Below are 72,089 nucleotides of genomic sequence, written 5' to 3'. Positions count from 1 at the left end.
GATTCCAAATAGCTCTGATATAGCAGGAACCACTAAATTATGAAATTGCTAAATTGGGAATTGTACTTCAACCCAGAACAAAAAATGTGCTTTGACGGACACTAAATATCTTGCCCAGCAACAACAGTACAGCGGTAACGAGAGATTTAGAGGGATTTAAATTTGAGGCCTAGTATTTAGGCGCTGGGTGACAGGTATGGGTTTAGTGACAGAATTAGACTTGGAAATACACAGTAGCGGGTGTGTGTGAAGTTATTCTGAATGACCCAATGTGCACCTTCAATATTATATACCCTTTTAGGGATAGATTCCAAATAGCTCTGATATAGCAGGAACCACTAAATTATTAAATTGCTAAATTGGGAATTGTACTTCAACCCAGAACAAAAAATGTGCTTTGACGGACACTAAATATCTTGCCCAGCAACAACAGTACAGCGGTAACGAGAGATTTAGAGGGATTTAAATTTGAGGCCTAGTATTTAGGCGCTGGGTGACAGGTATGGGTTTAGTGACAGAATTAGACTTGGAAATACACAGTAGCGGGTGTGTGTGAAGTTATTCTGAATGACCCAATGTGCACCTTCAATATTATATACCCTTTTTGGGATAGATTTCAAATAGCTCTGATATAGCAGGAACCACTAAATTATGAAATTGCTAAATTGGGAATTGTATTTCAACCCAGAACAAGAAATGTGCTTGAACGGACACTAAATAACTCGCCCAGCTACAGCACTAGGGACAGATTTAGCTGGATATAAATTTGAGGCCTAGTATTTAGGCGCTGGGTGACCGGTATGGATTTAGTGACAGAATTAGACTGGGATATGGCCAAAAAATAAACAGACTATTGCTGGTTAAATGCACTTGGTGTGACAGCTTCACCCTGATGTAGGCTTTAGCCAAAAAACAACCACACCATTGAGGGTTAAATGCACTTGGTGACAGGCGCAGCTTGCCCCTGATTTTGTATATGGCCAAAAAATGAACAGACTATTGCTGGTTAAATGCACTTGGTGTGACAGCTTCACCCTGATGTAGGCTTTAGCCAAAAAACAACCACACCATTGAGGGTTAAATGCACTTGGTGACAGGCGCAGCTTGCCCCTGATTTTGTATATGGCCAAAAAATGAACAGACTATTGCTGGTTAAATGCACTTGGTGTCACAGCTTCACCCTGATGTAGGCTTTAGCCAAAAAACAACCACACCATTGAGGGTTAAATGCACTTGGTGACAGGCGCAGCTTGCCCCTGATTTTGTATATGGCCAAAAAATGAACAGACTATTGCTGGTTAAATGCACTTGGTGTGACAGCTTCACCCTGATGTAGGCTTTAGCCAAAAAACAACCACACCATTGAGGGTTAAATGCACTTGGTCGCAGCTTGTGCTGGCGCACCACAAGACACAAAATGGCCGCCGATCACCCCAGAAAAATGAGACTGACAAACGGTCTGTGCAGCCTAAAAACAGTGAGCAATTGAGGATCAGCAGCTCAATGATCCACAGCTGCAGATCGATCAGTTAATCAAGTCCTTTGGAGGAGTTAATCTGCCTAATCTCGCCCTACTGTCGCAGCCGCAACCTCTCCCTACGCTAATCAGAGCAGAGTGACGGGCGGCGCTATGTGACTCCAGCTTAAATAGAGGCTGGGTCACATGGTGCTCTGGCCAATCACAGCCATGCCAATAGTAGGCATGGCTGTGATGGCCTCTTGGGGCAAGTAGTATGACGCTTGTTGATTGGCTGCTTTGCAGCCTTTCAAAAAGCGCCAAGAAAGCGTCACAAAAGCGCCAAGAAAGCGACGAACACCGAACCCGAACCCGGACTTTTACGAAAATGTCCGGGTTCGGGTCCGTGTCACGGACACCCCAAAATTCGGTACGAACCCGAACTATACAGTTCGAGTTCGCTCATCCCTAATCTTTTGTATATGGGTTGTATTTTAAATTACAACTGAGCCCCATTCACTTCAGTGGATACCAGACACAGCTCTTGTATAGGAGTGGTGATATTTTTTTCACGAAAACGTCCCATTTCTGATATCAGACAAGCCCTTTCGATAGTGTTGAGGGAATCGGAGCCAAAGGAACTCACTTTGATCCAAATTTCTGGAAAAATGTAAATTCTTACTGAAATGGTGGTAAAGAAAAAATACATATTCACCGAATCCATCTGCTCGTGGAGAGGCCGTCATGACTATCTTGATTGAAGATACTGCATAAAATCTTGCTTGTGGCACCATGCGCAGACCAGGATCAGTGACGTCATCAGAGATTTTGCGCAGTTTCTTCTCCGTGAGCAAATGGATAAGGTGAGTACATGTTTTTAAAAAAAACTTGATTAACCCCTGAAAGGCCTCAATTGTAGCATCAGATGCCACAATCAGCGATAAATGGGGAATGTGTTATTCCGCCCGCTACATACAAAGGAATGCTCTTCGTGATGAAGTAATTTGTCACATATATAATTTCTTTGTGAAAATTGGCGAAGCAGCCAAATCAGATCTTTCGTAACTCATCTCTACCTTTCAATAATGGAGTTGTTTAATGATGAGTACATTACACACAACATGATTTCTAGTAAAAATAGACTATAGATAGGTAGGAATAAAATTACAATTTTACACTTTATTAAAGGGGTTGTCAAAGATAATCTAACGCTGAGGACAGTGTCAGATTACTGTATTGGTCTTCCTTTTAATTCTGAGACAGAAACAGAATAAGGCATCTGCTTCAAAGTACTAACTAGATAACTATGGCATCCATTTATCAGCAGAAGGGAAGAATCAACTCTGTGCCGCAGTTTGTATGGTGAAAATCAGAATTTTATTTACGTCTGTCTTGCTAAAATAAATGATCATTTCACTTCTTATCATCGTAACAAATCCATAGCTAGCACTCTATTCCGCCCAGTTCACACTTCAGTTTTTTGGTCAGTTATTTCCATCAGTTATTCAGAGTCAAAACCAGTAGTGAACCCTACACAAAGACGGTATAATGGAAAAATGCCCTCCTGTTCTGTGTTTTTGACGCACACCTGGTTTTGGCTCACAATAACTGATAGAAATAACTGACCAAATAAGGCTTTCACATCTGCGTCATGGATCAGCAAAGACGCTTCCGTCATGATAATACAACTGTCTGCATCCGTTCTGAATGGATCCGGTTGTATTATTTTTCTTTTGTATCAGAGAATACGAATCCGTCCCCTATAACTTACATTGTAAGTCATGACAGATCCGTCTTGATCAGTTTCCCAGGACGCACTCAGAAACGCTGTTTGTAGCGCTTTTGTGTGCGTCATGGGAACGCAATGAAATGGAACGGAATGCATTCTGGTGCAGTCTGTTCCCTTCAGTTCAGTTTTGTCCCCATTGTCAATGAATGGGGACAAAACTTTCCCCCCGCTATTGAGATCCTATGACGGATATCAACTGAAGTGTGAACTTAGCCTTAGTTCAACATGCACTTGAAATTCTTTTTTCTTTTTGTTTTGTTTTAACTAGCTTGAAAAATTGAAGGAACAGCTTTCGGAAGAGAAGTCTGACGACATGTCATATGTCATGGACAGGCTCCAACCTTCACATCCAAACAAACGAGGTATACATGATGTAAAATGATGGGCTTCCATCATTTATCTAGAGTTATAATGCTTACTTGAGGATAGCTCCCCAGCAAAAGTACCCTAACTGCTCATTTGCATATGAATGTTTACACACTGCTATTCAGTTTTATATAGCATATTGTACAATTATAGAACTAATAGTGGTAAAGTAGAACTTCCCTTCAATTATTGGAGGAGATGACAAACATAATGATGACTACCCACATGAGAGTCATTGCTGTAGGAGCTCATCTGACTGTTCCCTGTAAACTGATACCTGGCAGCGACGCAGCGTATGGTAGTTCCAAAAATCTTCTGACCGTAAACCCTAAGTAGCTAATCGACACTGTTAATGTGTTTGGGTCACTGTGTTCTGTGTGGTTTAAGCTTTTTATGTGTCTCTTCTTGTGTTTTTACAGCCTGTTTCTGGAAATATTGTGTGTGAAGATTACCCTGCAGGAAAGAGCATATTCATTACAATTCGTACCAGAGCTTTAGCATATAAACCAAAAATTTGCAACAATGAAAAACTGTGAAGTTATTTTTTTATGCAACGTTTGTAATTTCTTTGTGTAGTTTCGAGTTAACCTCCAGGGAACTCTATATGTGAGACACTACTGAGCCTTTTATCCTCCCCCCCGAGCTTTACAAGCCCACAATACATTAAGAATATTGCATCACTTGACTCATTAGAGGTTATGAGCTGAATTTACTATTGTGTTTTCAAATGTCATCTGCAATCCATTTCCTACTTTCATCTTAGTAGTCTATGTATTTCATTCCTTACATTATTACTCATTAAAAGGAAACACATTTTTTTTGCATTGATTGAATAAAGATGTATAAATTAGATTTACACCGTATACTATTCTTGCTGATGAGGTACAATATTAAGGTTTACACCTGATGTGTTATTAAAACTAAATTTGTCCACTTCGAAGGAAACAAAAGGGGCTAAAGGCTCAGTACAGCACCACAGCCCCTTTACTGGGTCATGGTAAAGGTCCCAGCTTAAAGACCCATTCATTATTCAAAAGCACCTTTTATGAGCCAGAGCATGGACCGGAGGACTAGAGATATCCATGTATTACTTAGATGCCTATTCACCAACACAAGAAATGTCTGTCTTGTAGAGGCTCGCTCTGGCCAGGTCTTTACTGGGGGTGCTGGTAGCCAGATGGGAGGAGTTCTGGGGAAATATAGGCCACAAATAAGGCTCAGTAAACATGCCTTATATGTTTCTGTGTATGTGTGAATGTCCAACCTCATCTCAGCTCTGGCTAAACATTATGTGTGGCTTTCTTCGGTCAACACCTATAACGCAGCATTTAGTCCATTAATAGTTTAGAAGATACTGCTCTGGCCTCAGGAGGAGCCATCCAGCTTTGTTTTTCTGTGTAATAGATGATGATATTCATATATTTATATTCCCCAGTACTGTGATTTCCGTTGTACATGTACATTGGCACACAAGACAATATATACACCAAATGAATGTTTTACTTGTGCAATATTTAACAAATAGAGGAGTAATAGAAAGAATAAAATAATTGTGCAATGCTGTAATTACACTATAATGTATGCAGAGATGCCCTTATTCAAACTAATACTACAGTACATCATCATATCTAGGGGTGTAAAGATGGATGGTAGAGCCCAGGTATAATCCAAAATCAGAATAATGCTGGCAACAACATACTCCCAATCTGAGACATGTAGTTCTACAAATGTATCTTCTGCGTTTCTAAGTGGAATAGTAAGACGTACTGTAGCCCAGAGGCAGAAACAGTCACATGGGTAGGAAAAAGACATATGCGGATCCAGCGACCGTTTACCGTACCAAGACACTTCTTCAAGGCCTGCTCTGCTCTGGGGGCCAAACCACATGGGTCTTAGAAACATAGAAACATAGAATGTGTCGGCAGATAAGAACCATTTGGCCCATCTAGTCTGCCCAATATACTGAATACTATGAATAGCCCCTGGCCCTATCTTATATGAAGGATGGCCTTATGCCTATCCCATGAAAAGTATTTTCCTACCCATGTAAAACCTGCTCTGAATCTGAATAAAGACCACACTTTGAAGTATCTGTGGGTGCCATTTTTGTTTTTGCTTGTTAAGAGCCCAGGTATAGCTTTAAAAGTTAAATCTCCTTATATTATTATGCAATTGCTGCCACTTAATGGCCCCCAAAAGTTGCAGCTGGAGGACAGAAGGTGTGTGCTGTACCCCTAGACCACTAGGAAATGGATAAACATCTGCTGTTAAAGAAATACTAAACAAAGAAAAATACAACAAAATAAAAAAAAGTACGACCTTGCCTTTCCTTTCTTCATCGCTCCCTTTCTTTTATCCTGTTTGTCTCATGTTACAATGAAACCCGAGAAATATATAAAGAAATCTTATCTCTGTGTCCCAAAAGATCAGCAATGTTCCCACTTTTCCTCTTCACTTTCCTAGGCCTCTCTGTAAAGGAGCTAATTAGCACACTTCTCCCCACATTGCTGGAAAATGAGCGCCTCTGTTAGAAGCAGTCCTCCACTGTGGCTAATAGGTCCTAAATGGGAGGCTGTCCCCATGACATCCATATGCTCTAATAGCAGATTTGGGGGTGTTCCGATGAACCCTTTTAAGTTTATAGTTTTGAAGGCATTTATTGAGCAAATACTTTATATGAAAAACAGCAAACAACATACAAAATTATTTTCAGGATTAGATTTTATTGCAAACCAAGAAACATTTTGTGAAGTCTAACAGTAGTAAAAAAAGGTCTAGAGGGTGTGCCAGAATATGTGCAAAAAGAAACAACATATATTGAAACTGAACAGAACTGTGTTCTCATATTGTCTACATGTGACAATAGTAGATGATATTGGGACTGTGGTTTTTATTGCAGTGGTATTAGAAAGTGAGTTAATATTCCAATGTAGATTAAAAAAAACAGAAGAGGTCAAACTGAAAATCTATCTATAATGAATGCGCTGTATCTGTTTTGTTATCCATTTTCAGATTACAATACTGGTTTATAGTATACATATCCTTAAAGGCCTTATCCAACCCCTATAATGTCCCCCTAATGCTCAGTCCCCTCGTATAGGTTATACTTGCCCCGCTGCCCGCCACCTGCGTCGCTCCTGATGCCCACACGGCCGCCGCTACATCTCCCCGTTGCACAGATCAATGCTAGGGAGGCTCGTTACCCGCAATGCTAGGGAGGCTTGTCCCTGTCACGGCCTGCTATTGGCTGCCTCCCCACTGTCGCTGGATGTTTTGATCCATGCGTCGTGGAGATGCAGTGGCGGCTGTGCGGGCATCAGGAGCGACGCAGGAGCTGAGGTGTGAAGTAAGTATAACCTATATGAGGCGCCCGGCATTAGGGGGGACATTATAGGGGTTGGATAACCTCTTTAAAATCCCTGACAGCCCGATATTGCTGTGCTTGTAACTTAAGAATGCACAATTTTCACTTACATAGTGTAGTTTATTACTCTGTTTCACCTACAGAAATAATATTTCTAGGAGAAGCTGTGGATATACATAAACCAAGAAATTGAATACATCTGATGATGCACAGCCCCTTAAACACAAATATCCCCGGTAAAGGACTGTATATTCAATTTTGTCACCTATTACTGTAGCGTGCGCTACAGTCATATACACAGTTAGAATGACATTGCCCTGCAATGTGTCCATTGTTACCACCCTCCTACTAATGCTGTTTTAATATAAAAAAGAAAATAGGAATACAGCATTCTATCTGCATAAATACTAATCTACAAATGTTACATACACCAAAGTATAGTGGTAAAACAATATTAATATAGCTTTCAACTAGCATTCAGCAAGAATGAGTGTCAAAAATATTAGTAACTACTACATCTATGATTCATTCCTGATGGGGAATAAGTAGTTAAATATGTCGTAAGATGCTACATGAAAGCACAGATACATCTATGATCATTCTAAACACAGAAATAAGCTGCCTTAGAAACCAATGGTAACGTCTGGCCACGCTTCTTGTACTGAACTGTTTTCCAAGTGGACATAAATACAGCTCAGTACAAGATACTTTCAACATTTTGAATCCACTTTATGTTGCTATTCATTTCTGAGGTCTGATCCAGGCAGCATAGGTGGGTTTCCATGTAACACATCTCCTCCATGTTGATTAAATAATTGTGTGTATGGCCTTAAAGGGGTTTTCCAGTTTCCATCAGCATTCTTTTAAATAATCAAGGTAGCTGTAATTTCCTAATGTATCTCTTTATTGCTTATATCTTCTGAGCTGGGCTGTAGTCACATGACCATGTCCATGTAGCTCTTTATTTCCTGTTATGTCCATGGGCGTGTCAAAGCAGCAGCGGCAGTGATAGGGGAGTGTGTGTGATACTAGCTGGGTGGGATGAGCTATAAAATAGTTGGGTGTTAGGGGCGGTGCTGGAGCTGTGGCAGAGAAAGGAGAAATGCATCATGGGCTTGGTTGGATTCAGCAACAGGAAGTGCTACATAGGGGATGGAAACAACCAGAATGATTTGTTTACATGGTGAAAACAGGTCAGGAGGGTCCAAAGTGGAAAAAAAATGCATAAGGAAGTGTACATGAGGTAAGCAACTACATGAGAAAAAAACTATAGAAAACCCCTTTAAAACTGAATTACAACAAGATGTTCAGAAATCAGAGAATGTCTGATCTAGGTTGTGGTCATGTACTGCTGCATAGTCTCTCACTTCTGATAGACTGCACTGATTATGTAACAGTGAAAAGTTACTATGGACCAGCGCCGGTTGAAAACACCGACAAAAGTCCAGTGAATGACATAGCTGAGGACCAGCTATTTTAGTAACCAGTGGACACCTGAATTTATAGACCTTGTCATCCATATTTATGTCTATTCTGACTAGAATCAATTCCGAGCAGGTCATTAAGGTTGATACAGTTTCTCGAAATATCTGTATAGTTATATATATCACATATTGACCTCTGATCTTGTTTTCCTGCCCAGAGCATGCACATGCTATAGTTTTAGTCCTTAAAAACCCATTTTAAATAGGTATGTAATGTAAAATATAGCAGGAAGAGGGTATACAAATGAGCTCTTAATAAACTCTGCCTCTGATGTCACCAGATGTGAGTTAGCAATCCCATAAATCAAAGCTCAACTATTTAGACATTCCTCAAGACATGACTTGGCAATCATTCCTGAATCGCTGTCTACAGATGAGATGCTGGGTAATTATTATCCAAGTCATGTCTCAAGGTCTGTTTAAAAGGTTGAACATTGACTTATAGGCTAGTTACCTTACATCTGGTGGCATCAGAGGCAGAACTAATAGCTCATTTGGATACCCTCTTCCCAGAATTCCAGAGGAACGTTGCCTGACCGATAAAACTCTTTGTGGCGCTTAACTGCTTTCCATAAGGAGATCTAGTATTCTCCCAAAAAATTTAAATATATTTAACAATGATATAAATGAAGGAATTTCTAATTCAGTAGAGTCTATTGTGATTACCCAAGAAATGACAGACTTAGATATTTACAGTATACTATTTAGTTTGGGCTTTCTGTATATGTGCAAATGGCAAACAAGAAGGATTTCATGGATTTATTAAAAAAGATACCAGAAGAACATGTCTTAAAGGGGTATTCTGGTTGTTAGAAGTTATCCCATGTCCACAGGATAGGGGATAACTATTAGATCAGTGGGGGTATTACCTCTGGGACCCCCACTGATCACAAGAAAGGGGGCCCTATACTCCTGCAGCCTCCATTCATTTCTATGGGAGTTTTGAAGATAGCCAAGTATAGCGACCGCCGCATGTAAAGTGCTGACAGCGGGCACGGCCCCCCGCTTTCTCAAATTGGCACGCCGCAAATGCGATCATTGGGTGCCGATGTGTGTGAAGGCAGGCTGGGGTCTCATGTAGGCCCCAGACCAGCCTTGAGTAATTTCCAGCAGGCTGCACCTCTGTTATTTATACCCAAAAACTAACGCTGTAAAATTTATAGTGGCAGAATTGCTGTTTTTCCCATCTCCCTCCCAGAAAGAGTTGATAAAAGTTAATCAGAAAGTTATGTGTATCCCAAAATGGTGCCATTAAAAAAATACAACTTTTCCTGCAAAAAACAAGCCCTCATACAGCTATATAGACAGAAAAATAAAAAGGTTATAGCTCTTGGAACGTGACGATGAAAAAAGGAAGAAAAACGCTTGGTCAGTAAGGCCAAAAACAGTCTGGTCACTAAGGGGTTAATTATAGTAAAAAAAAAACGATAAAATGTAACTAAAAACAAAGGCAGTCCACATTCATACTGTGGAAAGTGGTAGACTGGAAAATAACCAGTTCCATCAGTTTGTTCTATTTCTAGTTCTCATTATACAGTTCCCCAGATATTGCTCACGGTGACTAAAGCCAATAAGTTGTAACATACAGTAGGCCAAATAAACTAAAATCAAAGCATCAGAAAATGTATACTCTATGAGCGTGGTCCAGCCACTTCATGTGCACAGTTCAGCCATGCTGGGTTTTACCTGCTTTCATCACAATTATTTATAAAAGAATGTCATCAGAACTAGAAGTTGAAGGGGCATTGGAAGACTTGAAGATTACCTAGGATGTAAGGACTGTTAGGCAAAGAAGGCATTTTGAACTTTGCAGACTTTATTTTTGTACAACTGTCTCCAATAAAGTGGAATTTATCTTATTATGTATATGATGTGAGGATGTAATGTATAGTCTCTTAAAGGGAATCTGTCACCAGCGACCCCCCTATCAAAATATTTGCATAGTTCACCTTATTAAACCATTATTTATCTATTGTTGATCCGAGGGTCTGTTCCCAAATGAAGGTACTGTACAATGAGGGCATCACTGTTACTGTTGTTGCACACAAGCTCCACTCCTTTTTGAAGTCATCCCCTCCTTGGCTACTTTGATTGACAGAGCCAGGCCAGAATGGTGACGCCTTCATTGCGCCAAAGGCCTAATTTGAATATTAGGAAAAAAGTATCAAAACTCAGGAACAGAGCCTCGGATCAACGAAAGGAAAACACTTTTTAACTAGGTGAACCACAATTATGTATCTATACAAACAACTGGATGGGGAGATCGCTGGTGACAAATTCCCTCTAACGTTTCCTGATGTACCTCCAGCTGTACATTTATAATGTATGACCCTAGGTGATGTGACATAACCTTGTCCTCTTTCTCAGTATATTGAAAAATCTAATAAAAATGTCTGGAGTAATAATGCTGCAACACAGTGGCATCATTTGTAACAATTAGATTTGTACATGCAATCCTCTATGTGCTTTGGTCACATCTTCTGTTGCACAATGAATGAATTATGTGAGTTATACGAATCCTGCAGACACATCATGTTTTGGGGGGGGGGGGGGGGGGGACATTTTGACTAGAGTGCAGTCCTGTTACTGTCACTAAAATCCAATATGATCAGTTTTTATTATGTCTGGCAGCGTTATTATCAGTTTTTACATAGTGATGCAGCAACTGCAAAATATTGGCTGTGGTCTATATTTAGATATTTCATATATAAAATGCAGTTCTTTTGATTTATCTTACAAACCAGCAATGCAGTTTTTTTTAACCTTACTGTGTAGTTGAAATGTTAAAAAATCTTATTTGCAACAATGTAACATCTGGATGCTGAGTTAGGACACAGAAACAGCAGTGGTAACACGTTAACTACATGTGATAACTCACAAAGTGTGTTAATTCTACTCCATCTGTACAGTATGTTCACATGCTACAGGTTTGTTACAGAAATGTCTGGCTCTGTCCTATTGAAGAAGCCCATGTGCTTGCCACTGAAACCACCCCACCATGCAAGAAATCTGCGGCATGTGAATATTCTGTACACCCTAAAGAAACACGCCAGGTTCGGGGTGGTGTATGAGCTCTCTTTGGTGTGCTCTGGTGTTCTCTTTGCGTCATGTACCACTCCCCCATAACATGCATAAGATGTATATAAATGTACAGTGAATACTTTTTGTCTTGAATGGCTACATGAATAGTTACCTAGCATAATTAGAGTGTAATACAGTACAAAAAGAGCATGAGTGGTGCTTTTTATAAAAGGGTCAGGAAATGCATTAGCTTGGTAAATTTCAGGCTGCTAAAAGTGCAGTAAATGTATATGTAAGATACATTTCTTCAGTACAAAATGCTATTTCATGATAAAACACAAACCTAGGATCACAAGCCAGTGTTGGATTAAACATACACCCTGCAACCTGAGCAGACACACCCTGGCTATGGAAGTCCTCATCTGATGGATTGAATCTATTATTGTTTTGACAGTGGACATGAAATAGATTTATAGATGGTCAATTCATTAATCAACGTAACATAAATCAGGATCTTGAGCTGTGTAAGGTATAAGAGTGTTTTGGTGACTTCTGAGATGTATTATATATCATCCAGGGTGTAAATACCTGCAAAGATAGAAACAGAATGTTCTGTAATCCAAGGCATCTTCAATTCTACAAAATGACTTAGCCAAATCTAATGATGCTAAAATGCTGACCATCTACAATACTTTCACAGCTTTATAACTTATTGAACATTCTATTAACTGTCAATGTGCCTAAAAAGGAATATACAGTTGAAACCAAAGACACATATGCATGTTTTCTCAATATCTGACATGAAATCAGAATGAACCTTTCCTGTTTTTGGTCAATTAGGATTGCCATAATTATTATTATTTGCCAAATGCCAGAATAATGAGAGAGATAATGTTTTAATGCATTTTTATGACTTTCTGCAATGTCAAATGTTTACATACATTAAGATTACTATGCCTTTAAATAATTCTGGACTGCCCATATGATGATGTCATGTGTTTGGAAGCTACTGTTAGGTTTGTTGGCAACATCTGAGTTAGTTAGATACACACCTGTGGATGTATTTAAATGCACACCTGAAACACGCTGCTTCTTTGGGTAGCATCATGGGAAAGTCTAAAGAAATCAGCCAAGATATCAGGAAGAGAATTGAGGACTTGCACAAGTCTGGATCAACCTTGGGCGCAATTTCAAGTTACCTGAAGGTGCCTCGTTTATCTGTACAAACAATTATACGCAAGTACAAACAAGATTGGAATGTCCAGCCATCATACGGCTCAGGAAGGTGACGGGTTCTGTGTCCCAGAGATGAACAAGCTTTAGTCTGAAATGTGTATATCAACCCAAGAGCAAAAGCAAAAGACCTTGTGAAGATTATCGCGGAATCTAGTAAGATTGTGTCAATATCCACAGTGAAACGAGTACTGTATAAACATGGACTGAAAGGCCACTCTGCCAGGAAGAAGCCATTACTCCAAAAGAAACATAAAAAACCCAGATTAATGTTTGAAAATGCACACAGGAACAAAGACCTACATTTTTGGAGACATGTCCTGTGGTCTGACAAAACTAAAATTGAACTTTTTGGACATAATGACCATTGTTATGGAGGAAAAAGGGAGAAGCTTGGAAGCCTAAGAACACCATCCCAACTGTGAAACACGGGGTGGCAGCATCATGTTGTGGGGTTGTTTTGCTGCAGGAGGGACTGGTGCACTTCACAAAATAGATGGCATCATGAGGAAAGAAGATTACGGTATGTGGAAATAATAAAGCAACATCTCAAGACATCAGCCAGGAAGTTAAAGCTTGGGTGGAAATGGGTCTTCCAAATGGACAATGACCCGAAGCATACTGCCAAACTGGTTACAAAGTGGCTTAAGGATAACAAAGTCAATGTTTTTAAGTGGCCATCACAAAGCCCTGATCTCAATCCTATTGAAAATTTATGGGCAAAGCTGAAAAGGCAGGTGCGAGCAAGGCGACCAACAAACATGGCTCAGTTTTGTCAGGAGGAATGGGCCCAAATTCCGACTAACTATTGTGAGAAGCTTGTGGAAGGATATCCAAAACATTTGACCCAAGTCATACAGTTTAAGGGCAATGGTACTAAATATTAATGAAATGTATGTAAACTTTTGACTTTGCAGAAAGTAATAAAAATGCCTTAAAATATTCTCTTCCTCAATATTCTGGCATTTGGCAAATAATAATAATTATGGTAATCCTAATTGACCAAAAACAGGAAAGGTTTATTCTGATTTCATGTCAGGACTGACTTTTTTATTGTTGATTTAATTGAGAAAAACATGCATATGTGTCTTTTTATATAGTGCATGTAAACTTCTGGTTTCAACTGTATGTATCCTGCTTGAAAGCAGCTTATGCAGGGTGCTGAATCTCTTTAAAGAGACCAGTCCTGTATGGAAACTTATTTTAAGTGCTCCATGGTATTGAGACTTATTGGCAACGCTCCATATGAAACGATTATGCAAAGAGGTATCTCCCAAGAAAGAGAACCCTTTCACCAGTGCCACCTATTGGAAGTGGCTTCCTATAAGTCACAATCTGACTTTACAAGAAACCTTGGAATGTAGTAAGACAATATAGCCAGATATCCATCCGTAGACAGCTGTTTCAGAGTACTTGCTTCTTAGTAGGATTCTGGCTGGCTCAGTGTAATACCTAGATGTTTGTCTTTCTTGGGAGATACCTCTTTGCATATTCATTTTCAACGTATCATTGCCAATAAGACTCAATACCATGGAGTACTTAAAATAAGTCTCCTTATAGGGCTGGTCTCTTTATGGAGATTCAGCACTCTGCCTAAGCTGCTTACAAGGAGTGGTACTTAGCCAACCAGAATCCTACTCTGTACTGATGGGGGTCAAGCTCTCCAAAACAGCTTTCTACGGATGGATATCTGACTTTGCTATATTCCCTTGTCAAATCCCAAGACTGGTTGGAAAGTTGAATCTTGACTCATAGAGAGCCACTTGCAATAGGTGTCACTGGCGAGATGGTTCTCTTTCTTGGGAGATACTGTACCTCTTTGTATATCCTGCTTGGACAAAAGCATGTGAATTGCAGGTCATTGCGCAACAGTTTCTTTCAAAACCATAATTATTACTTATCTAGAATATGCTCCTCTTTTGCTGCTACAGCCTGAACTCTTCTTTGAACATTTTACGCTAAAGTAGTTGTCCAGCAGGATAATATTTTTTATAGAATGCAGAATACCTTTTTTGTATAAGGTACAGATTGATTTAAACAAAATGATGGTTAGTCACCAATCCATCAAACGGCAGGAGATGCCTGTTTAGCCAATCACTGGTGACCCTCCTCGGCCAGCAATTGGCAGGCATCTCCTGGCATGTTGAGCAAGTGGACCAGGAAACATAAGAATGACAGTGGTGGGGAATCGTTGAAGTGACATGCTTAGTTTTTTTCAAACCCATTCTCTTCCTTATATATATATATATATATTATCTTGCTAGAGGACTCTTAGTTGCAACTTTAATGATGTATCTATCTGGTGGAGATGTCATAAGGCACTACGAGACCATTATAGGATTTTGTAGATAATAAATTACTCACTAGATGTGCTTTAACCTCTAGTATTCGCAAGTCGATTCATGCCAATCCTGTCAATTGGAATCCCAAATCTCCTTTTTGTAAGATCAACTACTTTCCTGCAAAGACAAAATCAAATGTATCAGTTTAAAGGTGAGTCCATTTTTAAAAGTCGGTATTTGGTCCACTGTCTCTATTACCTCAAATGAAACTAGATATAATACAAAAACCTATATTGTGAATATGTTGTTATTATTATTCTGTACTTCTTTGTAAAATTTGAAAAAATTCACAGGAAACTATGATGCTACCCATAAACTGATGAAAATCTGGTTCCTTTGGGTAACATTAATGTTTGCTGCATAAGGCTTTGTTTTCATTATAATTTACTATTTTACACTATGGCAAAAAAATAATGCATCTGTATAGAAATGTCAGATTGCTGCAAAACTTATCGGGCAGGAAGATAAGTAAATGATTACAGGTAGATATGTAAATTATTACAGGTGTGGTTTGATTGGACTCAGGGTCTTGCCACAAAAGGGCATAAAAGTGCTTCCCCTTCTGCCATATACAAAAGGCTCTCATAGGCTACTTTTGGATAGTGTACTTCTATGTAAAAGATCACTGATTGCTAGACATGCCTCTACAATGCACTTGAATACATTTTGTCCAGTTAACAGTCTTGAGGTTCTTTTTGGGATCCAACAACATTCAGGTTTAAGTATGGAGGCCTGGCGGTGATCACTTGAATCCTACTTTTGCTGTAGAGCGAAACACTGTCCCAACTGCTGATGTGATGATCTTCAGCACCTTTGAATGCGACAGTCAGTCTCCCTACTAGAGATCTGAGGGACACTCACATCTCAGCAATATGTGCAGGACATCCTGCGGCCACATGTGTTACCGCTCATGGCATTGCTTCCAACTGGCTTTTTCAGCATTATAATGCTTGCCCACATACAAGTGTTCCCCAGGAATGTCTCCGTCAGATTACAATACTTCCTGGGCCTGCCCAGTCAGCAGATTTATCTCAGCTAAACATTTATGTTTGCTTCCTTACCCAACCATATTTCATCTTGTATTCAGGCTAGAGGTGACCCAACAGGGTACTAGGGTCTCCTTGTATAGTTTTATCCAATAACTGTATCCTTTAGATCTAACATTTTAATCATTTACATATGTATTGAATATAAAAATTCTTTGTCTTTGTCATATAACAAATTATTTCAAAACAAATTATTTCAGATTTATTTCCACAGATCCATAATCTGTACAATTCAATTAAAATATAAACTTAATTTAAAGGGGGAATATAAAAATAACAAAACTAAAATAATGTAGTTGCATAGGTGTGAACATAATTGGGAATATGGTTGTGTTCAGAATAAGATAGTCACATTTAAACTCATGTTAAATAGTAGTCAGTACACAGCTGCCATCATTTAAAGGGAACCTGTCATTAATTTAATGCTGCCCTCACTCAGAGAAGCATAAAGTAATGATAGATGAACTTATTTCAGGAGTGTGTCACTCATGAGTCAAAAGTAAGAGGTTGCAGAGAACCAGCATCATAATCATGGAAAGACAAGAAGAAAATTGTTCCAGGAGGATGCCAAGAGGCCTACAGCAACATTGAAGGAGCTTCTGGCAAGTACTGGTTGCGTATTGCATGTGCAGGAATTTCTGGCAAGTACTGGTTGCGTATTGCATGTGACAGCAATCTCCCTTATTCTTCTTTTGTCTGCACTGTGGGGTAGGACAGCAAGACAGAAGCCTTTTCTTGCAAAGAAAAACATCCAAGCTCAACTATGTTTTACCAAAACCTACATTGCCTGCCAAAAGCACGTGGGAAAACGTGTTATAGTCTGATGAGACCAAGGTTAAACTTTTTGGTCATAATTTCAAAAGGTATGTTTGACGCAAAGCCAACACTGACCATCACCAAAAGAACACCATGCCCCCAGTGAAGCATGGTGGAGGCTTCATAATGTTTTGGGGTTGTTTTTCTACATTTATAACGGGGGCTTTAGTCAAGGATTCCAAATATCTGTTAATTGTGGAACAAAATCTTCAGGCCTTTGCTAAAAAAAGGCCTCATGCACATGGCCTTTTGCCTGGCTGTTTCATGCAGTGGGGGCTGCAATTTGCGGTCCCCAATGCACAGGCATCATCCGTGAAGCTGCCGAAGACGGATCCAGACACATTCAACATGAATAGGTCCATGATCTGTCCGCACCACAAAAAAATTGAATATGTCAAGTAAATGCCGCATTCTTGATGCGATGCACAAACGTTCGGGGCCTGTATATTGCAGACCAGCTGTTATATGGGCATGACCAAGCAACGGCGGTGTGAATGAGGCCTAAAGAATACCTCTACATCAACAAAAGAATGGCTCAGCCAGAAGAAGATCAAAGTTTTGGAATGAGTTCAATTAAAAATCTGTGTGTTGACCTGAAGAGGGCTGTACACAGTATATGCCTTCACAATCTGAGAGATTTTGATTGTTTTCACGAGAAAGAGTGGGCAAAGATTTCCAACTCTAAGGGCACTTGAACAAAACAAAGGTGTGCATATTTGTGCAACTGCATTAAGTTCTTTATTTTAATTTTCCACCCTAAAAGATCTCAGTTTGTTTTTTAATTAAATTGTACAAATTATAGGTGACATTAAGGGCTCATGCATACCCATTCATCTCACCCTTATGCTGCCCACATTCGCATATATGTTCCGTGACCCGACACAAGTAAAAAAAAAAAGGGGTGGCTTGCACTTGGCCGGGATCCGTGTTTTGTGGATCTGCAATTTGTGGACCGCAAAACATTTACAGCTCTTTGCATGAACCCTAAAGGTGGAAAAAGTTCAGAAAGTACCACACCAACACATAAATATATATATAGTAGTTTTGGATGTGGGGGGCTCTCCAATATCTAGAGTTGTGTATGACGATAAAGGGGTATCTTGGTACAATATATATTTATTTATTAAGAAACTAAATGAAACTAAATAAAAAGTACTGTGTGCATATTATTAAAGTTGTAACATCAGCTGTATTACAACAGCTAAATTACGCTTTTTTTCTCCCTCCACGCTAAATTATTAAAACTTCACCTTTATTTATTCACCATTAATACCTAAATCTAACAATTAGTAAGAAACCTAAATGCTAAAACTTTCAGGGTGAGCTTGTGATTCAGCACTTAATGTGCTTATTATTCTCTGACAGAGATTCCATATAACTCAGATGGCGTCTGTGGCTGCGCGCTGCCGCAGGCGCTTGTATTCTTGTTGGCTCTATTATCTGTACTCTCACTATAATGCTCACTACCTGGGCTAAAACATAACTCAGAAGCTGCCCCCCCGACATGTTTTAGTTTCAAAAACCATTTATTTGGGTTTTTTGCATAGTAAAGAAGGAAGGCAATTACATGACAAAAGTTCACATAACAGGTGACATATTACAAGTACGTCTCTTGGGTTTACACATAAAGCATGGTACATTAAGCAATACATGTTATTGCAGATTATGCAAGAATATATCAATCTGACATACAGAAGCTCAATTTATAGGGAAATACTATATCTGACGTCTGGAGAGTGAGGAGAAGCTAGCCAGGGTTCCCACACCCTCTCAAAGGCAGCATACACATCGGTGCGAATAGCCGACAGCTTTTCGAATATCAATATTTTATTGACCCTATCCACAACAGCCGGGAAGGATAATGAGTCAGAACGCCATTTAAAGGCAATGTGAATCCTCGCCGCCAGAAGAATAAATTGGGCAAGTGTCATGGAACCATGAACCAGACGTACAACAAGAGATAAGTGGAAATAAGAAGGCTTTATTGAAAATCAAGCTGTAAGGCAAAAGTCCAAACGGATGGCTAAACCGAAGCAGGGTCTTGCGAAGCCAGAGGTCAGGAACCAGAAGGGTAGTCAGACGAAGCCTGGATCAGGAACCAGCAGGGTAGTCAGACGAAGCCTGGATCAGGAACCAGCAGGGTAGTCAGACGAAGCCAGGATCAGGAACCAGAAGCAGCAGCAGTCTTAGAAGCATGTGAACACAGGAGGACCAAGCAAGGAACTGAAGCCACAGACCTCCTATATATATGAGCTGGGCATCCAGCTCCTCCCAGTGGGAAGGAGAAGCCGCAGGGTGGGAGGCTACAAGAAACCCAGAAACCAAGATGGCCGCCAGCACATGTCAAACGAAGGAGAACAGCAAGAAGGTAAGACCATGACAGTACCTCCCCCTCAAGGGCCCCTCCTCCGCGGAGTAAAGAACGGTTTCTGAGGGAAGCGTGCGTGGAAGGCTCGGAGCAAGGCAGGAGCATGGACATCTGCGGAGGGAACCCAGGAACGCTCCTCTGGACCATAACCACGCCAATGGACCAAAAACTGCACCCGACCGCGGACCAGGCGTGAGTCCAGGATATTGCTCACCTCATACTCCTCACGATTGCCCACTTGGACCGGACGAGGCCGAGGAACCGAGGAAGTGAAACGATTACACACCAGTGGCTTCAACAGGGAGACATGAAACACGTTGGAGATCCGCATGCCAGGAGGAAGCGCAAGGGCATAGGCTACCGGGTTTACCCTGCAAAGCACTCGGAAGGGACCAACAAAGCGAGGCGCCAGCTTGGGAGTGGGCACTCGAAGGTTGAGGTTGCGGGTGGACAACCATACGCGGTCTCCGACCTGGTAGGAAGGAGCGGGCGCTCGTCTGCGATCAGCCTGGAGTCTCTGGCGCTGCGTAGAGACCTCAAGGGACCTCTGGATCTGTACCCAAGAAGCACGTAGGACGGAAAGGTGATCCTCCACAGCCGGAATATCCTGGGGAGAGAATACCTCCGGTAACACGGCAGGTTGGAACCCATAATTGGCCATGAAGGGAGACGTCCCAGAGGAAGAGTTCACCGCCGTGTTCCTGGCAAACTCAGCCCAAGGCAGGAGGTCAACCCAATTGTCTTGGTGATCGGAGACATAGCAACGAAGGAATTGCTCCAAGGCCTGATTGGATCGTTCTGCGGCCCCATTGGACTGAGGGTGGTAGGCCGAGGAGAAAGAGAGATGAATCCCCAACTGGGAGCAAAAGGCGCGCCAGAACCTGGACACAAACTGACTCCCCCGATCCGACACAATCTCCTTGGGCAAACCGTGCAACCGGAAGACCTCCCTGGCAAAAATCGAGGCCAACTCTTGTGCAGAGGGTAACTTCTTGAGAGGAACACAGTGGCACATTTTGGAAAACCGATCCACAATCATGAGAATGACCATATGGCCTCGGGATGCAGGGAGGTCCACAATGAAATCCATCCCCAGGTGTGACCATGGACGCTCCCCGGTGGCTATGGGTTGCAAAAGGCCCAACGGAAGGTGCCGAGGGGACTTACTCTGGGCACAAACGGAGCATGCCGCTACATATGCGGCAATGTCGGAACGTAGAGAAGGCCACCAGAACAGACGTGAAACAGCCCAGGACAGCTGATTCTTTCCAGGATGCCCCGCGGCCTTGGAGTTATGGTAGGTTCGCAACAACCGAGTGCGCAACTCCTCAGGCACAAAACATCTGCCGTTGGGTCTCCCAGAGGGAGCACCAGATTGAGCCGCCAAAATCTGCTCACCCAGGGGAGAGGTCAGGCTGGTGCGAATGGCGGCCAGGATCTGATTCGGAGGTATGACCGAAGTCGGAATCGACTCCTCCCCGGACAGCTCGGAGTACTGCCGTGATAAGGCATCCGCTCTGATGTTCTTGGAACCGGGTAGGTAGGAGACCACGTAATTAAAACGTGACAAGAACAGAGCCCATCTGGCCTGACGTGGTGTCAATCTCTTGGCCTCAGAGAGGTAGGTCAGATTCTTGTGGTCCGTCAGGATGAGAACCGGAACCACCGAGCCCTCAAGCAAGTGCCTCCATTCTTTAAGGGCCTGCACGATGGCCAATAACTCCCTGTCACCAATCTGATAGTTGCACTCCGCGGAAGACAGTTTCCGGGAGTAAAACCCACAAGGAAGCAGAGGACCCTCTGGTGTTCTACGCTGAGACAGAAGGGCGCCTACTCCCGTCTCAGACGCGTCCACCTCGAGGACAAAAGACAACCCAGGGTTGGGATGCGACAGAATCGGAGCCGACACAAAGGCGGACTTTAGAGCCTCAAAAGCTCGGATGGCCTCGAGCGGCCAGACCTGGGGATTACTGCCCTTCCTGGTCAGATCCGTGAGAGGCTTGGCTAGCATGGAAAAGTCCCTGATGAACTTCCGATAATAATTGGCGAAGCCCAAAAAGCGCTGCAGGGCACGAAGACCACTGGGCTGGGGCCACTGTAAGACAGCCGAAACCTTCTCAGGATCCATGGAGAACCCCTCAGCGGAAATGATGTAACCTAAGAAGGTTACCTGGGATCGGTGAAATTCGCATTTCTCAAGCTTACCGAACAGCTTGTTCTCTCGTAACCGTTGCAACACTCGTCTGACATCCAGAATGTGGGCCTCCATGGATTCAGAATATACCAAGATGTCATCCAAATAGACCACCACACACTGCTGCAACAGGTCACGGAAAACATCGTTGATGAATTCCTGGAAGACTGCGGGCGCATTGCACAACCCAAAGGGCATAACCAAGGATTCATAATGACCGGTCCTGGTGTTAAACGCGGTCTTCCACTCATCGCCCGCCTTGATCCTTACCAGGTTATATGCCGCCCTCAGGTCGAGTTTGGTAAAGACCGTGGCCCCTTTGAGGCGATCGAACAGCTCGGAAATCAAGGGTATCGAGTAAGCGTTCTTGATCGTGATGCGATTGAGACCCCTGTAATCGATGCTAGGCCTCAACTCACCGCCCTTCTTTTTCACAAAGAAAAATCCAGCCCCTGCCAGGGACGAGGATTTGCGAATGTGTCCGCGTGAAAGCGCCTCCCTCGCGTACTCCTCCATGGCCTCATTCTCCGCTACCGACAGTGGATAGACTTTGCCATGAGGAGGAACGGCACCAGATTGTAACTCTATGGCACAATCGTATGGGCGGTGCGGAGGTAGGGCAACCGCACGCACCTTATCGAATACATCCCGGTACTAGTATTCAGGAGGCAACAGAGAGTCCAAGGAAGTACACAGCAACTTGAAAGGCCCATGGATGCAACTAGCCCCACACTGCGGTGACCACGAGAGGATCTCGGCCGATCTCCAATCGAAAGTCGGATTATGCTTCTGGAGCCAGGGGTACCCCAAGACCACCGAGTAGTGTGGAGACGAAATAACCTGGAGACAGACCGACTCTCTGTGAACGGCACCAATGGCCATCCCCACTGGAAGGGTCTCATGAGTCACGTGTGGCGGCAGAAGGGGTCTGCCGTCTATCGCCTCAAGAGCCAGTGGGGAACCTCGAGGCTGCAGAGGAATGGAATTGGCGGCAGCGAACACACTATCAATGAACAAACCACCAGCACCAGAGTCCACCAACGCCTGGGTCGTCACCGAGCCCCCGACCCAGGAGAGGACAACGGTAATCAGTGGTTTGTCAACACGGGAAACCGGGGACGAGGAGACTCCACCCAAGATCTGCCCCCGACAGGATCTCAGGTGCGAGCGTTTCCCGGACGGTTCGGGCATGCCAACCGAAAATGCCCACCGAGACCACAGTACATGCATCGGCCCTCGCGTCTCCGGAGTACCCTCTCCCCCTCGGACAGGCGAGCAAACCCCAGCTGCATGGGTTCACCCCCAGACAAGTCATCCCCAGGAGGCGTGGGAGGAGAGGGAGGCACGGGTGGGACAGCAAACGTAGGCGCCAATCTGTTAGAAGACCTCTGCAGGCTCTCCTTAAAGGAAGGTCTCTCCCTGAGTCTGGTGTCAATCAAAATCAGGAAAGAAATAGGAGACTCGAGCTCCACTGGTAGGTCCTTAGCTGCAACCTCATCCTTCAAGGCATCCGAGAGACCATGAGAGAAAGCAGCGACCAGAGCCTCATTATTCCATCCCACCTCTGCTGCCAGGGTACGAAACTCAATGACGTATTCAGCTACGGATCGTGAACCCTGTCTGATGGACATAAGGAGCTTCGCAGCAGAGGCAGCACGAGCCGACACATCGAATACCTTCCGAAGAGAAGCAACAAAACCGGAAAACTCGGCAACCACCGGATTGTTGTTCTCCCATAAAGGGCTGGCCCAGACTGGCCCAGACAAGGCAGGCCTTGTCCGAGAGCAGCGAGATCAAGAAGCCCACCTTTGATCTCTCAGTAGGAAAGGCATGTGGCAGCAACTCGAAATAAATGCCCACCTGGTTAAGGAAACCTTGGCACTGAGTTGGCTCTCCCCCAAAGCGCTGTGGAAGGGGGGCAGAACCGGTCATACCCTGAAACACCGCAGGCGCAGCAACAGGTGTCGGGGTAGACTCTGGCGCAACAACCGGAGCGGCAGTGGGAGCGGGCCCAGGAGCGACAACCGACCCATCGGCAACGGAAGCTAAATGAGCCGTGCGTTCAAGCAGGGTTTGCAACGCCACAGCGAACCGACCCAACAGGTGATCCTGCTGATCAAGTCTGGCAACCAGCGTAGGTAGCGAGGATGGTCCTGTACCGTCAGAATTCATGGCTTGGTCCTAATGTCATGGAACCATGAACCAGACGTACAACAAGAGATAAGTGGAAATAAGAAGGCTTTATTGAAAATCAAGCTGTAAGGCAAAAGTCCAAACGGATGGCTAAACCGAAGCAGGGTCTTGCGAAGCCAGAGGTCAGGAACCAGAAGGGTAGTCAGACGAAGCCTGGATCAGGAACCAGCAGGGTAGTCAGACGAAGCCTGGATCAGGAACCAGCAGGGTAGTCAGACGAAGCCAGGATCAGGAACCAGAAGCAGCAGCAGTCTTAGAAGCATGTGAACACAGGAGGACCAAGCAAGGAACTGAAGCCACAGACCTCCTATATATATGAGCTGGGCATCCAGCTCCTCCCAGTGGGAAGGAGAAGCCGCAGGGTGGGAGGCTACAAGAAACCCAGAAACCAAGATGGCCGCCAGCACATGTCAAACGAAGGAGAACAGCAAGAAGGTAAGACCATGACAGCAAGCTTGAATTTGGCATAAGGAATCTTGTGCGGCTTGTCACCTAACAGACAGAAGGGCACTGTCTTGGGGCAATTACAGTCTAAGACTGAGGAAATCAGATGAATCACCCTATCCCAGAATCTCTTTACTACATGGCATGACCACCATGTGTGAATCATAGTACCCACCTCACCGCAGCCTCTAAAACAAAGTGGAGAGACTTCTGGATATATATCGTGTAGGCGTGCAGGAACCAGGTAAGTCCTATGAAGCACTTTTATAGAAGTCTCGGCTAATGTGATTTGCCATGAACCCTTCGTGAGAACCATTGAGCAATCTGACCATTTGGAGGGCGTAAGTTCCCGACTCATATCCGCCTCCCAAGCTCTCATGTAGGGTAGTTTGTGATCAGGAGGGACCGAGTTGAGCGCCCCATATATTCTGGATAATAACCCCTGTCTATATAGCGAAAAGTTTATTGTACGTTCAAATGACGTAAGCTCTACAGGCCGGTCAGGTGGAAGAACCGCCCTAAAAAAGGAAAAAATCTGGTTCATGGTGAGGTATTCTCTAATGGGAGGGGAGAACCGTTCCTTAAAATCCGCAATGGAAATCAGTTTGCCTTTAGACATGAACTTAAGCAGTAAACACAAATTATTGCTCACCCACCAATCCATATTGCAAGACTGAATGCCCGGCAGGAAAGCAGGGTTACCCACGAGGTATTCTAGTGGTGAGGGCTTACTCTGCAGAGCGGACTTAAACCTGACCGACCTCCACAGCAGTATTGAGTAATATGACAATATGGAGTCGTTGCGTAAAGTCTGAGGGATGGGAGAGGTAGACCATATCAGCGCCTTCCATGTGAAGGGTTTAAAACTGTTCAGCTCTATCCCAATCCAAAGAGGATGTGTGTTCGGGTCAAGATGTGTCAAAAACATCTGGGCCAATCTCGCTGCCCTATAGTATTTGACAAAATCAGGTACGGATAAGCCCCCCTGCGACCTGTGTCTACACATCGTTACTCCAGACATGCGGTGACGTTTGTTTGCCCAAATAAACCTCAGCACATCTCTCTGTAAGGATCTCAGATCCCCCACAGGGACCGGTATCGGCAGGTTCCTAAATAGGTATAGGAGCCAAGGGAGAACCATTTTAATAATGTTTATTCTGCCTATCCAAGACGCCTGTAAAGTCTGCCACAACGTTAAATCCTGACGGATCTTACGGTAAATAGGTAAGAAATTCAATTTGTAGACAGCGTCTAGGTTGTTCGGCATCTGGACCCCCAAATAAGAGATGTGCTGAGGTCTGTGTTGGAAGGGGAATCTGTCCAACAATGTTGATGTAGTGGAGGCAGGTGTGTTGCATAGGAGTAGCTCAGATTTGGATTGGTTGATCGCCAGGCCTGAGGCTTTGGTGAAAGCGTCCAGGAGCTTCAGAAGGGAGGGAAGAGAAACAATGGGGTTAGTGATGGTTAGTAACAGGTCGTCCGCAAATAGGCTCAACTTGCACTCCGTACCCCCAATGGTATATCCCGTGATGTCAGGGTGGGCCCTGATATGAGTAGCCAGTGGTTCCATGGCTAGGGCAAATAACGCCGGGGAAAGGGGGCAACCTTGCCTAGTACCCCTTTCAATGGCAATGGGGAGGGGTTTTGTAGTGGGGAGCTTAAGGAGGCCTCTGGTCTAGAGTAGAGGGCTTGGATAGCTGCTAGGAAAGGGCCATTAATACCCATCTTAGAGAGAACCTTATAAAGATAAGACCAGGTGACAGTATCAAAGGCCTTTTCAATGTCTAAGGCCAGAAGTGCTAATGGGGTCTTCAATTTGTTAGAGGATTGTATAATATTTAACATTTTCCTAATATTATCAGGGGCTTCCCTATTTGGTATAAACCCGACTTGATCTTTGTGGACCAGTGACAGGAGAACATTTTTGAGCCTATTCGCCAATATGGAGGTGAAAATTTTATTGTCGAGGTTTAGTAGGGAGATTGGCCGGTAATTGGACGGAAGCAATGGGTCTCTACTGGGCTTGGGAATAACCGTGATGGACGCTCTTAGGAACTCTTCTGGGGGAGCAGTCCCTTGCATTAAAAAGTTACAGTAGTTTGTTATGTGGGGAATAATGGCAGTGCTAAATTTTTTATAATACAATGCAGAGTACCCGTCTGGGCCTGGGGCCTTACCCAATTTCAGGGAGTTAATGGCAAATGTCACTTCTTCCTTGGTGATAGGATTACTAAGCTCCGATTGAGCTTCAGGAGTCAGTGTAGGGAGTCTTATGGAAGCCAGGAAACTATCGATTTTGGTGCTAGGGTCACCTACAGGGGCAGAATAAAGGGATTTATAGAATCTTTGGAAGGTCGCATATATGGTGTCCGGATTTGAGGTGGTCTGTCCCGTCCTTGTACGTATTTGGAAAACCTGATTGGTCTTTTGTTTGGCTCTGAGCTGGCTTGCCAGCAACTTGTCAGGCTTGTTTGCATACCTATAATAAAAGGAGTTAGTCCACCGAAGCGCTTTCTCCGTATTGTTTGAGAGGATTATATTCAATTGTTGTTTAACTTCCTTTATTGCTCTAAGAAGGTATAAGGAGGGGGCCCTTTGGTGTGCCCAGACCAGTCTGTTCAGTTTGGCCTCTAATCCTGTCTGGGCCTGATTCCTTTCCCTTTTCCTCTTGGAAGCAACTCCTATCAACCTACCCCTCATAAAGGCCTTGTGGGTCAGCCATAGCGTCTTAGGGTTAACCTCAGAAGTATCATTATCAGAGAAGAAGTTAGAAAGGTCTTCCTGCAACTGTGAAACGATGGTTGGGTTAGTCAGAAGAGATTCATTTAACCTCCAATGGTAGGGTGTAGCACCACGATGCGGAGCCATAAATTCTGCAATAACCAAATCATGGTCCGACCATGATGACACCACATGTCTGGAGTAGGACATATATGGCAAGAGAGAGGTGGAAGCCAAAATCATGTCAATGCGTGTGTAGATCTGGTGGGCTGGCGAGAAGTATGTATAACCCCTCTGGGGGCCATTGTGTTCCCTCCATGTGTCAGCAATCGCCAATGATTGCATAACCTGAGCGATCAGTTTTGCCTGAGTTGCCGGGCGTGATGTTGTGGGAGGGACAGAGCGATCCAGAACTGGATGGACCGTAAAATTAAAATCCCCGCACCATATCAGTTTCTGAAACGTGAGCCTCCCAATTATTTTACTGACCGCTTCAAAAAATCTGGTGGGATTCTCTGTGGGCGCATACGAGTTGACAATACAGAGAGTTTCCTCTTGGTGGGTTCCAACTAGTATCACATACCTCCCGTTAGGGTCTATACATGACTGAGTTACAGTATAAGAAAATGAATTTCTTAATAACGTCACAACCCCCCTACACTTAGATGCAAAAGTGGAGGAGTGGAAGCTGGAGTATTGTGGGTGAAAGTACTTCGGGTGCGACGACGGCGTAAAATGCGTCTCCTGAAGACAGATGACGTCAGGAGTGTGTTTAAGATAAATTGCAAAGGCGGTCTTTCTTTTTCTAGGGGAATTGAAACCCCGCACATTATGGGTCAGTAGCTTACACATCATGGTGATATATAACAAACTCCGTATAGTAGTGCCACCCGCCGTCGCCTGCACCCCAAAGCACCCCCCCGCCCCCCCCCCTCACCTCCAGACATACATTGATTATTCTAACAGCATTCCCCAAGAGCACAACATCAATACAACGGAACATAATAACAGCCTGAATAAACAGGCAACAGAAAGTGGGACTACATAGCCCCAACATATGGAAAAAGAGTGGCGGGACATAAGAAAGAGAGCTTAGCCCGGTAACGGCTAACAGCCCTCTCTCACAACATCCCATGTCTGGGACAACATGAAAGTCCGCATTTTCGAGGCCCTATATTAATAAAACTGGCCCGACACATCGGTTATGGGGATAAAACCAGAGGCCCCGAAGTAGACCCGTGCAGACAAACAGTACTGTTACCGCTCTCCAGTCGAGGAAAGATGAAAAGTCAGGTATTTCTCAGCCTGGTCGGGCCCCCGGAGGCTGACGGAACAGTTGTCCAGACCCTTGCCGGCCTCTGTGGCTTCGGTGATGCAGACGGTAAGTCCTGATGGTCAAACTGGATCCCAGCCCGCTTCAGTGCCTCCAGGCCTTCTGCCACAGACCGGATAGTGTAAGGGCGCAAATTCAGCTGGAACGATAGGTTGAAGGGAAATCTCACCTGTATCTAACGTTGGCCTTCTGCAAGGCCTGTGTGACCGGCCTCATTTCTCTGCGCCTACGGAGCGTGGAGGGCGCTAGGTCAGCATAGAGGTGGACTGATTGCGGGAGTCCAGGTAGGTCCGGATTGTCCCTTGCTGCAGCAAGCACTTTGTCCCTAGTATCGGGGTGGTGAAATTTCAGAATTACATCTCTGGGGATATCCAGGGTCCTGGGTTTCCCCAAAGACCGGTGGACACGGTCCATCTTGAGAAAATGTGGTTCTGCTTGAGGAAGCAGGGCCGTGAATAGGGCCGACAGAGTGGATGATAAATCGGTAAATGATTCTGGCAGACCTCTAACTCTCAGGTTTCCCCTCCGGGACCTGTTCTCGAGATCCTCGATTTTAAGCTCCAACTCTGCCAGTTGATTATCGTGGGAGTCAATGTCCTCTCGATTGCGGCCCAGGGTGTCAGACAGGTCGTCTGTTCTTGTCTCTAAGTCCGAGACTCTGTTACCGAGGTCCTGTATTTGGCGCGTGAAGTCCGAGACTGCTTGGGACAACTCGGTTTTAAAAAGTGCTGCAATGTTCTTGTATAAGTCGTCTGAACCCACCCGAGAATCTGTGGTTTCTTGAGGCGGATCACCGCCATCTGATGAGGCTGGGCTGGCGGGAGTCGCTGGCACGTCCGCCATGACAGTCTGCCTGGTCTGTCGGAAGATCTCCGGCAAGGTCTGCGACGGGACCGGTGTGCCCGGGATTCTTGCTTTCCCCTTTGTGCGGGTCATCTTCGGGGACCCCTGCATCAGATTTCAGGCGTGATGGAGCCTGTTAATAGGCGCTAAAAGCAGGGCGATCTCGAAGTGCGGAGCGGAGCTCACTGAAGCATGACCTCCTCGTGAGCCGCGCGCATGCGCCCCCCCCCCCCCGACATGTTTTGCCTGAGTAACCGGTATCTTCAGGGGCTGGGCAGTCTGTGACAAGCGCCTGCGGCAGCGCGCAGACGCCATCTAAGTTATATGGAATCTCTGTCAGAGAATAATAAGCACATTAAGTGCTGAATCACAAGCTCACCCTGAAAGTTTTAGCATTTAGGTTTCTCACTAATTGTTAGATTTAGGTATTAATGGTGAATAAATAAAGGTGAAGTTTTAATAATTTAGTGTGGAGGGAGAAAAAATGCGTAATTTAGCTGTTGTAATACAGCTCATGTTACAATTGTAAATTCAAACGCTGCTCCTCCACAATAGGGTTTTTGTGAATGCATATTATCAAAGAATACAATTGTAATTGTTATAAATATTGTTATAATACAATTTATTTGTATAGCGCCACCATATTCCGCATAGCTTTACAAATTCATAGGGTTCATGTACGAAACAAAACTAACTGGCTAATATGCAACTGAAACACTAGGAGTCAGGGCCCTGCTCGCAAGAGCTTACAATCTTTTAAGAATAAAACCTATTTATTTGGATGGTTAGCTTAGGATAGAAAAAACAACAGTTGCCAGATCGGATGTTGAATCCTGTAGAATTGTCAGAGTTGTTTAAATATATAAAGTGGCCTCTGAGGAAGAAGCATTGCACTTCGAAACACGTTTGGTATTCCCTGCAGCGATATACATGCTTTATATATCTACAGGATTCAACATCCAATCCGGCAACTGTACGCACCAAGGAAACAAACAGCCCGGCACTCCTGCATCCATTCGGAGGACAAGATACCGCTGAAGCTCCCGCCCATGTGGGACGCCACGTCAGGAGCTGGTAAGCACAGCGGAGAAAACCAGCACACATCGCTGCAGACAACTCCCGATCCATTCAGCATCTACGGGACAGGTAATGTAACCACATAGAGATTGGAAAATACAAGCCCATATACAAAGTATCTATTATCTTCCTTTTGGATATAAGTGCGTTTATTGGCAGCAACATATTTAACGGCAGACATAGGAATATTGGACATACCTACTAACATATTTTCTATATATCTGACCTTAATACAGTGCCTCCCTGCTGTTTAGGTGGTGATTGGCTGACAAGATAATCAACTAATTTTGCTGATATAGGAGGACCGTATTATATAATACCAAACAATCACTGATTAATATGAACTAATACCATACAACCAATGATGAATATGAACTAATACTTTGATTGGATGTCATTTCACTCCGATCGCTTTACACTCTCTAATTTGAGAGTAATAGCGCCATCTACTGAATATAAGTCAAAAGACTATGACCCCACAGACATCAGTGGACGAATATTCCTATGAAGTAGACACTTCACGAAATTACTTTTTCCACAAATTAATCACATACTTTTTTACTCTTTTAAATTTTTACAATTTTTATTCTTGTCCTTATATTTGTTTTTGTTTTTTCTATCCTAAGCTTACCATCCAAATAAATAGGTTTTATTCTTTATAACAATTACAATTGTATTCTTTGATAATATGCACACGGTACTTTTTATTTAGTTTCATTTTGTTTCTTAATAAATAAATATACAGTACATTGTACCAAGATATCCCTTCATCGTCATACACAACTCTAGATATTGGAGTGCCCCCCACATCCAAAACTACTTTAGACATTTTCGCTTTGCGACATAGGGGTGAGTCGCGGGGTGAGCACCAATCCATAGCTTTCAAGCAAGTGTAGCCATTGACCCAATATATATATATATATATATATATATATTTATATATATATATATATATATATATATATACACAGTACAGACCAAAAGTTTGGACACACCTTCTCATTCAAAGAGTTTTCTTTATTTTCATGATAATGAAAATTGTAGATTCACAATGAAGGCCTCAAAACTATAAATTAACACATGTGGAATTATATACATAACAAAAAAGTGTGAAACAACTGAAAATATGTCATATTCTAGGTTCTTCAAAGTAGCCACCTTTTGCTTTGATTACTGCTTTGCACACTCTTGGCATTCTCTTGATGAGCTTCAAGAGGTAGTCACCTGAAATGGTCTTCCAACAGTCTTGAAGGAGTTCCCAGAGATGCTTAGCACTTGTTGGCCCTTTTGCCTTCACTCTGCGGTCCAGCTCACCCCAAACCATCTCGATTGGGTTCAGGTCTGGTGACTGTGGAGGCCAGGTCATCTGGCGCAGCACCCCATCACTCTCCTTCATGGTCAAATAGCCCTTACACAGCCTGGAGGTGTGTTTGGGGTCATTGTCCTGTTGAAAAATAAATGATGGTCCAACTAAACGCAAACCGGATGAAATAGCATGCCGCTGCAAGATGCTGTGGTAGCCATGCTAGTTCAGTATGCCTTCAATTTTAAATAAATCCCCAACCGTGTCACCAGCAAAGCACCCCCACACCATCACACCTCCTTCTCCATGCTTCACGGTGGGAACCAGGCATGTAGAGTCCATTTGTTCACCTTTTCTGCGTCGCACAAAGACACGGTGGTTGGAACCAAAGATCTCAAATTTGGACTCATCAGACCAAAGCACAGATTTCCACTGGTCTAATGTCCATTCCTTGTGTTCTTTAGCCCAAACAAGTCTCTTCTGCTTGTTGCCTGTCCTTAGCAGTGGTTTCCTAGCAGATATTCTACCATGAAGGCCTGATTCACACAGTCTCCTCTTGTCTGCTGCTAGAACTCTGTGTGGCATTGACCTGGTCTCTAATCTGAGTTGCTGTTAACCTGAGATTTCTGAGGCTGGTGACTCAGATGAACTTATCCTCCGCAGCAGAGGTGACTCTTGGTCTTCCTTTCCTGGGGCGGTCCGCATGTGCGCCAGTTTCTTTGTAGCGCTTGATGGTTTTTGTGACTGCACTTGGGGACACTTTCAAAGTTTTCCCAATTTTTCGGACTGACTGACCTTTATTTCTTAAAGTAATGATGGCCACTCGTTTTTCTTTACTTAGCTACTTTTTTCTTGCCATAATACAAATTCTAACAGTCTATTCAGTAGGACTATCAGCTGTGTATCCACCTGACTTCTCCACAACACAACTGATGGTTCCAACCCCATTTATAAGGCAAGAAATCCCACTCATTAAACCTGACAGGGCACACATGTGAAGTGAAAACCATTTCAGGTGACTACCTCTTGAAGCTCATCAAGAGAATGCCAAGAGTGTGCAAAGCAGTAATCAAAGCAAAAGGTGGTTACATTGAAGAACCTAGAATATGACATATTTTCATTTGTTTCACACTTTTTTGTTATGTATATAATTCCACATGTGTTAATTCATCGTTTTGATGCCTTCAGTGTGAATCTACAATTTTTATAGTCATTAAAATAAAGAAAACTCGTTGAATGAGAAGGTGTGTCCAAACTTTTGGTCTGTACTGTATATAGTAATTTTATCATTATATCACCTGGAACAAAATTTCATGGATACTTTATCTCCTTATGGAGAGTGCCTAATCTGCATGAGGAGTCTTATAGGCTGAACAACGCTCCTCTGGAATTCCGGTAAGATCACCTGGGACAATCCATTCTTAAATATTTCACTGTAAATTCAAATTTTATTAAAGGGGATTTGTCACGCGATAAGTCACTGTTTAACCCCTTCCTGTTCTATGCTGTAAACATTTGGTATCGGGAACATTACATTAACGCACTATGCAATTGAGAGACTATTTAAATCTGGTATCACCACAATCGTTTCAACCCGCGGAATAAAGTTATGTTATCATATATACCCTATGGGGAACCCCATAAAAATAAAGAACACTAACAAAATTGCATGTATTATTGTTAACATGCAATTTTTGATTGTTAAGCTTCAGTTGTAATAAATCCTATGAAATACCTGTGTCATCAAAATGCCCACTGCACCCCTAATTCCTTAAGAGGTGTAGTTTCCAAAATGGGGCCTTTTGGGGATGTTTTAGCACCTCAAGGCCTCTGCAAACCTGAAATAGTGTCCAGATAATAACTTCCTTAAAAATGGAGACCCAAAAAGTGCTCCTTCAATTCTGAGGTCAGTATTTTGGTCAGGTAGCACTCTCTGGCCACATATTGCATATTTCTAAAGACTGCAGAATGAGAGCAATTCATTTGGTATTAGTTTCATATTGTGACCTGTTGTGTTAAAAAATGGATAAAATTTTAAAAAAAATTGAAACAAAATGAAATGTTTTATTTCACCTCCATTTTGCATTAATTCCTGTGAAACATCTGCCATTGTAGATACTTTGGGGTGCACTTTTTTAAATGGGTGATTTGTGAGGGGCTCTAATATATAGGCTTCTCAAAGCCACTTCAGAATTGAATTGGTCCCTAAAAAATAGGATTTGGATTTTTTTTTTATATTTGTAAAGTTGCTGCTAAACTAAACGGATCCGTTATGCTTGGCCATAGACTTATATTATGGTGGATCAAAACAGAATGCCTCTTAAAGGCTTCCATTTTCCATTCTGTCATAGAATTCCATTATATTCTATTATAATGGAATCCATAATGGGATTCCTTCACTGCCCGAACGTCGAACCTGAAAAGTTCAGGTTCGCTCATCCCTACTTATAAGTCCTCTAATGCTCTCTACTTTTCAACATAAAGTAGACACATAGAACATAGAAAATGTACTATTTTTGTGTGGTATGACTATCTGTCTTAAAATCATACATTTTCAAATTTTAATAATTGCAAATTTTTCCAAATTGTGATAAATTTGGAATTTTTTAGGCAAACACACATGGCAACACTATTTTGCCACTAACATAAAGTACAACATGTCACAAAAAAAAGTACCGTATGTCAGAATTGCTTGGAAATGTAGAAACATTCCAAGGTTATTAGTACATAAATTGACACATGTCAAATTTAAAGGGGGCTGTGACTTTAAAGGGAAACTGTCACCTCCAAAACACATTTTGAACCAACATCATTACCTTACAGTAGCCCCCAGTATGTTCCTAATCATGTTTTTCATTCCTCCACTGGTTGTTGTATACTTTATAAAAACGCTGTTTTAATCTGTGTTTTCGCTATCCCTCGAGTCAGCTTGAAGTCAAGGGGGAAGCGGCCTTCTAGCTTTAAGTAAAGCTAAGCCTGCCCCTTATCCGTCCTCCCTTCACTGTGATTGACATCCTGCTGTGAGGCTGGGATCATGCAAGTTGGCCGGCTGAGTACGGGAGCCGGAGGCAGGATTGCGCAGTGACAAGGAGCGCACCGCGCATGCGTGAGACTTGCATGATCCCAGCTCCTCAGCAGGATGTCAATCACAGTGAAGGGAGGATGGATAAGGGGCGGGCTTAGCTTGACTAAAACAGCGTTTTTTATAAAGTATACAACAAACAGTGGAGGAATGAAAAACATGATTAGGAACACACTGGGGGCTACTGTAAGGTAATGATGTCGGTTATAAATGTGTTTTGGAGGTAACAGGTTCCTTTTAAGTCAAAAATAGGCTTCATCTTTAAGAGGTTAACCAGGCCAAATGCCTTGTAGAGCTAGATGAACGGAATAGAATTATACCTTTCACTTAGTGATCTGTTGCTTCATTCTGGAGAAAAAGTTATTTTATTCCATATGCAAATGAACAGTTAAGGGCAGTGGACAGAGGCAAGCCATTCTATCCACCCTTGCTCCTCCTGCTTCCTCTGCCAGTCCTTCCCTGCCCTTGATCGATAGGGTCAGGTTAGATGACTAAACAGGAAGCTGGTCCTGTCAATTCCAAATGAAAAAAATAAACTATGAAATGCCTAAATAACAGCATGAAGAGGAGAACTCAAGGATTTATGCCTAATGGTAATTTTATTTTACTTTAGGTGTAACTTTCCTTATTTCCAAACGGTCATTTTAGGGTCTTGGTTTACAGGAAATGTATTCTTAGAGTTCATAAGCTGACTGGACTATGAAGCATTCTATTTAGGTAGCTATTTCACTTTATCCAGCTGCTTCCTCCTGTTTGATGATTTTTGACTCACTTAGGTGTGAATTGCAGAATACTAGCTGTGTGTAAAACCAAACAGCATGTAAGTAATTATAGTTAACCTAAACACAGGCGTCCACAGGCTGTTTATTTTTGTGTGCTAATAAAGAAGTGATTCTGGAGTATGTGCAGTTAAAATTCCTCTGCTTGTAAGAAGTGTTATTTCTGTGATAAGTTCTGTGATATCTTGTGGAGAACATAAGAGGAAATTTAGCACTCCACCTTTACTTTTAACTAAAATATTAATCATCATGTCAGTAGAAAGACAAGTTCTCCTGGTACCCAAGGCCAAGATGGCAAAATGTAGCCCTACTGTCTCCCCAGTGAGAAATCATTATTACCACCAATTTGGTTGGTTTTGCACATTCAGGCGTTTTTCAAAGAAAAAGACAGGAGTGGTTTCAAAAAGAGGACACTAAGGGGGGGGGGGGGGGGTTTATAACGATGGGCCAGTCTTCATCGCTGTAATTCATCTTGCTGCTACTGGGTATTTGATAAATTTAAAAAAGTGGGTGGGAAAGTCCGACGAGCTGATTTTCTGCCATGAGAGGTTTCTCCACTTTCTACACCACCTCTTTAATGGCGTAAGATTGATACACTTTTATGCAACTTTTTTAAAAACTGCAGTTGATAAATGTGGCTGAAATAAGCTTGTTAGTTTAACTGTACCCACTTTTCAAAGCAGGAATGAGGGGTGTAAAATACAAAATGTCAAAAATAGTTTCACTAATAAGCCTAAAAAAGATACAGAGCCCTAATGTGGGATTTTTTAAAGCCAGAACTCTGGACTGCAGGGCATAATAAATTACCCTTAATTCTTTCTTTTATAAATGTTCTCCATTTGTGATCCACTCTGGCTTCAAAATCTGCATGAAAAACCTGAATATGGAAACATTTGTTTTGCCCTGCAACTGGGCTGAGATGATGTATGTTGGCATATAATATTACCCATTGACTCATCCATCATTTACCAAAAATAGACAGCAAAAAAGCCAAAATCTAGAGTACACTGTTCATTCAGTCCATATCATGTAGTTCTATATGTTAGTCTATATCATATCATAGCTTCTACTTAAAATACCTACAGAAAATAAGATTTGCCAGTTTATAAAATGTCCTTGTAAACCAAACTATGCAAAGTAATCATTTATTGGGGATCCAATGGACATTGGGCTGTTTATCTGATGGAATAAACTGTTAAAGGGGTTGTGCTAGTTCTTGAAGTTATAACCTATCGACAGGATAAAGGGATTACTAACTAAATGGTGAAGGCCCACCCATCCTGAGAACAGACGTCGAGTTTTCCCGATATGAAAGAGTGGCTGGTCTTGCATGTGCCCTGCCACTCCATTAATTTTCAATGAGACCACCAGAGATAACTGAGTATAGTGTCCAGCTAATTACAGAAGTCCCATACAGAATGAATGAGGCGGCAGGGCGTATGCTATCTATCTATCTATCTTTGCCTGTCTATATGTGTATATCTCTCTCTCTTTCTCTACATACACAAACAATTTTACATACTATTTTTCTTCTGGAAATGTGTATTAGTCTGCAAATTTATTTGTACACAATTTGATTTAAAAATCTATCTATCTATCTATCTATCTATCTATCTATCTATCTATCTATCTATCCATCCGTGTTGTTATGTTGAATACTTTTGTGTTAATAAATACAATAGTTTTTTGCTGGCTAACATAGTATTATGCAAGTCTATCGCTCTTGCACACACACAGTATTTTATATACTAAGTTTACAATTTTCTTTTCTTGGCAATTTTTTTTAACAAGTTTATTTGTAAACAATTTTATTTTAAAAAAATCAAATTTTTTCATTAACAGTTTTCTGGCTCCCTCTTCTGGTAGAATATTGAAAGAACACCTTTAAACTTGGATTATGGAACATGAAGTGATAAAACTGATTTATGTGCGTGTTGTTTTATTTCTGAGCTGCAGAGTATAGGATCTAAACAGAGTGAAACACTTGTTCAACTTGACTTGTTCTTTCATTCTGTTTTAAAAAGTTGAAGTTCCACAAAAACACACAAGAGCGAAAAATGGATGTCATGATCAATTTTGTCACTCATTAGCTAAAGTTTATATCATGTGGAATTATCACATAACAAATATATGACAGCATATGGATAAGCATCCAAGGCTAGGTTGACACTGAGTTTTTCCCAGGAACAATAATTATTACATATTCACAGGATCTTATGGCTGGGGCCCTACTGCAGGGACAGCCCCCAATTGTGTGAATGGTGGTTGTGTTCCCCAGTTGAATGGCGTAGCTGTCAAGCATGCATCCTGACCCTCTATTCAAACTGTATGAGACAGACAGAGATAGCACTGTGTTTGACGACCCTCTTTAGTCCTATTGAGTTTGAATGGAGTTGCAGCGTGAATGCCAGACTATTGCTCCATTCCACCTCTTCATCAATATAAAAAGAACGGACAACCTCTTTTTACATTTTTTACCTATTTTCAACTTCAGGATGTAATAATTTTTTTGCTTTTCGGCTTCTAATCTCCGCATTTCAAGAGCCATAAATCGTTCAATTTCTAACTTGTTCTGCAAGTAGGTACGATTTAGAAGATACCACATTAATATAGTTTCTGTTATTTGTGTGTCTCTGAGACCCACATTTCAATTAATGGAATATATCCATTTCCATTTTGTAGTACATAAGATTTTTCGATCACTTTTTATTGCGTTCTCTTAGGAGGTGGAGTAAACAAAGGTTTTATATAGTTGTATATACAGTATATAATAATACTAACTTAGGAATTCACAATCTCTGTTATACATATATATTTACTGACCTTTGCTTTCCCTTTATTTCAGTGGCGCTTGCTGAAATTCTGTCTAGTGGAGATCCAAAACCTGGAAAACTTCTTTTCTTTTTGGTCTCAATCACATCATTTTCCAGAGAGACTAGTTCATCCAGAAGCAGGAGTTTTGCTGCCAGATCAGCTGACTTCTCTTCATTTGAAATTGATCGTTGACCAACATCCAAAACAATCGGAGAGTCGAACCTCTGATCAATAAAGTTCAAAAGTTCAATGTGAATGACAAAGAAAATCCCAAAAAGCCAAATAATGCATATAGACAGAGTATGTATATTTTATATATATATATATATATATATATATATATATATATATATACAGTACAGACCAAAAGTTTGGACACACCTTCTCATTCAAAGAGCTTTCTTTATTTTCATGACTATGAAAATTGTAGATTCACACTGAAGGCATCAAAACTATGAATTAACACATGTGGAATTATATACATAACAAAAAAGTGTGAAACAACTGAAAATATGTCATATTCTAGGTTCTTCAAAGTAGCCACCTTTTGCTTTGATTACTGCTTTTCACACTCTTGGCATTCTCTTGATGAGCTTCAAGAGGTAGTCACCTGAAATGGTCTTCCAACAGTCTTGAAGGAGTTCCGAGAGATGCTTAGAACTTGTTGGCCCTTTTGCCTTCAAAAGGGCCAACAATAATCATATCCCTAATAGTTAATTGTTGTGTGCACTGCATGTAAAAGCATAATGAGCGATAATGATGAGCGCTATTACTTACAATTAGAAGCGCTCGCCGTTCGGAGCAGAGAGGAGGGAGGAGGCAGGCCGGGAGGACGGGCACTGGCAGTGTGAGTCATCCGTCATGCGCCCACGCCGCCTGCTTCATTCATGAAGCAGGCGGCGCAGGCGCGTGACGTATGACTCACACTGCCAGCGCCCGTCCTCCCGGCCTGCCTCCTCCCTCCTCCCTCCTCTCTGCTCCGAACGGCGAGCGCTTCTAATTGTAAGTAATAGCGCTCATCATTATCGCTCATTATGCTTTTACATGCAGTGCACACAACAATTAACTATTAGGGATATGATTATACAGTAAGCGGGGCCCGTGTAGTAGAATACAGTCACTGCACGGGCCCCGCTGTCATTATAAATGCAGATGCCGCCCCCAGCCCCTCCTCCCTCACAGCTGATACACCCGCCGCACGGCATTGCGGCGGGTGTATCATTGAAAACTAAGCAAAATCGGCTACATTCGCCGTATAAGACGCACTGCTATTTCCCCCCCACTTTTGGGGGAAAAAAGTGCGTCTTATACGGCGAAAAATACGGTATATAATTCCACATATGTTAATTCATAGTTTTGATGCCTTCAGTGTGAATCTACAATTTTCATAGTCATGAAAATAAAGAAAACTCTTTGAATGAGAAGGTGTGTCCAAACTTTTGGTCTGTACTATATACATATATATATATATATATATATATATATATATATACAATGCAAAGAGAGAGCAGCAGCACTTGTGGATGTAGTCGGGTGCAGAAATCCTCTGACCTTAGGCAACTCGGTCAAATATGGCTATAAAAATTTTCAAAGAAGAGGCAGCACTCCAGAGTATCCGTAAAACTACCCGCTTTATTTTCCCCTGTGACGTTTTACGGATACTCTGGAGTGCTGCCTCTTCTATATATATATGTTCACATAGCCGTATGGGGGCTTTTTTTGTATGAAAAGTTGTACTTTATATAGGTACTAGGGCTACGTGGTGACAGAAAATATTTTAGGAAATGTCTTTTTCACAATTGCATCATGTGGCATGTCACACAGTTGACTATCATTACAAAAAATGTTGCACGATTTTTCAGTGAAAGAAGAAAAATGTCACACAACACATGTCTCCATGTCACCCTAGCCTAATATTCCATATGATGTATAAGAAAGCTGAAAATAATTCAGCTTCACACAAGCCTGCCTGGATTGTGTCAGGCAGTGTCGGACTGAGGTGGCTATGGACCACCAGTAAAATTGATTTTGGGGACCCACTGTTAACCTACATGCAAATATTACCTGCTCACACAGTGGCAGCAGTAGCAACACACTACAAGATGATGGACTATGGTGGTCCCTATAGTGCAGTTGAGAGGTCAGGTCCCTGGGGAAAGAGGATACTGGCTGGCCTGCCTCTGCACATAGAAGCCTTCTCCACCTCCCGTATAATGATAAACTGGGTGATTGTTAAATAATATGCCTAGTTTCATAGCATAGGCTGGTATCTGGTTGTATTGCAGTTGGTCTACTGTGCAATGCGCCACTTGTGCAGGGGTTGGAGGACTAAGGGCCCACCTTGATTAGGGGCCCACCGGAGGATTAACCTGTTCCCCTGTGAGCCAGTCCGAGCCTGTTTTGGTAATAAGGAATGCTAGCCTAGGCAATGCGTTTCGTGTAAGCTCCCGTATAATAATACACTGGGTGATTTGTTAAATAATATACCCAGTTTTTATATAAGCATAGGCTGGTATCTGTTTGTATTGCAGTTGGTCTACTGTGCCAAGCACCACTTGTGTAGTGGGTGGAGGACTAAGGGCCCACTTTGATCAGCTGCTTCGCCTGTTACCCTGTGAGCCAGTCCGAGCCTGCTGTCAGGATCTGTCCATGGAAAAACTGATAGTTCTACATGCAAGTTCAATCAGTGTTTTTCTACAATTACATTTAGTGTTACGGATTTGCATCCGGATTGAATGTGTTTTTTGCGCAGATGAAGAAAAATGGAAGAGTAAGGGTACAGCCACATGGTGTGGTTGTGATGAGGTCATGATGCGGTTAGGAAACACATGTGATCGGTTACTACATGCATCATGTGTTTAGAGTGCAGTTTTTTGTTTGCCACTGTTGTTGAAATGTGAATTTTCCTGGTTCTTTGGCTTTCTGATAAACTTCAAATAACACCTGTGGAAAAACTTATCTCCAAGCAGCTACTCAACTGTGTATCTGTGTATCAGGTATCGTTACAACTTTGAAAGTGCCAGGACTATCTCAGAAACCTATTTTCCATTGACTTCTATTGGAAAATGAGATGCTGTGGTTCCTAACTGCATCATGACCACATCAAGACCATGCAGTGTGGCCATACCCTGACACTCAACATCCCTAAGCAACCATCTGGATGCCTTCTGTTTTTCACGCAAGCCCTATTCATTTCTATGGGTCCAGGGCTGCGTGAAAAACACACAATATAGAACAAGCTGTAATTTTTCCTGAACACAAAGATGATGCATGAAAAACTATGCTTGTGTACACATATCCAATGAAATTAATGGATCAGGATTTAGCTAGAATGCTATGTGTTCACTGCACGCATTGCATCCGGATGGAAAACTGTGAAATTAGCCTTGAAGGATATGGACACCTTTGTAAAAAAAAAAAAATTTACACTAATTTATTTATTTTGTGGAGAAATTAATTTCTCCAATTGGTTGTGTTTATCTTTTATATTTTTTTTTGTTCCACAGCCTGCTGTGCTTCCTATGCACATCAGGCTGCTCTCCTGTAACTTCTCCTGTGTGCACGGGAGCGATCACTGCCGGACACCATTAAACCATCCGGCCTCAATGATGCGATCTCATTTGTCCCCTTTATAAAATGACGAGGCTGGTTTTTGATATATCGTGCAATGTATTGAAATAAAAGATTCATATGGGTCCCTGTGTGTATGTGAGCATATGCGGCTGCTCGTTCATATACATCTCTCTGTTGTGATCCTGTTCCACTGTATACCAATGCAAAGGTGTCTATGCTGCGGTAACTGTATTTAAAGCCGCCTTGTTAATTCCCTTACATATAAATGCGGCGCTTCTGCGCTTTCCCTGAGACCCACTGAGTTCCTCCTTCTGTCAGCCATTGGTTTACCTTGTACCGCGCCTCCTGGCTGGATTGGCTGTGTGACGGAGGCGTATCTAGCAGGGCGGGGTTTCACCCTGTAAAGTTTGGCGTTCTGTGGGCCGCTTTGCGGCCATCACAGTGCCGATTCACATGCATACTAGCACGCAGCGCCTCAACCTAGAGGCTGCTAGCTCAGGCAGGATAGTAGCTTGTTAGTTACAGCTCCGCACCTCACACTAGAGGAATGCGGCGCTAGGCAGGTATTTCTATTGCTGTCTGTCCGTCCACTACCTCGGTCAAAAAAAATCATAACTGAGGCTTTGGGCGCCGCTCTAAGTTTGGTGCACATAGCTCCTGATGAAATGCATCCCCAATGTATGGAAACGCGTTGAGCTGTTACCACTTAGGGGTATGTCAGGGCAATCCTTGCTCCGCAAATCAACTTTGGAGTGATGGTTTATGCTCTGCCATAGTCCTGCACCTGCGATTATTAGTGCAGTGAGAGTCTGCGCGCCGGCTCTCGCTGTTTGGAGTGGTGTTTGGTGAATCCCCCATACCAGACATCCCCTGGATTTAGTCCTCACCCCGGGTTACACACCTTGTACCCTGTGGTGTATCGAGCCCTCTTACGTGTTGGTTAGTTTGTGAGACTGTTCTGGTGTGCCAGATGGTGGCGCTGTTTGGTAGACATTATTGCTTTCTCACATACCTAGCACTAGTCAGTGTTGACTGTTACACTGACGGGTGATACCCTCTTTTTTTAACCGTACATTTAATAAAGACATTATTATTTTGTTTTAGCGCCTATTTCCACATTATTTGCTTGATTGTATATATAGGCGTATATTCAATAAACCACTCTAGTTTATTTTCCATTTAGTTTTACTGCAGGAATAACCCTAATATATATATATATATATATATATATATATGTGTAGATTGCAGCACATCAGGCCAAATATAAATATGGAGGTGCAGGCCAATGGATCCAGCAACAAATCCTGGACAATATAAGAATTAAAAAAAATAGCAGCGGTCTCACAAAAAATGAGTGAAAAGAAAAACACTTTATTCACCCTTGTGGTCGCAACTAGGGATAAGTGAACTGTGTTTTAAGTTTGGCGTACAAGGTTCAGGTTCGGGTTATGTAAAAATTCTGTTATGGATTCTGCTACCGCGGACCATAACTAAGGGTCTATTCACAGGTCTGCATAATGGGTCCGCATCCGTTCCGCAATTTTGTGAAAGGGGTGCGGACCCATTCATTTTCAATGGGGCTGCAAAAGATGTGGACAGCACACCATGTGCTGTCCGCATCCGCACTTCTATTCCGCGGGCCTGCAAAAAATGTTTTAGATTGTCCTATTCTTGTCCGCAGCCACGGACAAGAATAGGCATTTCTATCTTAGTGCCGGCCATGTGTGTTCCGCAAAATGGGGAACGCACATGGCCGGTGTCCATGTTTGGCGGATCTGCAATTTGCAGACCACAAAACAGACCGGACGTGTGAAATGGACCCTTATGGTCCGTGGTAGCGTAATCCATAACTGAATTAGATAACCTGAGCCTTGTACACCAAACTTGAAACACAAGTTCAGTCAACACTTTTTGCAATGTTTTAGCTCATAGGTTGAAAAAAGACTCTGTGAATGAGCTGAAAACATTGCGACCACAGGGGTGAATAAAGTGTTTGAGAGTACTGTCATTTTTTTTCTTTATATATATATATATATATATATATATATAAAAAAATATATATATAAAAATATATATATAAATATATGTCATTTATCAAACTGGTATAAAGTAGATCTGGCTTAGTTGCCCATAGCAACCAATCAAATTTCACTTTTCATTTTTCACAGCTATATTGGAAAATGAAAGGAGTAATCTGATTGGTTGCTATGGGCGACTAAGCCAGTTTTCCTTTGCACCAGTTTTGATAAATCTCCCCCACTGTGTACTTCTATGTGTACATAGCATTGTGTGTCGTCACGCTGTACTAATCTGTGTGGGAAAAGTGACCGCTCACTGTGCGTACTGCACACAATACTGTGTTCAGAAGAGATTGCATGTTGTGACCATGTGAGAGCTGTCAGTAATGAGATCTACAGTATATCCTGCTTATAACGCCATGGTTCTGTCTGTAGATCGCTGCACTAACGTTATCAGCAGAAATATCTATTGTGTCTACAAATAATGGACTTTCTACAGAATGGAAAGTGAGAAATACATCTGCTACAAGCTCCAGCAAGTACCCCACAGACTTGAGAAAGGAGTATATTGACTCCGAAACGCGTTGTCATTTACCAATTAAAGATCCTATACATATCTACTGAGGTCGTGTCTTTGCGCCAAAAGGTATCACTTTTGTGTACTGACACAGTACACACCCCCTCAAATTGTGTACTATGGCTTTCGGAAGGCAACAGACTGCTTATAGCAAATGAACAGCTCCAGTGATCTCATTGCAGGAGGAACTATTTGGGCATCACAAGTAGTCTGGTCCTGATGAATTACTCTCAGATTATGTGTTTGCAATTGCCCACAGAATCTGAGGGGTTAAATGTCTGGGATCAACGTAGTCTCCAATTACAAACATTGTCTGTGGATGTCTGCTGTGCAAAACGGTAGGCACCCACCCTCTATTGGGCCCACTTAGCTCAGCATGTATGCTGAGGAATGTCAGGAATGGGTTAAAGATATAGTAGAATCCATATTGCAAAATAAGTAAAATAATTCCACAGTACTTACTCCCCTACCTCTGAAGATGCCTCTGCAAGACCAGTCCACTTCAGAATAGTAACAGCTAGGAAAAGGTAGACACTCACATTGGTCCAGTCCAGCATCTATTAGGAGAATGGACAATATCAGTATCATTTTTAAGGTCAGGGAATGCATACTGTATGTATCATCAGAGAGGTAGATAGAAGTTGATCTCACAGCTGGAGCAAAATATTACAATGTCAATGTGGTTACAGTATTTTTGCATTCACTTTGGAACCCAAAATCAGGAATGAATCATAAAAAAGAAATAAAGTATACAGGACACATACGGCCTAAAATAAAAAATTTCTAGGCTCCAACAGGGCACATTTCAAAGAATTTCCCTTTAAGATGCATAAAAATGTCCCCTGATTAAGATACATATTTGTTGTTGAAATTTTTGTCATTGACCCCCCTCTAGTATATCACTGTCCATGTTGTGGGACTATTTGTACACTTCTATTAGGTATTTGGTGGCTGCAAATATGAGCTGAAGGTTTTTCAGGTTCGCCTGACATTAAAGTGAAAGGGGCCCGCCGCAAACTTGTGGATCGCAAACATTTGATCGTGTTCGCGCAATCGCGTTCGCGAACCATCCCGGCTGATGTTCGTCCATCACTATCTGGCACCCATGGCTGACTTTATGTTAGGCTGCCTTTCCCATTACCCACACGTTTTACGCATTTTGGACAACACTGATTACTGGTTGTTCACCCTTCTCGATCCCCGCTACAGAGAGAACTTCTCATCTATCATTCCTATGGTGGAGAGGACGAGCAAAATGGTGCAATACCAGAAGGTCCTTGTGGAAAAATTGCTCCAAAAAATTCCAGCTGACAACGCTGGCGGCAGAGTACATAGTTCATTGGGCAACCGAGATGGGGAGATGAGGGGAACACACAGCAGTTCCAACAGAGGCAGGGCAACACTCTCCAAAGCATGGGACAGTTTCATGACACTCCACCAGCACCCTCACCCTGATGCCCGGCCTAGTGTCACAAGTAAGGATTTTTTTTTTAAAGATGGTAAAGGAGTACGTAGCAGACCGTGTCAGAGTCCTCAATGATCCCTCTGTGCCTTACAACTACTGGGTGTCCAAGCTTCACACGTGGCGGCACGAATTGGCGCTCTATGCCTTGGAGGTGCTGGCCTGCCCTGCCCTGCAGCCAGCGTTTTATCAGAACGGGCATTTAGTGCTGCTGGGGGCATAATAACTGATAAGCACATCCGCTTGTCAACTGAAAATGCTGACAGGCTGACTCTTATAAAAATGAACAAGGCCTGGATTGCCCCTGACTTATCTTCTCCACCAGAGGAAAGCGGCTGATCATAAGGGCACTTTAAATGTGTTTTTTTTATAATGGACTGAATACACTGTATTCCCGATACCGTATTACGAATCGTATTACGACTCGGGGTGGGAACCCTATACACAATCCTCCTTTTCTTGTCCTCTTCCATCATATAAACATGCTTATTAGTCTGCCCTTGCTTCTAATGTTGTAGAGGGTCAACTCACCTGTAGGCCCTCGCGTGTAATGTTTTAGAGGGTCAGCTTACCAGCAGGCTCTCACCTACAATCTTTTAGAGGGTCAGCTCACCTGTAGGCCCTTGCATATAATGTTTTTGCGTGTCAGCTCACCAGCAGGCCCTCAACCATAATGTTTTACAGGGTCAGTTTACCAGCAGGCCTTCACCTACAATCTTTTAGAGTGTCAGGTCACCAGCAGGCCCTCAATTATAATGTTTTACAGGGTCAGCTCACCAGCAGGCCCTCACCTACAATTTTTTTAGAGGGTCAGCTCACCAGCAAGCCCTCGCATATAATGTTTTACAGGACCAGCTCACCCATAATTTTTTCAATGGTTAGCTAAGCAGCACGCACTCGCCCATAATTTTTTCAATGATCGGCTCAGCAGCAGGCACTTGCCCATACATTTTTTGATGCTCAGATCAGCAGCAGGCACTCACCTCTAATGTTTTGCTCCTAATGTTTTTGAGGGTCACCAGCAGGCCATCAATCATAATTTTTCAAGGGTGTATGATCCCCTTCTTTATGTGTAATAAAGGGTGTATTGGAGTGGTGGTTCCTTGTAATTTTTGGAAGCCCTTTCAGTTAGTGCATAGGATTGTGGAGTGTAGGTCCCACTACCTGAACAATTGTACCACAAGGTGAATAAGGCCCTCCATTATGTGATATACAGGTTGTATCGGAGTGCCTCTTCCTTGTAATTTTTGGCAGCACTTGCACTTTATATTCAAGTAAATATACAGGAAAGAATGTTTCCTAACAATTTTTCCTCTAAAATCGATGTTATCTTCGGTTTGGTGTGTATTATGTGTCTGTAAAAGTGGCGTACTACTCGGACAACATCGTTCCCAGCAGCGACCTGGGAGTCCAAGATGCAACCACACATCCTCCCCATGCTGTTCCTGAAACATTTCGGTGGTGTTTCCATCAATTTCTGACCTTTTCCTATGAACCAGACACCCTCCCCTCTTTAGAGCAGGGGGTGCCTGGTTTAATGCTCGGGTTCTCCCATTGACTTCCATTGTGCTCGGGTGCTCGGTAGAGCACCTGAGCATTCTGAGGTGTTCGACCCCAGCACCCGAACACCCGAGCACTTTGGTGCTTGATCAACACTATTCATCGACATATATAGGAGATGATTGCTACATGTAAAAGCTGCTTAATAGCGTTGAGCGAAGATAGGCATTCAAAGCAGAATTTGGTCTGAATTTTAGGAAAACTTTGATTCTAAATTAATCCAAATTGGTAACGAATTAGGTTTTCCTAAAATGATGGCTGCACATGTTACAAAGCGAAACTAAGTGTAGAGGAGACAAGTCCAGTAACGCAATATCATCCATAATGCCATGGAGCCAGCGAATCCATAGACAGCCCTATAAAACCCTCTTCCCGTGTGGTCTTCACCATTGTCCTTTGAGCTGAGCATAGGGAGAGACGTGGCAAACACGTATGCGCTAGGGACAGTGTTGGTAAAAATGATTAATAGAAGAATATAGGAGAGGGAGCGTGCAGGGAGACTTATTCGACATCAATTTTATTTAATTATTCCTACAGTTACTTATTCCGACATCAGCCCTAAATGTAATTCATTACCAATAAGATGGAAGCCTTTATTATTCTACTGTGCCACACAGTACCATCCAGTCTGTTCCCCTTAGGGGGCAGGTCTTAATGAAGACCATCCTCATCTTTTGCTGTCTTTACTTCTTCCAAATCATCCTTCTTGGTCTCTATGTTCTAGAAAAGCCAGCAAGATCCAGAGAGAGGAGGAGCTGGATGTTCCTGATGACATATTCTCATTGATATTAGATGATGTGGAAAAGGAGGAAAAGACGATGGCAAAAAAAGGGCTCCCACCTGTAGGGCAGGAGAGTGCTGGGTATTTTGAAGTGGGTATGCCAGAGCTGATTAATATTTTGTGTTTACTGTCAAATACTCTGCAGGAGATTGCAGGCCAGAACAGCAATAATATGCATATTGTGCCCCCACCTAACTAGCCGAACCCCATACCAGCAATAGACCCTGTTTAAAGGTGCATTAAAAGTGCCGCACGGCCATGAACAATAAAGACCGACTATACAGTGTGGTATTCATTATTAAATGAAAGGTTAAGTGAAAAGCTATGGGCTAATTGGTTTGATGTTTCTGCAACTCAGCATGGCCGCACTGTGTGGCTGTAATCTAAGGCAGAGTGGCCTGTGTATACCTGTTTTATAGCGATTTGTGAAAAATTTATTCAGAACAAATGAAATTACTTGGCGAACTTCAGTGAAGCTGCCGAATCACATTTTTCTAAACTTCACTCATCTCTACTGCTTAACAAGCTGGAAATGATCAGGGATAAACAGTCATTGCCCTGTATATCAGCAAATATAACTGCCTGAACTCACCCCCTGGAAGAGAGAAGGGACCTGGTCTGCTTCTTTACTCTCTAATCTCTAATGTTATCACTGATGTGAAGAAATGGAAGAAGAATGGAGTAATGAGAGCTAGTCATCTTCTTACCCCGAGCCTCCACTTTGCCTCTATAATGTATACATACTATTTCCACATATATATTATGAAGTGTGAATATTTCTGTAGCTCCATAACCATTTTTTTATGTAAGACAATTCAATAATGGAAATTAAGATTAAGGATCTGTAAATAATGCAAAAAGGTAAGAATAGGAAATCTATCTAAACATACTGAGGATTAGGAATATATAGATAGGCACATATTACACAAAAGATTCTTCCTACTTCACACCCAAAGTAACTATGTTTTTTCCAAAATGTTATTAATCTTGGAAAATTATATTCTGGAAACATTTTATAGTCACTGCCTCCAGATCTCCGCAGAGTGAAAACTTACATCAAAGTCACACATGTGAGGAAAACATTTGCTGTAATAGATTTTACAAGTATATTAACACATCTTCAAACTTTTATAATGTACAGTTACCCTGGCAGTCACTGTAGGTCTGGAATAAGAGCGTTGAATAAGTGGATTCATAGTTACATGTTTTTTTTTTACTAATGATATTAGCAATATGATATCATAGAAAATGGATAATCTAATAAGTTTGCAACCAAACCTTAGACTGTGTAAATATTAAAGGGGTTGTCTCACTTCAGCAAATGGCATTTATTATGTAGAGAAAGTTAATACAGGGCACTTACTAGTGTACTGGGATTATCCATATTACCTTCTTTGCTGTTTTGATTGATTTTTCCATCACAATATACACTGCTCATATCCAGGGGTTATTGACCACCCTGCAATCCGGCAGTGGTGGTCGTGCTTGCACACTATAGGAAAAGTTCTCAGTCTCTCTGGTGGCCAGGACCATGGGAGAGTGCGTAGGCCAGATGTGCAGCAGCTCCTATCCTGGCCACCTCCTATTTGTTCTGCAGCTGTGGCCATTACCCCTGGATATGATCAGTGAATAATGTGATGGAAAAATGAATCAAACCAGCAAAGGAAGCAACATGGACAATCACAATACATTAGTAAGTGCCTTGCATTATTTGTCTACATGATAAATGCCATTTGCTGAAGTGAGACAACCCCTTTAAAGCCTAATTGCATAATTTACTTTATACAAGGGCACATTTATAACACCACTACACCAATCCTGTGGTGTCAAAAGTTGCAAATTTTTGTGCAACCATCACTTTTTTTGTGGGGTTTGCTCTCAGGTCGCCACTTTTCAAAAAACTTGGCAGGATAGGCAGTAGGCATTGCAGGGCCTTGTCTAACCTGCCCAACAAATGTATTATAGTTTATATCTGAACACTGGCATAAATTATAATCAAAATCTAAGATAGCTCCTAGCTGGTATAGATTTTAGTTCTGGCTCCTGGACCTGTCAAGCTATGCTTCAAAGATGCGTCACTCTCAATAAATGTGGCATATCTGACACCAGTTGGGCAGAGAATAAGACTTCCGCACAAAACACTGGTCTTAATAAATGTTCCCCTGAATGTTTAAATATTCCACTACTAAATAATATAAAAAATATATATAAAAAAATATAAATCTAGAAGGTTTTTAAGTGGCTCTGCCACCTGGATCAACCCTATACAACCAGGCATATAGCCTGGTAGGGTTGCTGATGCTAATTAAAACAATGCCTATCTTTTATCTGTAGGTAGTAGCATTGTGGAGAAATTTGAACTGTTATGAATATGCTAATGAGATATTGAAGAACCAAGAGGTGAGCTTAGGCGGTTCGAGCATTGCTCTAGAGACGCCCCTGGTGCTCCAGACTGACGCCTTTCTCCTTCAAACACAATGCCCCCTCCCTTTAGATCTGGCACCTGCATATTCGCTGTCTAGAGTGGCGCATGCGCACATCTTTATTTTCATCTCCATGAGTGAAGATGCATACTGCACATGCACTGTTCATGTCACTGAACCCAGAAGTGGCATTATGGTTGGCTTGAAGCCGACCATAGTATGCATCGTTGCTCATCGGAATGAAGATGAAGATGTCTGCACCGCAGTTTAGACAGCAGGTACATAGAATTGAAGAAAAAGGGCGTCAGTATGGAGCACCAGGGGCATCACTGGAGCGGTGCTCGAACAGCATAAGCCTGTCTCCTGGTGCTCCATATTTGTAACAGTTCAATTTCTCAACAATGCCACTACCTACAGATAAAAGATAGGTATCGTTTTAATCAGCATCAGCATCCCTATCTGTTCACTCTTCATCAGAGTTTGCAGAAGAGCTGGAGAACGCGTGGCTGTCAGATCTTTCCACCATCAAGAATGTCTGGGATTGGATAGGTTGACAGATCTCCCATGCACATCAGCCAACAACCACCTTGCCTGAACTATGGGTCCAAGTTGAAAGAGATTGGAATGACATATCCAGCATCTGTATGATCATTATCATGCCAGAGTGGTAGTCTGTATTATTACAAGGGGAGATGCCAACCAGTATTAAAGGGATCAAAACTGCCTTATTCTAAAGATATTAGCCTACCATTGCACTCTGTGGAAAATCAGTTTTGATAATCAGTTGCTGTAAGTTACGTCCTGCATTGGAGCCTTGTAATGTAGGATGCGCAAGCGTCATTGGTAAGAAAAGGGGTATGGTTAGTGTCACACGTTCTCCTGATAGCAAGACACAGCTCACTGCTTTAAGGCATGATGGAACAGCAGACAAATGACAATGCAGGAAGTAGGACTCAAGCATGGGGGATAAGAGAAAACTGCAAATGAGATACATTTGAAAAAAAAAAAAAAAAAAAGAAGAAGAAATGGGAGCTTAACCCTTAGCATACCGGAGTTTTTTTTTTTCGTTTTCATTTTTCTTCCTCATTTTCCTTGAGCCATACCTTTTTTATATTTCCGGTCACATAGCTGTATGAGGGCTTATTTTTTGCGGGACAGGTTGTACTTTCTAATGCCACCATTAATGTAGTGGGAAGCAGTAAAAATATTCCAAATGGGGTGGAATTGGAAAAAAAATTAAATTTCTCCACCGTTTTACAGGTTTTATTCTCTGGGTCAGTACGATTACAATGATACCCCATATGTGTAGGTTTTTTGTGTCTAAATAGTGTAAAAATCAATGTAAACTTTGATTAAAAAAAAATTTTTTTTACATCACCAGATTCTGACATCCATAACTTTTTTATACTTATGTCTACTGAGCTGTTTAGGGGCTTATTTTTTGCAGGACAATCTGTAGTTTTTATTGATACCATTTTGGAGTGTGCGTGACTTTTTGATCACATTTCATACATTTTGTTGGGGTAAGAGAAGCAATGAAAAAATGTCAAATTGTCCATTTTGACCCTTTTTTTCATTATGCCATTCGCTGTATAGGATTTTTTTTATATTTTAATAGTATGGGCGTTTTCGGTCACAATTATACCCATGATGTTTATATTTATTGTTATTTAGGTACTAATTTTTTAATTATACGGAAAGGTGGGCGATTTAAACTTTTATATATTTTTATATATTTTTTTTAACATTTAAAAAAAAAAAATTGGGATCATTTTGAAGCTCATATATGAGCTTATAAATATTGTTTTTAATTTTTTTTATTTTGGCCTATCAGGGATATTTAAATTGACATTTAAACTAGAATTTGCTCATTTCTTATCCTGGCCTGCCATCTGGTGGCCAAAATAATTATTGCAGCATGAATACTATCAGCCTCGTCAGTGAGGCTGAAAGTATTTAGTGCAACTACTGATGCCCCAATTGGCCGCATGGGGCATCAGTAGGAAGTCTGGAAGCGTGAGCTTTGGTTTTTGTGCATTTAGATGCCGTGATCTCGCTTGATCGCGGCATCTAAAACCTTTAATTACCGCAATCAGCATTATTGCCGGTCACGGTAATTAGCCGCAGGTCTCTGCTGTGTGAAACAGCAGAGACCTGCTGGCCATGGAGCCCGCTGCACATGCGAGCGGGCTCCATGTTTACACCTCGCTCCAGCACCGTACATGTACGGCGCTGGTAGCAAAGGGGTTAATGTGACCCTGGCTCAACCTTGCTTGCTGCAGAACCCAACATAAAGGATGCACCAACATGCAGTTTATAGTTTGTCAATGTCAGCTCAATCACATTCAAATTTCCAGGTGATCTTTTTTTCATTTTCTGCTAGTGTATTACCAGCTTTGTAATATCTGGTAAAGGGTGTTCTGCAATGGACAGTCTTCCCCAGTGATCCTTGCAATCTATAGGCGAATGCAGGGAATGCGAGGGAAATGAAGCATTAAACAGTTCCTACCGAAATGAATGGGTAACCCATCTCTCTATTGACTCAGGCTTTCATAATATGGTGATGCAGTATGAGTTTACTAAAGACACAATCTCTTTAAGGTTTCATTTTAGAAATCTACAGAACTACATTGTATGTTACTAAAGTTGCGGTTTGTAGTCAGATGCTGAGCTCCTGCAGGCTGAAATTTACATTTTATGTAGCAATGTGAAATGTTATTTTCACTTGATAAAAATCATTATATTTTCATAACCAGTAAAAAAATATATGATCAACTTACTATCGTTTTCAAACATGCTGGTTTAGTTTGGTAAAGCTTTTCCATATTGATTCAGGAAAATGATCACTTATCACTAGTTTTTTGTCTTCGATTCTTGTCTACTTTTCACACTGCCTTCCACTTCATAGGAGAGGAAAACCCAACACATGAGTGCCTTGTATATGGTTTAAAGGGCTTCTGTCACCCCACTAAACCGTTTTTTTTTGTTTTTTTTTGGTTTACTTATAATCCCTATAGTGCGATTTCTGCATACATAAGCTAAATAATCATTTCGGTTCAGTAGAATTTGTTAAAAACATAATTTTAAAATATGCAAATTACCTTGCTACCAGCAAGTAGGGCGGCTACTTGCTGGTAGCAGCCGCATCCTCCGATCCTAAAGACGCCCCCCCTGCATGTTGATTGATAGGGCCAGGGAACGGGATCGTCCTCTGCTGGCCCTGTCTGCTATCAAGATCTTGCGCCTGCGCCGTAACGGTATTCAGTCGGCGCAGGCGCACTGAGAGGCGGCCGCTCGCTTGGCCGCTTCATCCTCAATGCGCCTGCGCCGATGACCTCACATCTACACCCGGCACAGGCGCATTGAGGATGGAGCGGTCGAGTGAGCGGCCGCCTCTCAGTGCGCCTGCGTCGATTGAAGACAGGTACGGCGCAGGCGCGAGATTTTGAATTCAAACAGGGCCAGCAGAGAACGATCCCGTTCCCTGGCCCTCTCAATCAGCATGCGGAGGGGGCGTCTTTAGGATCGGAGGATGCGGCTGCTACCAGCAAGTAGCCGCCCTACTTGCTGGTAGCAAGGTAATTTGCATATTTTAAAATTACGTTTTTAACAAATTCTACTGAACCGAAATAATTATTTAGCTTATGTATGCAGAAATCGCAGTATAGGGATTATAAGTAAACAAAAAAAAAAACGGTTTAGTGGGGTGACAGAAGCCCTTTAAATCCACTAAAGATCTTTTCTACATCGTCATAGCTTGCATTCTAAGTGATGGATTTTAAAGCTGGACACTACTGTGAAACTGAGGCTATATGTGTAGTGGAAGACTCCTATTGCTATTCCTTTTAAAGAGATACTGCCTAAAATAGCAAATAAGTAATATAAAAGGTTATTACAAAGTTCTTAACCCACAATGGAATTAAGCATAGAAGACCTGATACTCAAAACCATGCAAACACTTTCTTGAAGTAGAAACTGATACATGCAGCTAATTGCAGACATACAAGATTATGTACATCAGTTTAGTACTTTGTGAATGTTGCAGCTTTGTACTTCACTAACCCCACAATTAGGATAATCCTATTACTTGGCACTGTTCAGTGCTTTGGTGTTCACTTTTCTTCAGCACTTTTCTTCCAGGACACAGAGCCCCCTTTTATTCATGATCATTAAGTGGTAGAGTCATAAAACTACTGTATCAAATTCCATCTGATAGACAAAGTTTTATCTAAGCGTCGCTTTTTGAGACCTTCCAGAGCTACGGTACAACTATGTGTATTTATCTCTTTTGAGACGTACGCCAATAAAGAAGAAAATCTTTAAAGCTTCAGTGAGCTCCCCAAAAAATTTCTTTATACATGCCTACTCTCTCAAATTGTGTTAAACACACAGCCTAATGGATGTTTCACGCATTATGACGTACAGGTACGTCATTGCGTGACAGGGGATGTATGGAGTGAGCCCGCTCCATATGCACGATCTTACCCCTTCCCAATTTTACTTATAAAAATACATAAACAATAAAAATATAACCATGTTGGGTATCGTCGCGTCTGAAAATGTCTGAACTATTAAAATATTTTTAAAAATTTCTTGTGCGGTGAACAGAAAAAAAAATGAAAAACACGCGATTTGCCATTTTATTGGGCATTTCGTCCCCCCCAAAAATTGAATAACGGTGATCAAAACGTTGTATATACTACAAAAATCAATGAAAACTACAGTTCGCAAAAAACAAGCCGTTATAAAGCTCTGTAGACCGCAATATAAAAAAGTTATGGCTGTCAGAATAAAGCGATGCAAAGAAAATTTCGATTTTTCTGAAGGTTTTCATTTTTTTTAAGTAGTAAAACAAAGCAAAAACTGTTAAAGTTTGGCAGAATAAGAATGTCAGGTCAGTTTTAGTGCATAGTGAACGCTGTGAGGTCAAAACCCCCAAAACCTTGGTGAAATTCAGTTTTTTTTTCAATTTTGCCACACAAATATTTTTTTTTCCTTTTCTTTAATACAAGACATGGTAAATTAAATGATGGCATTTATAATGCATCTTGTCCCGCAATAAATAAGCCCTCATATAGCCATGTGAACAGAAAAATAAAAAGGTTATGGCTTTTGGAACATGAGGAGGAAAAATCAAAAATTTTAAAATGAAAATAGGCCTGGTCTTGAAGGCTAGTTTAGAATGACCATCCAGACAGGTGCAAACTTATACCTAGAGTAAAACGTAGCATTCTAGACACCTAGAGCATTCAAGAGGTTGTCTCACTTTGGTAAATAGCAGTTATTATGTACAGTACAGATCAAAAGTTTGGACACACCTTCTCATTCAAAGAGTTTTCTTTATTTTCATGACTATGACAATTGTAGATTCACACTGAAGGCATCAAAACTATGAATTAACACATGTGGAATTATATACATAACAAAAAAGTGTGAAACAACTGAAAATATGTCATATTCTAGGTTCTTCAAAGTAGCCACCTTTTGCTTTGATTACTGCTTTGCACACTCTTGGCATTCTCTTGATGAGCTTCAAGAGGTAGTCACCTGAAATGGTTTTCACTTCACAGGTGTGCCCTGTCAGGTTTAATGAGTGGGATTTCTTGCCTTATAAATGGGGTTGGGACCATCAGTTGCGTTGTGGAGAAGTGAGGTGGATACACAGCTGATAGTCCTACTGAATAGACTGTTAGAATTTGTATTATGGCAAGAAAAAAGCAGCTAAGTAAAGAAAAACGAGTGGCCATCATTACTTTAAGAAATGAAGGTCAGTCAGTCCGAAAAATTGGGAAAACTTTGAAAGTGTCCCCAAGTGCAGTCACAAAAACCATCAAGCGCTACAAAGAAACTGGCTCACATGCGGACTGCCCCAGGAAAGGAAGACCAAGAGTCACCTCTGCTGCGGAGGATAAGTTCATCCGACTCACCAGCCTCAGAAATCGCAGGTTAACAGCAGCTCAGATTAGAGACCAGATCAATGCCACACAGAGTTCTAGCAGCAGACACATCTCTAGAACAACTGTTAAGAGGAGACTGTGTGAATCAGGCCTTCGTGGTAGAATATCTGCTAGGAAACCACTGCTAAGGACAGGCAACAAGCAGAAGAGACTTGTTTGGGCTAAAGAACACAAGGAATGGACATTAGACCAGTGGAAATCTGTGCTTTGGTCTGATGAGTCCAAATTTGAGATCTTTGGTTCCAACCACCGTGTCTGTGCGACGCAGAAAAGGTGAACGGATGGACTCTACATGCCTGGTTCCCACCGTGAAGCATGGAGGAGGAGTTGTGATGGTGTGGGGGTGCTTTGCTGGTGACACTGTTGGGGATTTATTCAAAATTGAAGGCATACTGAACCAGCATGGCTACCACAGCATCTTGCTATTCCAGATGCTATTCCATCCGGTTTGCGTTTAGTTGGACCATCATTTATTTTTCAACAGGACAATGACCCCAAACACACCTCCAGGCTGTGTAAGGGCTATTTGACCATGAAGGAGAGTGATGGGGTGCTGCGCCAGATGACCTGGCCTCCACAGTCACCGGACCTGAACCCAATCGAGATGGTTTGGGGTGAGCTGGACCGCAGAGTGAAGCCAAAAGGGCCAACAAGTGCTAAGCATCTCTGGGAACTCCTTCAAGACTGTTGGAAGACCATTTCAGGTGACTACCTCTTGAAGCTCATCAAGAGAATGCCAGGAGTGTGCAAAGCAGTAATCAAAGCAAAAGGTGGCTACTTTGAAGAACCTAGAATATGACATATTTTCAGTTGTTTCACACTTTTTTGTTATGTATATAATTCCACATGTGCTAATTCATAGTTTTGATGCCTTCAGTGTGAATCTACAATTTTCATAGTCATGAAAATGAAGAAAACTCTTTGAATGAGAAGGTGTGTCCAAACTTTTGGTCTGTACTGTAGATAAAGTTAATACAAGGCACTTACTAATGTATTGTGATTCTCCATATTGCCTCCTTTGCTGGATTGATTCATTTTTCAATCACATTATACACTGTTCATTTCCATAATTACAACCACCTTGCAATCCAGAAGCAGTGGCCATGCTTGTACACTATAGGAAAAAGCGCCAGCCTATGTGCACTCCCACGGTCCCAGCCACCAGAAAGGCGTACGCATGCACGACAGCCACTGATGGATTGCAGGGTGGTTGTAACCATGGAAACGAGCAGTGTATAATGTGATGGACAAATGAATGAAGCCAGCAAAGGAGGCAATATGGACAATCACAATACATTAGTAAGTGCCTTGTATTAACTACTTTGGGACTTTATTAACCTATTTTTCCCTGCACCTACCAATAGTCTTAAGACTTAACTTTTAATTTCTCTCAAATAAAAATAAAAGTGATTTGGTAATATACCGACATAACAATAGTGTATTAAAATTTTCAGTGTCACTGGCCTTTATTTGTCACTTCAATATCTAGATGCTCAAGTTGCCACAGCAGGCTACGCGTTTGCCTAACTTTATTGTCGGCACTATATCTAGGATTCCTACGTTTACTGAGGCACTAGTGACTACTGTTTAAGATTGGAGCCTCACGCTGCCCCCCGACATGTTTCGCCGAATACCGGCGTCCTCAGGGGTTCGGGCAGTGTTTGTGAGCGTGTTCACCTCGTCTCAGGCTTTTATGACCTAGGTTATGACGTGTTTCCTGATCATTAGCATTGGAGGTGTGGTATCCGTACTTGCTAGATTGCTGATTGGATAGTACAGAGGCTCGGCTCAATGACGACTTGGCCACTCCCCCTGACGTAGGTTGTATGTGGTTAAGCTTCTCTCTACTGGTGCTTGTAATCATTCGGCGCCGCGATTCTTGATGACGTGGGCGCTCTCTGTATTGGTGCGTGTAATCATTCGGCGCCGCGATTGTTGGTGACGTGAGCGCTCTCTGCATTGATGCATATACTCATTCGGCGCCGCTTTTGTTGATGACGTGGGTGCTCTCCACCGACATCACTACACGCCCATGCCTCCGATGGTTTCCATGGTAACCTATCAACTCTACTTTCTAGTGATGTGCTCCCCACTCTTATTCGTGAGCACCAGATATTATCTATAGGTCGATAAATCCTAAACTCATCTCCATCTCACCCTCTACAGTCCGCATTTACCCTACAACATTGCCAAATTGATCCGCCATCTCTTCAATTGGCTTTCAAGTTGGATATATATCTCCTCATTTTCTTCTTGTGTTTCCATATTCCCCCAGATTTATCTTTTAAGGGTTTTTGGACCTTATATTATTAGTTGTCCAATATCCAATTTATTAATAGGGGGGAGGCACGGGGGAGAGTGGGGTGGGGGTGAGTATTTTAGGAATATGAGGATATCCAGGTGAGGTCTGCAGCCATTTCACTTGGTTTGGTTTATTTACTATTGCCTTACAGTTATTATACCTCAATGTCCATATTTATGGCTACTTCCTGGATTTACTATCCTCTTTATTGATCGACTTTTATTTATTCCTTGGGTATATCTTCCCCTGTTATCCGTTCTATTTTTCACCTTATTCTTTTTTTGTGGGGCTCACATGCTGGTCATTATAGTTGTTTTCTTCTTTTTGGGTTGGTTTTTTCTCTTTTTCTTTTCTAGTTATTCTCTATAGGTCGTCAGTGCCTTGCTTGGCTTTCCAACTCATAATTTTGGTTTTTCTTTTTTGATATATAGCTGTTTTAATTATTTAGGTCTAGCCTAAATTGAGGTTGCTCTTATTATTGTTAATATATCGTGAGTTTTATTCTGTAATTTTTGTTATAATATTTTTCCATTTGTTTTCAGATGTGAGGTACCATCTAAAGAAAGGACGAATACGTGAACCCTTCATTCAGGCCGTTTGGAGACAGACTATTCAGTAAGTAGATCCATTTCGTCTCTTCTTGTTGAAGTTTTTGGTCTATGTCCCCTTTTCGTGGGCCTGTTTTCACCTTCATTACTCCCCAAACTTTGATGTTTGTATTACTGCCTTTATGCTTGTCTCTCATGTGTCTGGCCAGGCTAGTATCTTCTCCTGTACTTATACTGCTCAGGTGTTTGGATACTCGTCTTCTCAACTCCTGAATAGTCTTTCCAACGTACAGTTTTGGGCAATCGCATCTAATGATATACACTACCCCCTTTGTCTTGCAATTAATGTAATCATTAATTTCATAGTTTTTTCCGTCCACTGGATTAGTGAATGTTTTTGTGGCTGCCATCTTGCTACAGAAGATACAGTCCCCACATGGGTATGATCCATTGTGGGACAGCCAGTTAGTTTTTTTACCAGTTCGATGGGGTTGATAATGGCTGTGGACTAGTTTTTCTTTTAAGTTCTGTCCTCTCCTGTATGTGATTGCAGGATATTTAGGTATTACATATTGCAAATCTACGTCAGTTTGCAGTATGTGCCAGTGCCGTTTTAGGATTTGTTGTATAGCTCTATGTTCAGTGTCATACGTTCCTATACATCGTATAATTTTTGTTCCCTCTTTAGTTTTTTTATCCGTCAGCAAATCTAGCCTTTCGGTGTTCCTAGCTCTGTTATAGGCCCGATGCAGACATTTCTTGGAATACCCTCTCTCATAAAAGCGTGAGTATAAGATTTTACATTCTTCTTGAAATGCTTCCTCGGTGGAGCAGTTCCGCCTGGCTCGGAGATACTGCCCCACCGGGATTCCTTTTTTCAGGGGGTCAGGATGGAAACTCTGCCAATGTAATAGGTTATTTGTTGATGTTGCTTTACGATGTATCTCGGTTTGGATCCTGCCGTCAGGCTGCAGGTTAATCTTAAGGTCCAGGAAATTCAGTGTATTCTTATGTATTTCGGCTGTAAACTTCATGCCTACTTGGTTATCGTTCAGCTGGCATACAAGCTCATGAAATTGTGCTTCAGTGGCATCCCAAAAAATTAAAATGTCGTCGATATAACGACCCCAAAATAATATGTGCTTTGTGTACTTCTCCATTGTGTCTGTGAAAACAATTCGATCTTCCCACCACCCTAAAAATAAATTTGCATAACTTGGTGCACAAATCGTGCCCATAGCAGTGCCGGTGGTCTGTAAATAATATTTTCCATTAAATAAAAAATAATTGTGCTCCAACAGAAATTTTAATAGTGCAATAACAAAATTATTGTGCTCGTGATATTGTATTCCCTTAGTATTTAAATAATATTGAATTGCTGTAGGCATACAGCAATTCAATATTATTTAAATACTAAGGGAATACAATATCACGAGCACAATAATTTTGTTATTGCACTATTAAAATTTCTGTTGGAGCACAATTATTTTTTATTTAATGGAAAATATTATTTACAGACCACCGGCACTGCTATGGGCACGATTTGTGCACCAAGTTATGCAAATTTATTTTTAGGGTGGTGGGAAGATCGAATTGTTTTCACAGACACAATGGAGAAGTACACAAAGCACATATTATTTTGGGGTCGTTATATCGACGACATTTTAATTTTTTGGGATGCCACTGAAGCACAATTTCATGAGCTTGTATGCCAGCTGAACGATAACCAAGTAGGCATGAAGTTTACAGCCGAAATACATAAGAATACACTGAATTTCCTGGACCTTAAGATTAACCTGCAGCCTGACGGCAGGATCCAAACCGAGATACATCGTAAAGCAACATCAACAAATAACCTATTACATTGGCAGAGTTTCCATCCTGACCCCCTGAAAAAAGGAATCCCGGTAGGGCAGTATCTCCGAGCCAGGCGGAACTGCTCCACCGAGGAAGCATTTCAAGAAGAATGTAAAATCTTATACTCACGCTTTTATGAGAGAGGGTATTCCAAGAAATGTCTGCATCGGGCCTATAACAGAGCTAGGAACACCGAAAGGCTAGATTTGCTGACGGATAAAAAAACAAAAGAGGGAACAAAAATTATACGATGTATAGGAACGTATGACACTGAACATAGAGCTATACAACAAATCCTAAAACGGCACTGGCACATACTGCAAACTGACGTAGATTTGCAATATGTAATACCTAAATATCCTGCAATCACATACAGGAGAGGACAGAACTTAAAAGAAAAACTAGTCCACAGCCATTATCAACCCCATCGAACTGGTAAAAAAACTAACTGGCTGTCCCACAATGGATCATACCCATGTGGGGACTGTATCTTCTGTAGCAAGATGGCAGCCACAAAAACATTCACTAATCCAGTGGACGGAAAAAACTATGAAATTAATGATTACATTAATTGCAAGACAAAGGGGGTAGTGTATATCATTAGATGCGATTGCCCAAAACTGTACGTTGGAAAGACTATTCAGGAGTTGAGAAGACGAGTATCCAAACACCTGAGCAGTATAAGTACAGGAGAAGATACTAGCCTGGCCAGACACATGAGAGACAAGCATAAAGGCAGTAATACAAACATCAAAGTTTGGGGAGTAATGAAGGTGAAAACAGGCCCACGAAAAGGGGACATAGACCAAAAACTTCAACAAGAAGAGACGAAATGGATCTACTTACTGAATAGTCTGTCTCCAAACGGCCTGAATGAAGGGTTCACGTATTCGTCCTTTCTTTAGATGGTACCTCACATCTGAAAACAAATGGAAAAATATTATAACAAAAATTACAGAATAAAACTCACGATATATTAACAATAATAAGAGCAACCTCAATTTAGGCTAGACCTAAATAATTAAAACAGCTATATATCAAAAAAGAAAAACCAAAATTATGAGTTGGAAAGCCAAGCAAGGCACTGACGACCTATAGAGAATAACTAGAAAAGAAAAAGAGAAAAAACCAACCCAAAAAGAAGAAAACAACTATAATGACCAGCATGTGAGCCCCACAAAAAAAGAATAAGGTGAAAAATAGAACGGATAACAGGGGAAGATATACCCAAGGAATAAATAAAAGTCGATCAATAAAGAGGATAGTAAATCCAGGAAGTAGCCATAAATATGGACATTGAGGTATAATAACTGTAAGGCAATAGTAAATAAACCAAACCAAGTGAAATGGCTGCAGACCTCACCTGGATATCCTCATATTCCTAAAATACTCACCCCCACCCCACTCTCCCCCGCGCCTCCCCCCTATTAATAAATTGGATATTGGACAACTAATAATATAAGGTCCAAAAACCCTTAAAAGATAAATCTGGGGGAATATGGAAACACAAGAAGAAAATGAGGAGATATATATCCAACTTGAAAGCCAATTGAAGAGATGGCGGATCAATTTGGCAATGTTGTAGGGTAAATGCGGACTGTAGAGGGTGAGATGGAGATGAGTTTAGGATTTATCGACCTATAGATAATATCTGGTGCTCACGAATAAGAGTGGGGAGCACATCACTAGAAAGTAGAGTTGATAGGTTACCATGGAAACCATCGGAGGCATGGGCGTGTAGTGATGTCGGTGGAGAGCACCCACGTCATCAACAAAAGCGGCGCCGAATGAGTATACGCATCAATGCAGAGAGCGCTCACGTCACCAACAATCGCGGCGCCGAATGATTACACGCACCAATACAGAGAGCGCCCACGTCATCAAGAATCGCGGCGCCGAATGATTACAAGCACCAGTAGAGAGAAGCTTAACCACATACAACCTACGTCAGGGGGAGTGGCCAAGTCGTCATTGAGCCGAGCCTCTGTACTATCCAATCAGCAATCTAGCAAGCACGGATACCACACCTCCAATGCTAATGATCAGGAAACACGTCATAACCTAGGTCATAAAAGCCTGAGACGAGGTGAACACGCTCACAAACACTGCCCGAACCCCTGAGGACGCCGGTATTCGGCGAAACATGTCGGGGGGCAGCGTGAGGCTCCAATCTTAAACAGTAGTCACTAGTGCCTCAGTAAACGTAGGAATCCTAGATATAGTGCCGACAATAAAGTTAGGCAAACGCGTAGCCTGCTGTGGCAACTTGAGCATCTAGATATTGAAGTGACAAATAAAGGCCAGTGACACTGAAAATTTTAATACACTATTGTTATGTCGGTATATTACCAAATCACTTTTATTTTTATTTGAGAGAAATTAAAAGTTAAGTCTTAAGACTATTGGTAGGTGCAGGGAAAAATAGGTTAATAAAGTCCCAAAGGACATTAGTTAAAAGTCAGTTGTTAGTCCAACACACCTTAAACCTGCACTTAAAGGGAAAACGTAGAATGTTGATATTGTATTAACTACAGCTACATGATTAATGCTATTTAATGAAGTGAGACAACCCTTTAAGAAAGTAGGAATGTGGCACTCAATCAGTGAGTACAACTGAATTCTGTATACCATATTTTATAAAACATCAGGCCTTACTTAAAGCCTATGAACACCTTTGGGGGCATTTTTGTTTATTGCATTTCGCTTGGCCACCCCTTCCTCAGTTTGCCTGCGCCGACTGAAGACCGGTACGGCGCAGGCGCGAGATTTAGAACGCAGACAGGGCCAGCCGAAGGAGCAGAGCGCTAGCTGGCCCTGTCAATCAACAGGAGGAGGGGGCGTTTTTTTTAAAGGAGGATGCGGCGGCTACCAGCAAGCAACGACCCTACTTGCTGGTAGCCAGGTAATTAACATATTATAAAAGTGCCGTTTTTAAAGAAACTAAACCACAGAAAAATGTAAGAGCACTATATATTGAATAATCGCACTATAAGGATTTTAATTAGGCCAAAAATGAAAAATGACTTTTGGAGGGTGACAGAAGCCCTTTAAAACTACCGGCTCTTACCTCACCGAGGCCAGGAATCTCTGTGACACATACCTTCCATCAATGACAGCCCCTTGCACCTTCCTACACCAGTGATCACAACATTACAACATTTCCTATGTTAGTGTGGCTTATGTAAAGCTAAACTCTCAACTGCTGTTCCAGCTTGAACCACCTTAGACAAGATGGAATCAATCACATACAATACCTAAGATACCTAACATTTTAAAAAAGACATGTCACCACAAAATGCAATGCGATATGCAGGAAGCATGTTATAGAGCTGGAGTTGCTGAGCAGATGTATAGCTTTGTAGGAACAGATTCATAATTTATACATTTATATGTCTGCTTTTTCTAACTTAAAGGGATTGTCCCATGAAAAATATTCTACAGTTTTCAAACAGGCACCCAGATTGGAATACTTTTTTGATTGCATGTATTTAAAAATTTAGCATAGCCAATGGGTTATTGAATAAAGTGCATCTGTATGGCGCCACCCGCTGTTTTTTTTTTTTTGTCTGGCTCACTGAGAAGGACGCACATGCTCAGTTTCATACTTCAATTGCCTCCTGAGCTGTGATAAGGACAAAACTGCAGCAGAAAGGGCACACCCTCTTCCTGCAGCAGAAAGGATACTCCCCTTGAGCTGCCAGCTTGATATAAATTTAGCAGAGCAAATGGAACTATGAATGAGCGGATCTCTGGATCCATGTGAGGTACAGGACTGGTTCTAGCTTTGTTAGAAAGAGATTGCCATGTAATATATGATGTCTGATTTTCATTTATTACATTATTCATGAGGTAACCTCTTTGAGACCACCTGAATGAATAGCTACACAAGGGGTGTAGCATTTCCTGTATAAGTGTTTATACATAGATAGCTGCCAGTCAGCGGCGTATTGGCCATAGACTTTACAGGGAAATTTCCCGGTGGGCCGATGCCCAGGGGGCCACCTGAGCCTTCCTCATGGTTGACCAGTGGAAGTTTTTGGGGATGTATTTTGTGCTGCTGGGGACGGTATTTTGTGATAGACTGTGGTATTAGGTTCTGTTGGAGTGGTATAATGTGCCACAATATGATATTGCTGACCTTGCCTACTTCTGTTGGTCATGCCTTCCATGAATTTGGACCCTACAACAAAACAAGGACACTTTTAGTATTTTTTGCAGGACCACTTTAAGTTCCCAATCCACCCCTGCTGTCAGTTATTCTAACCTTTCATTGGATATTTGAAGTGCCTGCACAAACAACAGGATCACCTGATGAACGAGCGTTTCAGTCGTTCATTGGGTGATAGGCACAACATTTAGATGGGCAGATTGTCAGGAACAAGCTGAATTGGTCATTACTGATAATCTGCCCAAAAATCGGGTCGTCTAAATCCACCTTTAGTGGCCACAAATGTATATATATATATATATATATATATATATATATAGTGGGGATTCGCTCTGGTAGTTAGGATAAGCGGGTGCAGTACAGAGGAAAAATACAAGTTCGTAATTCAAACTTCGGTGTTTATTCACACATGATGCCAAAAACAAAACATCACTTTTGCAGTGTTGGTGTTACTGCCTCAGAAAGTTCAAATACAGGCATTAGGCAGCCTGTTCCCCTGACACACGTATCTTCGCTCTCCAGCCCAGCACAGGCCCTAGATCCTAGCAGACAGACCTTCTGAGCTCCACTGTCAGATGGAGGTAATTCTCTCCACCTGGCAGTGCTGGCTGGTTTTTATGCCTGGCAAAACCCAGCCTGGAGTGTGGGGAGTAGTCACCCACCCAGCACTTTGACTACTCCCAGTAAGAGCCGTCCCGATCAGCTATTACAGCCATGCTAAGTACCAAGGTGTGAAACAGTAACTGCTGCTGACACATAAAAACCGTCTCTTACTCCACTGAGGCCAGGAACCTCGTACACGTACCTATCATCCACGATGATTCCTTGTACCTTCTTACTATATGTATATATATATATATATATATATATGTGTATGTATCTGCCCATATCCTTCTACTCTATAACATGCTGCCTGCTGATTTCACTACATTTTGTAGTAACAGGTCATCTTTAAAGGCTATGTACACCTTACTGATTGTATTTTACTTATTTTGGGCTAAAAAAACATTTTTCAATTGGTCTACTCTTTATTAAAAACATTCAGCCATTCTGTCACAAAGGGTTAACCGTTTGTCTAACTGTGTAACTGGTACTTTTACTTTCACTTTGTGCTGGTCATCTAATAAACCTTATCTCTAAATTACTAAAAGGTCATAAACACTTATCTAAGCCCCATTCTTATCAGTAAGATAAGAATTGATCTACAATGAGCTTTTAGGAGGTGAGAGATATGGTAGTTAGCTGAGCTGTGACCTGGAGAGTGGAAGGCACTCCTAGGTTGAATGCATTGACTAGATGGACATAGACAATGTATAATCTAGATAACTGTGCCTGTAGTCAAATAATTCCAACCTATGTGAGGTTTTCTGCCTTTTGTACTATATAGGACTTGGTCTGATTTTGTAAATTTTATATTTAGTGAAATATAGTATTTGTTATTTTCATTTTAGCGTTCTCAATAGGCAGTGATTCATTTCTAATAGCGAGACACCTACCTACTTGATCATTCTCAGTGAATTTGCTGTTAGCTGAGCTGCCTGATGAAAAGAGTAAAAATACAGAGCCTGATACTAGATAATCTCAAGGCTGTACAGAGAAAGGGGATCATCATTTTTAATAAAGTTTTTAATAAATGATTTTATTTAAAAATGAATACAGTGCAAGAATAAACAAATTGCCCCAAAGGTGTACATAGCCTTTAAATAAAGCTCAGGTGAAGTGAAAACATTCGACAGTTATGTCATGTCTTCTGTTATCTCCAAAGCACCAGACCTGATACAGAGCATCACTATCTGATGAGCCAAATATTGTATAATTCTCAAATACAATATAATTAATCTTTAAAAGAACATGTTCTACTTTGCAATGCATGATGCTTTAGAGTAGCCTATACAGTGTACATCACTTTCGTGACTATCAGGCTCCAGACTCGAGTAATGTAGTGTAGGAGTTTATTATATCCACTGCACAACCTAAAGTCTGGACTAAATCCCTATCCAGCTAGCACGTTGGTGCCAACATTTGCTGGGGAGGGAATCAGGACACGGTTCTTATATTTGAACCAGGCACAGGTGCGTTAATGAGCAGTCCTACCTAGCGTGAATTGTAGAGCAGCTTCAAGTGAGTCAGTCATAAGCTGGGTGCCCCAGGCAGTCCAGCATCAAGCATCCACCCAGTGTTATTAGATATTGTGGATGCTCACTCAGCTACCTACACCATCCTACCCATTCATGCAGTACAACACTGGGTCTCGGTATCAGACCGAATTCACACTGTCAAGTCAGCTGTTACGCCGCCTGACGATTAGTCTGCACCCTGCCTAAAGAGCCGTGTCCTAAGTAAAGATCACCGGCTCAACGCGTTTCAATATGACACAGTCTGCCACATATCATCAGGAGCGAGAGTCTCTTAAATAGAGGTAAGCCTGTAGAGCAGAAATAGCCCCATACTTGTGCGTGTCAAGGCTCCGGCGCTATGATGGCCTCTGAAATGTTTTTGTACAGAAATTATATTCAATTACACTCCCTACACTATCTGTCCCTTCCTATGCTCAGCTATCCCTGACTTTGAATGAACCGAACACCCGTCATCGGGTGCTATATAGCACCTGATGACACGTTCCGGCCAGCCAATCACTATAATGCCAGTACCCAACATGACTACTGGCATTACAGTGAGGGCAGTACTTACCTTCACGTTTATTGGCTGCTTATCAGCCGCGAAACGTGCGGGGAGGAGACTCGAACATTGCGCTCGAGCACATACAGTACTCGGCCGAGTACCGCCATGTGCCGAGCATAGCGATGCTCGAGCCGAACTGGTATTCGGCCGAGCTTGCTCGCTCAACACTAATATACATGTATCAGAACTGAGGATAGCCATATTCTGTCTAAACAAAGTGTGTAGAAACTAGACAAATTGCAGACAGTATGATCATATAAAACAAGCTTGTAACAATTATATGTACATTTTGTATATATATATATATATACATATATATATATATATATATATATATATTTAAAAAAATGGCTTATTATGTAATTCACCCTGTGTACTGTTAAACAAATAACCTGGGCATGAATGCTCATCAGAAATTCCCTGGAAAACCATACCTCCAATGTGTATTTAGCTTTGGTGTATCTGATTAATACTCATGCTCTTATTCCTCCTACAATAGAGAATCCATGAATAGCTTTATAATATGTCTGTATACATGTAGTAGGATAAAGAGACTCTATCACCCCTTCGATAACCACATCCTGATTATTTGGACGTGGGGATGTAAAAATAAACGGGCTGCCTAAATACACACATTTAATATGGCTTAATGTGCTTGCTTGGGTTTATTCATCCAAAAGACTGGATTTCCAAAAATAGGATATGGTATACTAACAAAAATAAACCATAGCACCTGCCTTACAAAAGACACTTGATTAAGTGGTTGAAATTAGATTCGTGCAGAAATTGCAAGCGGTATCATTTGCTGCCTCCTATTTCCTTACTCTGGCGCCCAAAACAAAATGCTGAGGTTAAAGGTGATTTAGGGGAAAAATATTTTAAGGCTTTCAGGCTATTTTTGGAATTTCTGGGGAGATCCTACCGCGTGACCTCTCTTGACTTTGGATGAACTATTGAAGCATTCCACTCTGCAAGTCGTTATAAGTAAGTGCTCCTGAACTATAGCAAACTGTGTGGAAGTTGATTACATGAACTAGAAACTCATTCAGGAATAGTTACACCGACTTCATATGGTTTATTCATGACACTCTTACTGCCCAAATTGTTGTAACAAAAAATTTGATCTGAAAGAAATCTATTTAGAATGTGATTAATGTGTCAGTTGGGCCTTCCAGTCTCTTGTTGAAGTCTTAAAGGCACTTGATTAGATAAAAAAAATAAAGCCTTAACTATATCCAGGCTTATATTAAGGTTAGTTTATGAATTGCTTGTGTCTATTATGTCTCTATTTCATAAGCAAATAGGTATAAAATGTAGCACAAAAGGTATAATGTTTACAATAAGATACATTCATTTTCATCCTGTACTTAGGCCCAAATATCCACAGCAATAGGATTTCTCATAGAAGGCTGCATGGTGACAGCTTATATTACTGAATTACACTCCTGTGTATATTACATCTGATTATATGTTCCTCTTAAGAGCGAGGCCATTTATTGCTTAGTGTTTATTGTCATTTACGACATGTTAAACCTTTGTTGCTTTTCCAACTTAAACAAAAACTCAAGGAAGCAGACAGAATCACATATTTCTTCCATAACAAGGCACGCTGAATATAAATTCTAAGACAAATGGCAACATTGTAGAAGGATTTGAAATGACTATAAAAACTTCATAATACATTTTTTGCCATATGGTTTAAAATGCAAAGGTAACCGACACAGATTGGAGGGTGTTCAGTGGTGAAAATTTATCTCTAAAGAAAAAGAAGCTTTTTATGCCAAAAAGTGGACAGGATGCCTGTATATTTCCCTGTCAACTGGCTTCTATATGTTAACATCCTCACAAAAGTGTACACTGCAGACCATCTGGTGGCTTAACTGTTCCTCATGTATATGAAGTTGTATCCCTTTGAAAGTAGACTATTCCAAGTAAAGTCTTCAGTCATTGTGTCCCTCTTGTACTTTAATCCTTTAACTTCCAAAATTACTGGAAATGTTTGATAAAAATCCCAAGAACTTATATTTTTTAACATTTCACAAAGGTCTTCTCCCCCCCCACACACACACAGAAATGTAAGTATAGTATATACAAATGGAATACACTATGGTAAATTATGATTGCATTTTTTTTTTAAGAACGGCACTGAGCTAGGTTCTATTGTAAGTTGAATTACAGCGTTAAAGTTACCTGCAGACATGATTGGAGGAAATTGTGGGATGGTTGGGCGGGTTATCAATTGGCAGTAGATGCAAGATAGATACAGTATGTATATATCTTTTTTTTTATGTAGTAATACAATATGTAAAAACTGAAAATAGTAAATATAAGATTAATATCTAAAATACATAAACAACATTAAACATAGTTACATATTATTCAATTTACATAAATTTGCAAATTGTCTACTATAAAATGGCAAAGATGACCGCTGAATATCTTTTCCTTATTATAATGGCTTGATAATTTTGCAACAGCTAAAAAAAATCTGAACATTTGGGAAACTAGTTTAATAGAAATATTTTTCTACAGTATGCAACATTTACAAGAGAAACATGAAAAAGCACTAAAGTCCCTCCGAGTGATGTACCTACCACATTTCCATCCATTTACTGTAAAGGAATGAGTCACAGTGAGGTGAACACACCACAAAATATTTATTCTCTATGTCTGGAAATCACTAAAGAATAATGAAAAGGTACACATTCTATACTAATACAACTTGCTGGTTAGGTTTGCTGTGTATACATGCAAGACAATAATGTTTTTTGTAAATATTACTATTTATGAAAGATTAATCCTAAAAATCTAACCAAGTACATACAACAAATAGATGAAACTAAAGCATAGTAAGTCTTGGGTCTTTATCTATGATCCTTGTAGGAGAATTTGGTCTTCGCTGCAAAAAATAGGGATAGCCTCTTTCTCGCAGCTAGGCTTTTGGATAAATCCAAGATGCCAAAAGCAATGTTGAAGTAACACCCAGGTTTCCGCAATGACATACTTCTGATATTGAGGTTTGAATGACATATATAGTACAGTTCTATGTATGGCTGCCTAAAAGTGATCCAAATTTGCACTTATCAAGAGATTTTATCACACAAGGGGGAAAAGGAATGACAGGATGCAAGGGTATGATAGGATACTAAACATGGACCTCACATGTATTCATCTAAAAACTGGCATTACACTATAGGTTTCAGAAAATCATATGGAATATACAGTATGTCTACACTTTACTTGCAGTTGGTCATTTATAGTTTTTGTAGATTTTCAGGAGGTGGGAAAATCGAATGATCTGCCAGAGAGGTTTGAGCAATCAGTATTGTGGTGTATTTGCAACTTGTACTAACTCCATGCTATAATCCTAATGTGGAGACGATTAAGCTATATTATATTAGGTAACTGACTTAGGTAAACATTGAACATCATGCATTTATTCAGGATCTATCAACTTTAATGTGGAGGTCAACTAAACCATATTGTTCTAAGTCACAGACTCTCACATTATGACCGGACAAGCAGCAATTGACCTCATGGTTAACATAAGAGGGGGAGAGTAATATTTCACATCTTGATCTGAATGACCTAAAACAAGTTACCACAAAAACTTTTGGCAATTCTTACATTGAAAATTATATACCAATTGCCTGTTACATATTATCTGCAATTTATTAGACTGCCCACAAGGCTAAAATTCACAGCAAAACTCAAAATCTTCATCATGTATCAGGTCAAATGTGGATTTTACATTGGCGTGACTTCATAAACTGCATGTTCTGTCTCTTAATATATTTCCATTACTCTATTCCACCCTCTATTGTTTTCAAATTTCACATTTGTAAAATAGATTTGAAATGAATGCTTAGAATTGAGTGGATTGTAAAGAAATGTCTATATTTAATAAATTTATATACATCTCACTATATATACATTACATCTGATTTTACATAGGTCCTCCCTGTATTGTGCCTTCCTGAGGCACCATGTCCCTCCCTACCAGTAAGGGGTGAATACCTCCCTACTATAGCATGTGATGAAAAAGGCATGATTTTTCCCCTCACATGTTCAAATTGAAAATGGAAAATATACCTCGCTCACTGATATATAGTA

The 72,089-nt window shown here is 41.5% G+C and overlaps 2 protein-coding genes across 2 annotated transcripts in view; one reads left to right on the top strand and one right to left on the bottom strand.

Annotated features, from left to right (window-relative positions):
* The window catches only part of UTS2B (urotensin 2B), an 18,878-nt gene extending 14,770 nt beyond the window's left edge, over positions 1-4,108 (top strand). The window contains exons 4-5 of the mRNA XM_044291087.1: positions 3,514-3,607; positions 4,031-4,108. Coding sequence (XP_044147022.1) covers positions 3,514-3,607; positions 4,031-4,056 — 120 coding nt within the window. The 3' untranslated portion in view covers positions 4,057-4,108. The remainder of the gene's footprint in view (positions 1-3,513; positions 3,608-4,030) is intronic.
* Positions 4,109-15,087: 10,979 nt separating this feature from the next.
* OSTN (osteocrin) lies at positions 15,088-44,793 on the bottom strand. The gene is made up of 3 exons (XM_044288610.1): positions 44,707-44,793; positions 38,078-38,292; positions 15,088-15,172 (listed from the first exon to the last, which is right to left on the bottom strand). Exons 1-3 carry the CDS (start codon positions 44,791-44,793, stop codon positions 15,088-15,090), a joined length of 387 nt encoding a protein of 128 aa, XP_044144545.1.
* Between the last annotated feature and the right edge of the window lie 27,296 nt (positions 44,794-72,089).

This window comes from Bufo gargarizans, chromosome 4, assembly GCF_014858855.1.
Source record: "Bufo gargarizans isolate SCDJY-AF-19 chromosome 4, ASM1485885v1, whole genome shotgun sequence".
Lineage (NCBI taxonomy): Eukaryota > Metazoa > Chordata > Amphibia > Anura > Bufonidae > Bufo > Bufo gargarizans.
Note: the sequence above shows the minus strand (reverse complement) of the source record. Positions and strands in the feature narration are given on the sequence as shown.

Bases quoted from the DNA above. Each gene is read 5' to 3' on its own strand.
- OSTN (XM_044288610.1), bottom strand. From the start codon at position 44,793: ATGCTGGACTGGACCAATGTGAGTGTCTACCTTTTCCTAGCTGTTACT. The intron at 38,293-44,706 runs GTAGGGGAGTAA...TTTATTGATCAG, and splicing joins TTGCAGAGGCATCTTCAGAG to AGGTTCGACTCTCCGATTGT. The intron at 15,173-38,077 runs GTCAGTAAATAT...TTGTCTTTGCAG, and splicing joins GAAATAAAGGGAAAGCAAAG to GAAAGTAGTTGATCTTACAA.